The sequence below is a fragment of the Glycine max genome, chromosome 4 (genome assembly GCF_000004515.6).
Source record: "Glycine max cultivar Williams 82 chromosome 4, Glycine_max_v4.0, whole genome shotgun sequence".
In the NCBI taxonomy this organism is placed as follows: domain Eukaryota; kingdom Viridiplantae; phylum Streptophyta; class Magnoliopsida; order Fabales; family Fabaceae; genus Glycine; species Glycine max.
Genome location: NC_016091.4, coordinates 13,553,905 through 13,625,993, shown reverse-complemented (window position 1 = coordinate 13,625,993; position 72,089 = coordinate 13,553,905). Strand labels below are relative to the sequence as shown.

Here is a 72,089-nt window from a genome sequence, read left to right as displayed (position 1 = left end):
TGGTCTTTTAGGAACAGATTGCCCACCTTTGTACTCTTTGGTTTTGTTCAGGCTTAACACGTCTTGTGTTGAGGATGTTTTCGTTAATATAATTTAGCTTCTTCAAAATAATTATTTGAGCTAACAAACTTTGTATTAATCACCTTGGATAGCAACTTCTCTCTCACAAAATGCAGCCAATCTTTATATGTTTAGTTATCTCATGAATCGCTAGTTTAGATGAAATATAGAGTTGTTTGGTTACCACAATAAAACTTCATTGGTTGAACTACATAAAACTTAAGTTCTTGATTTAGGTGTTTGACCCACACTAATTCACATGTGACTGAAGCCAATGGCCCTATATTTCACTTATGCATTAGATCAAGCAACATTATTTTGTTTCTTGTTCTTTCAAGATACAACATTTCCTCTCGTAGATACACAATGTCTTATAGTAGAATGTCTATCTATAAGAAATCTTACCCAATCAACATCACAATACCCAGAGATTCGAGTGTCCCTTTTATCCTCATACAACAATCCATGTCCTAGAGTCTTCTTGATATACTTGTGAATGTGAATTATAACATTCCATTGATCAACTAGAGGAGCCTGCATAAATTGACTAGCAACTCTAACTACAAAGGAAATATCAGGCCTAGTAATCGTGAGATAGATGACCTTCCCAACCAATTTTCTATATCTTTTTGGATTGATCTTAATATGATTCACCTTGTTAAGCCTTTAACTTTTGATTATGATCCATGAGACTATCAATGAGCCCACAATCAATCATGTTTGTCAATTCCAGAACATCCAAAGCATACTTTCTCTATGAAATAACAATGTCTGCCTTGGACCGAGCCATTTCTATACCAAGGAAGTATTTCAAGCAACCAAGGTCCTTGGTTTGAAAGTGACTAAATAACAGTTGTTTCAACTAGGAGATTTTTTGCAACATCATTTCATATAATTACTATATCATCAACATAAATGGAGTGATCTGCTTCACTAAGTTTCATCTCAAAGCTCTGCACAACATGATTGAACTTTTAAAACCAAGCTCTTGGAGATATGTTCAAGTTCATAGAGAGACCGATGAAGTTTGCAAACTAGACTAGACTCCCCTAAGCAACTAACCCAAGAGGTTGCTCTATGTATATTTCTTATTCCAACTCTCCATGAAGAAAGACATTTTTAATGTCTAACTGATGAAGGGGTCAATGATAGATAGCAGCCATGGCAAGAAAGAGACAAAAATGTGATCCTGGCGACAATAGAGAAAGTATCCCCATAATCAAGGTCATATATCTAAGTGTAGCCTTTGGCTACCAAGCATGCCTTAAGGTGATGAACTTCACCATTCAGACCAACCCTAGTAGCATAGATCCATTTACAACCAATTTCCTTCTTTCCATGGGGAAGATAAATCAACTCTCATGTACCATTGTGTTCAAGAGCCTGGATTTCAACAATCACAGCATGTCGCAGTCTAGGGTGAGCAAATGTTTCTTACACATTCTTAGGAATAGTAGAGAAGACAAGGAGGAAACAAGGAAAAATATATGAAAAAAACAAATGATGGTAACTCAAAAAATTGTAAATAAGATGAGGATTTCGAGTAGACCCAATACCTTTCCTAAGAGAAATTGGCCAACCAGAGTTATCATTATATGGATCCTTTGTAGGGACAATGGATGGTGAAGGACATGAAACAGATGGATCTTCATGAGATATTGGACTGGTGCTTTGTGTCCTGTCCTTGTATATATGTAATGGAAGGTGATGTAGATGACTCAGGTGGACTATTGATTTGATTTTCTTCATGGTTAGAGGAATCATGAGTAGGTGATAGCAAGGGAACCAAACCTAGTATAGGCAAGACTTGTTGAACAAAATTCAAATATTACATGGATGAAGAGAAGGGCTCACCTAAAAATATGTAACATTGACAGACATATAATATCTTTTAGTATCTAAAGAATAATATTGATACCTGTTTAGGAGACGAGAATAACCAAGACAAATGATGGACCTTGCAAAATTTGTCCAAACTTGGAGATACATTATGGACAAATAAAACATAATGAAAAACACATGGAGAAACGTGAAACAAAGGATCATCCATAAAAAAAATTGAATGGGGAATTTTCTTTTAAGAGATACAGAGGGCATTCTATTTATAAGAAATAATCTAATTTTGTTTAAGCATTGCCCTAGTGAATAATTTTGTTTAAGCATTGACCCAATGAATAATTTATTCAATTAAAATATAAAAAATAAAGAAATAAACATATGTAAACTAAAATTGAGGATTGGACCAAAATTGCATTTTAAAATAAGACAATCAAAATAGAGAGAAAAAAAGGTAGCAGGATAAAAATGGTGGATCAAAAATTAAAGAGGCCAAAATTAAAATTGTCTTATATTTATTAACCATTCAAATTTAAAAAGGTAATTATTTTTCAAAATATAACCCATCCTAAACATGCCAGATAAAAAGAAGTTTTCCTTAGAATTATTATGTTCAAGACAACTTGACTCTCACACGGTCACACTCAATGGTTACCCCTTTAATTATTTTATTATATGTATAATATAATCGATGGTTTATAAATTATTTGTATGAGTTTATGTTTGATACAATGTGATTTATATAAAAAAGTTAACGATTTTAATTTTAATGTATAGTTATTGTAAAAGTTTTTACACCATCATATAATAAGAAATATTTTAAGGTATGATTTTAAAAATACATAATTCTAAAATATAATAAAATTATCATATATATCAATATGTGATTGGATGGTAATATAAAAAATATCTACATTGTCATGTATTCTAATTAAATTCTTTTTTCTCTAAAAAATTAAATTATTTTTAGTTATATGACAATTCATGGTTGAGTACAAAAGCTCTTTACAAATATAACATTGCAAATATTTGTAATTAAATAATAAAGGCTTAATTAAGTTTTTCATACCTAGAAAATATGTCATTTTCAGATTACTACCTATCATTTATTTTTTTTTCAACTAAGTACCTGACAAAAAAATTGTTTCAACGTAGTACTTGTCATTAGTCCCCTTCTGTTAAGTGATGACATGATAGATGAAGTGTCACAACATCAAGCCTTATCACTGACGCATCATTATCACGTCATCTCCTTCTTTCCTTTCTCCAACGAAAATCGTTGTCGCCGCCATCCAACCCAGCACCACCACCGCTGACCACGCCAATAGAGAGAGGGTGGTGTAATAGGTTGTGTTGTTTCAACTCTTCTTCGGTGAAGGGCATCAAGTTCTTCGACTGGGTTGGCCGCCAACCCCACTTCCACCACACAGTGCCACCTTCGTCGCCATCTTCAAAATCCTTACCTGCACCATCCTCAAGCCCCTCATCCTTGACTTCCTCGACGCCTTCCGATGCCGCATCTTCCACCACCGCATCTGCTTCCACAACATCTTCGTCATCAGCTATGCCATCGCCGGAAAACCCCAAAACATCTTCCACGCATCACCCGAATGCATTTCCACGACCTAGACCTCGATTCTTTTGCTTACCACCCCCACTCTGTTTCAGCCCATAGTGCTCCTTTACAATGTCGTTTCTCACCTCTGCTAATGAGGTATTCATTTCCCTTTCCCATTTCTTCATTATTTAGGACCATCACTCTATTTGCATTTTCTATTCAATTTGTGGGGTTTTTGTTTTTCACTTTTTCGTGTGATCCAACTCGTGGGTGTGTGTTCTTTTTCTTGTTCTCTACCTCGGGTAGAATAAAATGGCACCTTTTATGCGGCGAAGAGGAGGGAGTGCAGGAAGTGAGGTTGTGGAAGGAGAGAGAAGCGAAGTGGCTGCCGCAGAAGGAGTTAGGGTCAAGGTGTAGGATGATTTTGATGACAATGGAAACAGCAGTGGCGATGACAGATTTCGATAGGTTGAGATCGAAGTTGATTGGGTCAATGAGAGCGTAAGAGAAGGGATCTTGGGTACATGTTAGTGATTAGACTTGACAACAAGGCACTTTGTTTGTCACACCATCACTTAACAAAATGGACTAACGACAGGTATTACATTGAAACAAATATTTTTAGGTATTTAGTTGAAAAAAAATGAATGTTAGATAGTAATCTGAAAACGGTCTATTTTTCGAGTATGAAAAACTTAATTAAGCAAATAATAAATTTTCAATTTGATATATTAGTGAAACTTTTTATATTATCAATTAAGACTCAAATAAATTTGTGTGCTTACAAAATAGAGTTTTTTTTTATTTTAGTCCTTTAAAGAATTAAAATATTTGGTGTTAGTCCTTACTGTCAAGTGACAATATTAATTGATGGCGTAATAATGACATTAGCAACCCATTGACATGTCATGTCATCAAAAAGTCAAACAGAGTAGTTACATGTAATGCTTTCTTGGTAAATTATATTTTTAAATTTCTTATCAACTAGTCTTACATCATCAACTATTTTGAACATATGAGAATTTAAAAACACTATTTACAAAAAAAAAAAATTACATGCAACTATCCTATTAGACTCCTTCATGAAGTAGCAATTCAATGGACTCTAACTAGTGGTAGATGTACATATACATGTATGGGGTGCAATTGCCCCCACAAAGTAATTTTTTTTAAAAAAAATAGAATATAAAATTATAAAAGATAAAATAGAAAATAAATTGATATTATTTTTATCCATTTTACCCTTTTAAATTTGTAGAAACTTAGGTATTTTGATTTTTTTTTTATCTAGACCATGTATTATGTAAAGCATTATAATATTTTTTTATTAATGAAAATATTATACTATTTTTACTCCCACTAAATAAATATTTTGAATTTGTCATTAGTTCTAACATCATTGTTACATCATCATTTAATGTTGTTACTTGACAATAGGAACTAAAAAAAAAATCTTTAACTAAAAAAAATCTTTAAAGATCCAAAATCAAAATCCCTATTTTATAGGGACCAAAAGTTATTTAAGTCATCATTTAATTATATATTAATTGATCATTTAAAATGATAAAATCTTAAGTAGTTATTATACATAAAAGTTAAAAAATTTATTGAATAATTTGATAATATTTTAAAAAAAGAAAAAGATTTACATGTATAAAAAAATACTACTTATTAATGAGTTTAATTTTTGGTTTAAATATTTTTTAATTCTTGCAATTTAGCATTTTTTTTAATCCTTGTAAAATTTTTTTTTTTGCTCGTAGTTCTTGTAAATTATGTTTATTTTGTTTATTTTCCTTATAACATTTAGACAATGTTTTTTTCCTGTTTGTTTATAAGCTATCCAAAACACTTTAAGGCCGAAAAATAAAATAAACATAATTTTTAAGAAAAAAAACAAAAAAAACATATTACAAGAACGAAAAAAAAACTTAGATTGTAAGGAATAAAAAAAATATTAAAACTTATATAAGTTTAATATTCATGAAAAAAACTTTTCAGACCGTTAATCAATTAGAAATAATTTTTATATATGATTGTTAACGTAATTATTATCAAAATCAATAAATATACTTTGTCTAATAAATATATATATATATATATATATATATATATATATATATATATATATAAAAGAAGATTGAATAATATGAGGTGATGTTATGTGACAATCTTATTATTTCCTCCAAAAATATTAAAAGGTATTATTCAATTCAAATAAATATTATTCTATTGCATAACAAATTCTATTTTATTATTCATTCTATTAGGGTTATATTTAATTATTATTCTAAAATGCAAACAATTTTATTTTTAGAATTTTTATTCTTAATTAATTATTTCATTCCTCTTTTAATATTTTTTAATAATGATTTTAATATTATTTAATAATATACTAAAAAAATGATAGGTAAGTTTATTTCATTCTTTTTTAATATTTTTAGTTAATATATATCTTTTTTTGGCAATATGTATATAGTGTTTTTTAATTATTATAATCAATCACTAAAAATTAACAATTTCAATTTTTTTATATTATTTTTTTTCACTTTTCCTTCATTTTTTTATTATTTCATATCAGTATTTTAAATGTTTTCTTTTACTGATTCACGGTTGACAATGTGTGTTCTTATATATTTCTTAGGTAAGGTTTATCTTCCTATTTTCTTCTCACCTGCTACTTAAAAAATGTTTTATGCATCATTTTCTTCTATACAAATTTTTAAAATTAATCTCTTTTATTTTTTTTTGTTGGTTTTTTCAGGTGAATATAAAAAGAAATATTAAATTCGTAAGTTATATTTAAAAATTAATTGATAAAAATATGTTCAAATGTTAAATAACATTTGAAGATTCAATAATAAAATTCACCCATTTAAAGTAAGTTTTTAGTTCAAATTATTTTTTCCTTAACTATTCAATTAAAGAGGATTTTTATATTTTAAATAAACTTATTTGATTAATGTTCAAATTTCTTCGATTTAAAATATATAAATCTAAGTTATAAGTATGATATGAGTTGTTGTAAATTTTTTATATTTTTTTTATTCTTATGATAAAAAAAATATTATTTTCTCTTTATTAATATGAAATATGATTCAATTTTCTGTACGTGAGTAAATTTTTTGTTGAAACAAAGTTTTTCATATGTAAAATTGATTTAATTTTTTTACGGGAAAAATCCATTATAGGAGTAACTTTTTGCTATAACGTTCAACAAACCAAAATTTATCATCATAACTTCGTGGCCTATTAACATTACTCTTTGTTTTCGTTCCTTAATCATTTTCACTCAGATGGTATTGCACACATTCTCACGCGCACATCGACTTGACAATGAAATGCACTTGACTAAATGCCCTAAGTTAATGCGTAATATTGGCGCAAAACCCGCACGCTGTATGAATCCACCTAAATTGGAAATATGATTGCGTATTATCCAAATGCAAATATTATACCACTACATTTAATAATACGAATATATATTGCATAATATTATATAACTATACAAGACATTAAATAAAAATAAAATATCATATTACCGACCACATAAATCAAACTGTGTTGAATTGTTCTAACTTGGCAGGGGATCTTGAGTTAGTTATAGATACTTAATTGCGTGTTAAATGCATGGAAAAAGAACATTGATGTTAAAATTGTTTCCTATGAAATGAAAGATATCACGATTTGTTTCGAAAAATAGAAACTACTTTGAGAAATAGATTTGGTTCGACTTAGTATTTAAAAAACAGAAATAAGTAACTTGCCCCTTGTTCTAAGGGAGTATTTGAATAAAATATTAGCTGATTACAGCACTATTTAATACAAATTCTCCAATAAACATGATTTTAAAGTTTATTGGAATAAACTAAAAATTGTTTGAATAAGTTTTCAAATCAATGGCCGGTTTATATTGCTTGTTACAGTAAGTGGCCTTCCCTTATCATGTTGAACGAAAATGAACGGATTGAGCTACTTGACTCTTTAGGTTGGTTCTAAGTCAGAAACACGATGAATGCACATATTGTGGGAAAGGAAAAAATAATAATAATCGTAATAACGGGAGAAAAATACTTTAAAAAGAAAAAGTGGCAAGCAATCTGACACCTATGTTTAAGTAAATTAAAAGGAAGTGGGATATATGAAAGTCAATTTATTGAAACAAGAAAAAGCAATGGAAAATATAATAATCTGAGCAACTGTTCGTCTTTCTAGATGGGCTAATGACGACGTCCTTTTTCGAATCCATTGTTTAATTCACCTTTTGATGGGGTACCAGGTGAAGGATTTGTGTACCAAGTGATGGGATCCTAGAGATTGTAAAATTTTATTAGAAACATAGATTATACACCGAATAAAATAATTTTATATCATAATATCCAATTATAAATCATTATAATAATTTTGTTAATTTTTATTATGATTATTTTTAAAAATTATATAATTAATAATTTATGATTAAATGATAATATAAAATAATTTTACATTATGAATTATTATTAAAATCAATTTTATTCGAATTCATTGTTTAATTAATTCACTTTCTGATGGGTAGCAGGTGAAGGATTTGTGTACCAAAGTAATTGAGCAATCCTAGTAAAAATTTATTCAAATCCATTGTTTAATTCACTTTTTGATGACTTGGAAGGTTGGGAAGTCTGATTGGAAAAGAATTGGCAGGCAGGCCAAGGCTGGTTTTGAAGAAGCCACTATCTGCTCCACGTGAGCCAAGCTCGAGTTATATTGTTTTATTGACCAAAAGCTGGTGTTTGGATAGATAATTTTAACTAAGAAAAATAATTTATCAGAGAATTTGAATTTCTATAATTTAGAATTCATTGTTTTGATGTTTTTTATGAAGAATTTAAAATTTTAGAATTTTAAAACAGAATTTTAAACAACTAAAAATCTGAAATTTCAATTTCCTTCTAAAAGGTGAGAAATTGAAATTCTCTTCTTAGAGTCTTCTTCGAGAAGCACAGTAATCCTAAAACCATCGGGTATAAGCATAGCACACCAACCATATCTTCTCTTTTTTTCATTCATTTTTTTCATCCTCATAATTTTAATTTTTTTTATCCAAACACAAAATTTTGAAAATAAAAGAATTTCAATTGAAGTATTTAAAATTCTTAAAATTTAAATTTTTTCAAAATTTTAAATTTATCCATCCAAACACGTTCTAAATGTAATTTCAATAATATGGGGTGACACAAACCCATATTATTTTAATTTGATTCCTTTAAGGTTAGCAAATATAAATAAGAAATTTTAGTTATTGTTGAAAAAATAACCGTTGTCCGTTGATATATAATTTAGGAGTAGGTAGAGGATAAGTTTGGATTAGGTTTAGAAAATATTTAAGTTTAAATTCAAAGTTATCCATAGGTTGTTGGTCCTAGATTTTGAATGATGCTCAATTTAGTCCCTTAAATAATGTTTTAAATTTGAGACTCAATTTAGTACCTTAAATAATGTTTTAAATTTGAGACTTAAGAATGATCAATTGGATTTTTCGGTGGAAATTAATTATTAAAAATAATAAAGAATACTTGGGACTAATGTCATAAATATTAAAAAAATATCAAAGTTAATTAATTTGGACAGGTTTAGGTTTTTTAGAAAATTTTGACAATATGAATCAAATCAACCTGATCATATTCATGATAGGTTAAATTACATTACATGACATATTAATTATAAAATTGATGAAATGAGAGAGAGAAATGAGAAAATATATATATATATATATATAATAAAAAATTTCAAAAGTCATAATTATAAAGTTATAGAATTTTTTTAATATTGATATTGATAGATGATATGTTTATTTTTTAAAAAAATTATATTATACTATTTATTTTAACCAATACACTGATTAACATAATAAAAGTAAGACATATAGTTAAATGTATGTTATTTTATTTTAAATTTGAAAATATTTTAAGATACATTACAAGATAAACAGTAGAATACACAATATAAAATAATATACGAAAAGTAAAAAAATAATTAAAATAACTGATTTATAATGAAAATAAATAAATTATAAAAACCACAAATATATTTTTATGAATAGATAAAATTAAAATTTATATAAAATACAATATAAACTTGTTTGTTTATGTTATTTAATATTTACCAGTAACTTTAATGAATAATTTTACTTTATTTATAATTTAATAACTAAATTTAACAATTTAAGTTATCAACTAAAATTTTAGTTTCCGGTAAAATTTTATCTTTCAATTAACTTTCAGTTAATTTCATTTGTCAAAATATATATATATATATATATATATATATATATATATATATATATATATATATATATATATATATTTCGGAGTAATTTCATTCAATTTAATTGAAATTTTAATATGAAAACTAAAATTCATAAAACAAATGTTTTGTAAATTAATATAAGATGTGTGTATACACAAATAATTGAACATATATATAAACATTTATTATTATATATACATTAAATTTATATATATATATATATATATTAAAAATATTATTTTTATTTTTATTTATAAGACTCAGTTATTTATTTCATTGAGATTAAGGAGAAAAGTAAATAATGTACACCTCCTAAAGTTTCTTAAAATTACACGTAAACCCCTTGCTTCTTTACAAGAATCCTCTTTAAAGGTACATGTAAACTAGCCTAGTTGAAACCTTATAAGCTAGGAGTTAAAAAATTAAAAAACTTATAAGTTAACTGATTCAATTTGAACGTGTTTGAATGACATATTTATTATTCTAACATTTGGATTTTATTTCTAATAACTTATCGTCAAGGATAATATTTTTTTAATTTTGTATTATAAAAAATGATAAAAAAAAATTGGTGATTTTACTTATTGTTTAAAATTAAGTTTTTAATTTTTTTAAGAAAGTAAAATTAAATTAAATTTATTAAAATTATATTGTTTAAAATCATTATTTAACATTTATTAATAATATTATTTGGAAAAAAATGTGTTTTTTTATAATTTTTCTTAAACATTCATTTTTTATTTGTAAGGGAAAAACTTGGATGTGTATATTTCTCATTTACATGATCGTGAAACATGATATAAATCATATTTTTTTATCTATAATTGGTAAAAGAAGAGTGCTAAAAACATATTCTTTATTGAATTTCTTCAAACATTCTCTCTATTTGGTTAAAGAGGTCTGTTATTTCTTACGAAAGATAATATGCACGAATTGTAAAAAAAACATGTGTAACTTTTTAAAAGGAACAGCAAATGATTAATTGTGTTGACGGAAATCAAGGTGGTTAAATATATAAGGATGGCCAATCAAAGCAGTTCGTTTGTTTTCGTATAACTATTTTTAGTAAAAATTAGCATTTTCTTGATTAAAATTTATTAAAAATTACAAAATTAGAATAAAAAGAGTCATTAAATATGATGTGAGACCACCAAATTTTATCATTTTCAATAAATTTCAACCAATAAGAAAGAGTGTGTTTAAAAAAGTATATTATAAAGTATATTTCTAACATTTCTCTTACTAAAATTTAATTTCTTTTTGTTGGAATTTTGCTGCTATACAATGGAGTATGTATACTTTTGATTTTTTTTATCAACTTTTGCTTGGTAACCAAATATTTTAACTATAAATCAAAATAAACAATGCAATGATTCATTAGTTGTTTGACATTAAACAAACTAATAAAAAAAAGTAGAATTTCAAGTTACATAATAATCATAATAAATATGTCATCTAGTGTTTAGTTTCTCATAATAAATTAGCATTATTGTTGGGGATCTCTTTCATGTTAGTAGATCTCTATGTTAGAATTAATGTCTCATAGCATGAAACTTATATAGGGATTAATAAATAATTAATTAATAATTAAGGACTAAATAGTAATTGGGTTAAATATGAGAAGTTTCTATAGATAACTACTACTTGATGAGAGTAGTGGTTATAAAAGGGGTTAATACCCACTAACGTATGTTCTCTCTAACCCCTAACCATCAAGAATGTAGAGAGACAGAAAGAATAATTAAGAAAGCGAAATCTTATTTCTCTTCTCTCTCAGGGAATCAAAATACACCAGAGAGAATCCTCATCATGAAGAAAAGTACGCACTGTTTATCTATTATTTGTGAGAATCAAATATTTTAAGATCCTATTGATTTCCTACAATTGTTAATCTAAGGAACCCTTAAGATTTACATGTGGTATCAGAGCATAGGTTGTGAAATTTGTGATTCTCCAAGAATGATTTATTTTCTTCCAATTATGCATGAACCCTAACTATGAAATTTAGGGATTTTATTTTATTTTTCTGCTGCAAGTATGAAATTTTATGATTGTTGAAATTGTTTTTCCGAAACATTTTGCACCGTATGGACAAAGAAAGAAATCACAAATCCTCTCTTTATGTGTGTGCTAACTGAAACATGTTTTCTTTCTTTTAATTAATTTGATTATGGAGAAAGTGGGTAGTGAAAGTCCTCTGTGGACAACAGGAATTCTTTGGAATTGCTAATCTCAACCCACTTTTTGCTATTCTCAATCCCTTGTGCCTTTTTTCAATATGATTAAAGGATTGAAAGTTTATGTCCTGCAATTAAATTAACATGAATGCTTTAAAATTTACGGTAGCAGTAAATATGTATATGCCATATATTTGTTTGAATGTGATTGGATTTTATTATTTTATTGGTTATAATGTGAATGTATGGTATTTATTTGGCTTGGAATGAAATTAATAAAATGACTATGAATTTTTTAATAACAATAAGTATGTGCATGCCATATATTTGGTTGGAATTAAGTGTATGATAGATTTGTTAGTCACCAAAGTGGCCAAATCTATAAGGTTATTTAATTCCATATAAATGATTATTTCAATTACTCATAGAATAATGGATGCTAAATTATATGATTATTGGTTTATAGGTAATTCAAATTCATTGTTATAAGATATTTATGGATCACCCAAAGGTTGATTAGTTGTTCTTATAATTAATGAATTTAATTGTAGGCAATTTATGTGTATCATTAGTTTTATTTATATACCCAAAGGTAATAGGTACTACTAATTGGTGCATATTTAATTGTCAAATAATGTTAAGAATTTTATTAGCATCATCATGTTTGTATGTTGTGTGTTGATATTGTTGGATCGAGTGGCCTCAGAATAATTAAGAAGGGGGGTTGAATTAATTATTCCTAAACCTTTACTAATTAAAAAATTACTCTTCTATGACTTTTACTAAGTTGTTAAGATAATAAGGAGTAGAAGAGAATCTTAACCAAAAGTAAAAACGGAAATTAAAATGCACAGCGGAAATTAAAAGAGTAGGGAAGAAATAAACAAACACACAAGAGTTTTTATACTGGTTCGGCAACAACCCGTGCCTACATCCAGTCCCCAAGCGACCTGCGGTCCTTGAGATTTCTTTCAACCTTGTAAAAATCCTTTTACAAGCAAAGATCCACAAGGTATGTACCCTCCCTTGTTCTCTTTGAACCTAGTGGATGTATCCTCCACTAGAACTGATCCACAAGAGATGTACCCTCTTTTGTTCTCAGTCAAACCAAAGTAGATGTACCCTCTACTTGTACCACAAAGGATGTACCCTCCAATGTGTTAAGACAAAGATCTCAGACTGTTAAACCTTGGATACTTTGTGAATGGGGATACAAAAGAATTCTCAGACGGTTAGTCCTTTGAACACTTTTGTATTAGGGAAAGGGAAGAATCAAAAGAATTCTCAGACTGTGTCATTTTGAATTCTTTGACAAGGGAGAAGGGAGACACAAAAGAATTCAGGCGGTTAGTCCTTTGTTCTTTTGGAAAAGGGAGAAGAGAGACACAAAAAGAATTCAAGCGTTTAGTCCTTGGCGAATTCTTTTTGGCAAAGGGAGAAGAGAATGAAAAGATGAATAACACAAGCTTTCAAGGTTTAGAAAACCAGAAAACTTTAAAAAGCTTTTGGTACAAAGAATAAGTTCAAAGAGATTCAAGGCTTGTAAAGGATTGTATGAATAAGTGTTCAAGATTGCTTGAAATGCAAAACAAAGCCTTGCTTTTATAGACTCTTCATGTCTAGTCAAGACAACCATTTAGAAGAGTTATAACTTTTAGAAAAACTTAAAACCAATTTGAAAAAGTCAAAAACCTTTTGAAGAGTTACATCTTTTGATTTATTCAGAAACAATCACTGGTAATCGATTACCAAATCAATGTAATCGATTACACAAGACTTTTATGTGAAAGGATGTGACTCTTTACATTTGAATTTGAATTTCAACGTTCAAAGGCACTGGTAATCGATTACCAAAACATTGTAATCGATTACAGCTTTTTGAAATTAATTGGAACGTTGTAAATTCAATTTGAAAACCTTTTCAAAACAATTTTACTACTAGTAATCGATTACAACAATCTGGTAATCGATTACCAGAGAGTATAAACTCTTTGGTAAACATGTTTTGAGAAAAATCATGTGCTACTCAATTTTTGAGAAAAACTTTTCATACTTATCTTGATTAAGCCTTCTTTGATTCTTGAATCTTGAGTCTTGAATCTTGATCTTGATTCTTGAGATCTTGAACCTTGAATCTTGATTCTTGACTCTTAACTTTCTTCTTGAGTCTTGAATTCTTCTTGATTCTTATCTTGAACTCTTGAATTCTTCTTGATTCACTTGAGTTGTTCTTTGATTGATCTTTGATTCACTTGAGTTGTTCTTTGATTGATCTTTGAACTTTTTGTCATCACCTTTGTCATCATCTTTTGTTATCATCATTGTTATCATCAAAACACCTTTGAATCACCTTTGATTCACTATGAAGCTTTGCTTCTACAGGTATATCACCCAAAAGAGAACATCAATATACATTGATTTTTATTTGAATGAATTATATGCATGACACGTGTTTGATGTCTCAAAATGCTTATGTGAATTTTATTATGCAATACTTGTTCCCAATTCATTGAACTCTCATGTATCATTTGTATCAATCTTTAATGGGCTTAACTTCTTTGACTGGAATGAGCAAGTCCAATTTCATCTCGATGTTTGGATCTTGATCTTGCTATATTGGAAGAGAAGTCTGCTACTATTACTGATGCTAGTAGTAATTAAGAGAAAGCTCATTATAAAACTTGGGAAAGATATAACAGACTCAGCCTAATGTTCATGAGAATGACTATTGCATAAGATAGCTCTCCCTAAGACCAAAAGTGCTAAAGGATTTATGGGGTTAATGGGAGAGTGCTCTCAAACAACTAATAAGTCTCTTGCTAGAACATTAATGAGTACAATGAGAAGTTCATCTTCATGGGGAATAGAGTGAAAGCTCCAGTGAAAGCAGTTGGGACTTATCGTTTAAAACTCAACATTAGACATCATTTAGATTTACTGGAAACTCTTTATGTACCTAGTTTATCTAGGAATTTAGTTTCATTATCTAAACTTGATGTTATTGGATACTCTTTTAATTTTGGTAATGGATGTTTCAGTTTATTTAAGCAAAATCATCTCATTGGTACTGGTGTTCTTTGTGATGGTTTATATAAATTGAAATTAGATGGTTTGTATGCTGAAACCGTTTTAACTTTGCATCATGATGTTGGCACTAGACATAGTTTAGTGAATGAATGATCTGCTTTCTTGTGGCATAAAAGTTTAGGATGGAAAGATTAATAAAGAATGAAATTCTTCTTGATCTAGATTTTAAGGATCTAAATACTTGTGTGGATTGTATTAAGGAAAAACAAACAAAACATACAAAGAAAAGAGCTACAAGAGTGCTCAACTTCTTGAAATTGTGCATACTGATATTTGTGGGCCTTTTGATGTAATTCTTTCGGAAAGGAAATATACTTTATCACCTTTATTGATTACTATTCACGTTACAATTATGTCTACTTACTACATGAGAAATCTCAGGCAGTGGATGCCTTAGAAATTTAATTGAATGAAGTAGAAAGGCAATTAGACAGAAAGGTGAAAGTTGTTAGGTCTGATAGAAGAAGTGAGTATTACAAAAGATACGATGAAATTGGGCAACACCCAAGTCCATTTGTTAAACTCATTCAAAAACGTGTCATTTGTGCGCAATACACAATGCCTGGTACACCACAACAAAATGGTGTATCAGACAAGTGTAATAGAACTTTAATGGATATGGTTAGGAGCATGTTAAGCAATTCAACTTTACTCGTATCTTTGTGGATGTATGCCTTGAAAACTGTCACGTATTTGTTGAATAGGGTTCCTAATAAGGCAGTTCCAAAGACACCTTTTGAACTATGGACGGATAGGACACCTAGTATAAGGCACTTGCATGTTTGGGGTTGCCACGCGGAAATAAGGGTTTATAATCCATAAGAAAGAAAATTGGATGCAATCAGTGAATATTTCATTGGTTATCCAAAAAAGTCAAAGGGGTATATGTTTTATTGTTCTAATCATAGTATGAGAATTATCGAAACTGGAAATGCAAGGTTCATTAAAAATGATGAAATCAGTGGAGTACAGATTCACGAGATGTGGAAATTAAAGAAGTTAGAGTGCAAGTACCTTTAGCTTGTGTCTCTAGTAGTAAGGTGATTACTCCTTTAGTTGTTGTTCCAAACAATAATGAAGAAGAACAGCACAATAATGAGCCCATGATACATAATGAACCTATTGTGGAAGAACCACAAAAAGTAGCATTAAGAAGGTCTCAAAGAAAAAAGAAACCAACTATTTCGAATGACTATGTGGTATACCTACATGAAACATTAATAGACTTAAGCATTAATGATAATGATCCAGTTTCATTTTCACAAGCTGTAAGTTGTGATAATTATGAGAAGTTGTTAAATGCCATGAAAAAAGATATAAATTCCATGGAACATAATGGTGTTTAGGACCTTGTAGAATTGTCAAAGGGTTGTAAGAGAGTTGGTTGTAAGTGGGTCTTCAAGACTAAACGTGACTCTCATGACAACCTTGAACGTTATGAGGCTAGACTTATTGCTAAAGGATTTACTTAGAAAGATGTCATTGATTATAAAGAGACGTTTTCACCGATCTCACGAAAAGATTCTTTCAAGATTATTGTGTCATTAGTAGCCCATTATGACTTAGAGCTACATTATATAGATGTGAAAACTGTCTTTGTTAATGGACATTTAGAGAAGAATGTTTATGGACCAACCAATGGGGTTCTCAGTTGAAGGAAAGGAACACATGGTGTGCAAATTAAAGAAATCAATATACGGTTTTAAGTAAGCTTCCCCCCAATGGTATTTGAAGTTTATTGATACCATTGTTTCCTTTGGATTTAAGGAAAATACTATTGATCAATTTATATATCTAAAGGTTAGCGGGAGTAAGGTAAGGTTATTTTTCTAATTTTGTATGTTGATGATCTATTGCTTGTAGCTAATGATCTTGGTCTTCTTCATAAGACTAAGAAGGTTCTCTCTAGCAACTTTGAAATGAAAGATATGGGTGAGGCAAGCTATGTGATAGGGATAGAAATATTTAGTAGTGGATCACAAGGATTGTTAGGCTTATCTCAGAAAGCATATATCAATAAAGTACTAGAGAGATTCAGGATGAAAAGGTGCTCAACATCACCCATTCCAATTCAAAAAAGGAGACAAATTTAGTCTCGCACAATGTCCTAAAAATGATCTAGAATGAAAAAAATGGAAGCAATTTTGTATGTACCAGTTGTTGTTTCATCTACCATGAAAGCTGAATTTGTAGCATGTTTTGAGGCTACAATTCAGGCTAATAGACCGAAAACTTTATTTTAGGACTTGGAATTGTCGACAGTATTGCTAGGCCGCTGAAAATGTATTGTGATAACTCCATAGCAATATTTTTCTCTAAGAACGACAAGTACTCTAAGGGTGCTAAGCATATGAAATTAAAGTACTTTTCATAAATGAAGAAGTTCAGAAACAAAGAGTGTCAATAGAATATATTAGCATAAACCTTATGATAATTGACCCTTTGACAAAGGGATTACCACCCAAGACATTTATAGAACATGTTGAAAGTATGAGCATTATTGTTATTGATGATCATTAAGTGTAATTTAACTTATGCATTTTACTGACACTCTGAGCTCATTTATGATATGTTTCTGATTACATATTCTCTATGTTTGCATGCATATTTGTATTAAAGTAATGTTAACATGTTTTGTCTTGAGTAAAGACATTATGTTGGACCAATTATGTATTCCTAACTAATGGTCATATTAAGGAAAAGACTAATTTATAGTACATGGAAGAAACTATGTCGATTAAGTGATGTACAACCGTCATGAATTAAATTCGTTCCTATTCTTAATTATGAAATTATGGTGTACCCAATGTATAAAATGGTTTAGTCATTTTAATGCGCATTATGTTAGTTTAATCTATTTATTTATTTAGTCCATAATGTTTGGTAATGTCACATGAGTCAAGTGGGAGAATGTTAGAATTAATGTCCTATGTGAGAGGCATGTGACTTATGTAGGGACTAATAAATAAATAATTAATAATTAAGGACTAAGTTGTAATTGGGTTAAATAGGAGAAGTTTCTAGAGATAACTACTACTTGATAGGAGGAATGGTTATAAAAAGGATTAATACCCACTAACGTGAAACAAGATCCTCTTCCTAACATAAAAGTGTTCTCTCTAACCTCTAGCCATCACGAACATAGAGAGACAGAAAGAATAGTCAAGGAAGCGAAATCTTGTTCTTCTCCTCTTCTAAGGAATCAAAGTATACCAGAGAAAAGTCTCATCATGGAGAAAGATACCCACTGTTTATCTAATATTTGTGAGAATCATATATTTCAAGATCCTATTGGTTTCCTAAAATTGTTAATATAGGGAACCCTTAAGATTTACACTCTCCTCTAAGTGTACATTGCAAATGTCTCCATCAAAATCTATAAGTTCATCATTCGGTAATCCGTGAGTTCGTCCGAATATTGTATAATCCGTGAGTTCGTCCGAATATAATTATGCAATGCAAATGCAACCATAATAATATCAATTTGTGTATGCACGCTAAATTTTGGCATGTGATCAAGTATCTTTCATCTTTCCTTCAACCCTCCAAATGATCTTTCAATACAACTTTGGGGAGATGAATGTGCATGGTTGAAGGCTCTTGAGCATTGGTTGGAGGCTCCTTTTCAAATTGAGATTGATGATACCTTATCGTTCATGGTACCTTATCTTAGGATAAGGTACCAAATACCCTTGTTTATTTGGATACCCTTTGTCTACCAAATAATACTTGTCTATCAAAGGCAAAGAAAAAAAAAAGAAAATCCTTGTATTGGAAAAATGAAAAACTGAAATTGTGCAGGGTGCACATAATTGATTCAATTGTGCATAATTGATTCAATAGTACCAACGCTTGATGTGTGTGTAGGGTTAAAGGAATTTTTGCTTTTACAAATTGAATCAATAAAAAAATCGTGCAAGGAATCAAATTAGGTACTTTAAAAAAACAAAAATAATTCAGCAAATAATTGTAAAGTTGATATAATTCAAAGAATTTTTAATCTTAAGGAATGATGTAACGATGGCAATTGATGAGTTGACTATCATAGGTGTGTAAAAACGTAAAATTAGATACGAGTGTTTTTCTAGACAACAAAAAAAATAAAAGGGTTTTTAATTTGAATTAGAAGGTAAAACAAAATTTTAGATAAAATAATAAGGATAAAATTGAGAAGAAAAAAAATTAGTAACTTATAAGCTAACTTATTTTTCATAAACTACTAAATTAAGCTCGTCTACCAAACAAGGTTGAAATTAGCTTATAAGCTAGTCAAAGGAGTTTAGTAAACTAGCTTCGTAAGGCCTTTGAGAAGCTTATAAGATCCTTTGACTAGCTTATAAGCTACTTTGACCAAAATAAGCTTCTTTGGTACACAAACTTATTTTAGTAGCTTAATTTTCGTAAGTTATCCCAAGTAGCTTATTTTGATAGGCTAGCTTAAAAACTACTAACTTTTTTTGTTCTCAATTTTATCCTTATTATTTTATTTGAAATTTTGTTTTATCTTTTTATTCAATTTAAAAGTCCTCTTATTGTTTTTCAATTGTTTGAAAAACTTCTCTTATCTAATTTATCATTCTTACATGCTTTTAACTTATTGACAAGTGTACCAATTTTATCACAAGTAGTAAAGATTAAATGGAAGACCGAGTGTCGAGTCCTAGGGACTTTGTTTGTACTTGCGTTGGTAAATACCCAATTTGTAAGTAATAGGAGAGGGAGTAGAATAAAAATAAAGAGAAGGAAAGAAATTAAATTTAAAAAGACAATAATGATAAAATAAACAAGAAGAGAACAAAGATGAATGCAAAAGATGAGTTTTGAATGCAATTATTTTGGGGCCTAGCATGCCTAACTACCCTTGATGTAATATTAATATTTTTCTCTATTAACTGCTTTTCCAATTTTCACCCACATATACTAATATGCTCAATCCTGATCCCTCATGATGAAGAGCCTAATTTATGTATTCTTTCTCCCAAATCCCTTTGCAAAGATTGAATCATAAACAACATTAAGTATAAAAATGTATGCAGAGGCACAACAAAGTCACTCTATCCCTAGTAATGCAATGTTGAGATGTCATTCCCAGTTCTTTAGACATTACCATTTCCCAATGAATAACACCTAAAAATAGATGCATGGATGGCCAAACCAAACATTAACAACAAAAATCAGAAAAGAAACAATAGAAATTGAAATTGCATTAATAAATAAGAAGAGCAGTTACATTACAAGGGCTTTGGCTACTAGGCTCCAACAGAGGGGGTTTAACCTCTCATAGGCATGAGAGACTTTACACTTCAAAGGCTAATAGAAGAAGGGGATGGATGACTAATAGTAAGAAAATGGAGAATGACTAAGGAAAGAGGGTTTCCCCTAAGGGAGAGGCTCAAACTTTGGATTACTTCACTGGAGAGTTCTGAGACTCGGTATGTCTTTCCCTTTTGTTTCTTCCTCCTTATATAGGCTCCATGTAGCTTAATTTTCACGCTGAATTCACGCTTAGCGCGAGCTTTTGTGCTAAGCGCACATTTGGGCTTCGCTATGGGCTTTCTGAGCGCTAAGCATGCAGTGTGCTAAGCTTACAGTGCGGGCTAAGCCTGGAGTGCGTGCTAAGCTTGCAGTGTGCGCGCTAAGCGAGCTGTCCAATTCTTTCAACTTTTCTTCAAGGCCTTTTCTTCCTGTTTTTGCATCAATTTTTCCTCTAAAGCACTTGAAATCTTCTTCTTTTGAATTCCGCTAATCAAAAATTGCAAAGATGTTAATTTCTTCATTATTTCCTTAAAAACAATAATAAAGTAAAGAAATTACACCCATTTATTAGCCAAAATTGACTATCAAATTAGCTCATATTTTGCAGTTATCAAACTCCCTTAAATTAAAACATTTGTTTGTCCTTAAGCAAAAGACAAGTCCGAATGTATATCAACACATGAGATAATTGCGAAACCTTTTCAAATCTTTTATTGATTGATCCTGAGCTTGCATTTGTCTTGATCTTGTGATGGAAGCATAAAGGAATACACATGGAGATGAAAAAGGTTAGCAAGTAAAAACTTCATCAAAGCAGACTTACCACACTTCATTCCTCACAAGACTAGTGCTTCGCTCAGCGCACAAGTGTCTCAGCTAAGAGTGTTTTTAATCCAACAACTAAAAATAATATTCCCAACTATGCACTTCATCTCAGTTAATGTAATCGTACACACATATTGTGGATCACTAAGGAATTTTTAGGCTTTTAACGTGATCGGGCTAACAAGGAACTCATGGTTTTTCTTGGAAAACAAAATTAGGTTCTAAGAGAGTACCTACCTGATAACCCATGACTTATATTTCACAGCCCCAACTTTCCTGTCTTTTATTCTTAACAGCACACAAAATTTACTTAGCACTTAGTTGCTATCAGCTCTTTATTTGAACACAAGGCTTTTTTTTCCTCTTTTTTTTTTACAATAGAAATTGATTTGGTACTGTAGCAACTCATCATATTTTATCTTTGCGTATGTGTTGTTGGTGATATTCTTGAAACAAAATTTTTCACCCAAACAAAATTCCAACTCCCCTAAATTAAGAGTAAATTTGCCTTGACCCGTGCTCTCCTACAACCAAAGATAAGGTGATCATTAATTTCATTAGGCTCAGGTTTCAAAAACAATTTACTGCATTAGGCTCAATAAGGTGCAAGGGATTCATTCAAATAACAGGTTGGCTATTTGGCTAAGTGGCTAAGAAAATCAAACAAGGCCTTGATCATTTCCACCCTATGTATGTACTCAAACAGTCCAAGAATCATGCAAAATCAGGAAATTAAGAACAACCATTCTCTCACAATTATAAGGTCACACATCTCACCGAACATTTATGAAGTGCTTGGCTTACCATACCATGATTTCTGTTTGGACTTGCTAACCTCTTTACTCTTGTGTTTCAATTCATACTTCATCACTCACAATGATGCCTGCTCACAAGAATCAGAACTTTCACAATTATCTCATCAGTACACAGTATCTCATGCATCAATTTATCCAAAACAAGTCACAACACATTACTAATTTCCTTTATCCCTATCATGCAAATTTTTTATTCAATGACTGAAATTAAACTACTGGAGTTAAACTACTGAAATTAAAATAAAAGAAAAATAAAGAAAAGGAAACTAAATAAATCCTGGTAAAAAAATGGGCCTCAATCCTATGTGGGCCCTGGATCCCAAGCTCTATGAGCATCACTGATGTCCTGCAACATAATCATCATTAGCTTCAACATCTGTGACATCATCATCAGCTACACCAAAGGTGTCACCTGCCTAACAAAAGGAAGTTGGACTCCGGGCCAAGCAATCTGGCTAAGAATGCCTCTAGTGTCATGACCAGCTATTGGAGGGAGAAATGGTGGAAGCTCTCCATCAGTAGGTATTGGTCGTGGTAAAGGCTATGCAGCATAGGGAGGAGCTGCTCTAGTTGAGAAAAAGGCAAAGAAGTTTGGCTGGTAGGTGGAGGAAAGACATCTGGAAGAGGGACCGTTGGTGGAAGAGCTGGTGGAATGTCTGGAGTGGCTCGAGTCTTGGCCTGTTTTGGCCCTAGAAAGATACTAGAATAGTCTGTAAGATTCACAATTGGCTTGGCTTCATCTTCTTCTAGAAGCATAGAATTCAGGTGTCCTCCCAGCAAGGTTAGCTTTTTGCTCAATTTCCTCCACCTTAAAACAAGTCTTTCTATCACTGGGATGCTTAATTCCCCCAAACAAGTTGAAGGTAGCTTTCTGGTCTTCCACACTCATCTCCAAGTTGCCCTTCCCCATGTCCACAACACACTTTGTAGTCACCATGAATGGCCAACCCAAAATCAAGGGGATCTCAACATCTTATTCAATGTCCATGATTACAAAGTCAACATAGCATCTTGAGAAGTGAGCTCAAGAAGGCTTTTCTTTGTGGGTGTGTAGGCTCGATCACGGAGGATAGCATGATCACTAGCTGTCATATTCTCTATCAGCTTCATGGCTTCTTCTGGAGTCTTCAGCTTGATCTTCCCACCGGCGGAGGCATCAAGGAGCTGCTTGGAATGGGTTCGTAAGCCATCAATGAAGATGTTAAGCTAGACTGACTCGCTGAACCCATGTGTAGGAGTCTTCCGGAGTAATCCATGGAAGCGGTCAAGTGCTTCACTTGGCGATTCATCAGGGTGTTGGTGGAAGGATGAGATTTCCACCTTACCCTCAACAGTCTTGGACTCTGGAAAGTACTTCTTCAAGAACTTCTCCACCACCTCGTCCCATGTCCACAAGCTATTTCCTTTGAACGAGTGAAGCCATCTTTTTGCTTCACCGGCCAAAGAGAAAGAAAATAGATTGAGGCGGATGACGTCTTCTGGCACTCCTCCTATCTTCACCGTGTTGCAAATCTCGATGTATGTGGTCAAATGTGCATATGGATCTTCACTCGGTAGGCCGTGAAACAAGTTCCCCTAGATCAGCTGGATGAAGGAATATGGATATGAGATGTTGGCCGCTTACACGTCTGGTCTGGCTATGCTGGTGAAGTACTGAGGTGTAGCAGAGCTAGAGTAGTCCTCTAGGAATATGGATATGAGATGTTGGCCTGCAGGGCGCGCTAAGCCTACAGTGCATGCTAAGCGAGCTGTCCAATTCTTACAACTTTTCTTCAAGGCCTTTTTTTTCCAGTTTTTGCATCAATTTTTCCTCTAAAGCACTTGAAATTTTCTTCTTTTTGAATTATGCTAATAAAAAATTGCAAAGATGTTAATTTCTTCATTATTTCCTTAAAAACAATAATAAAGTAAAGAAATTACACCCATTTATTAGCCAAAGTTAACTATCAAATTAGCTTATATTTCGCAGTTATCACACGCTCACGATAGTTAACTCATCAATTGTGTTTATTACATTGTTCCTTAAGGTCATAAATTATTTGAATCATATCAAAAAAAATTACAATTATTTTTTGAATTATTTAATTAATTTATATGAGCTCATTTAAATGGAACTTCAAATATATATGACCAATTTTAAATAGAAGATTTGATTTGTACTCCCTTCATCTTTAATTATAAGACCCTTTTAAGAAATTTGTTTGTCCCTTTTTTATACTACCTTTGTTTAATTTCTAGATGTATTAATTATTTTTTTCCTACATATCCTACTTAATTATTGTCTCTCCAAACACTAACGAGAAGCAATTAAGTGGATAGAGCGACAACAAAATGATAATTTTGGAATGATAGTACAAGTAATTGACAAATTTAATGAGATTAATTACTTTTCTCAAGGGGCTTGAATTATAATTAGGGATGGAGGGAGTATCATGTTTTGTAGTTATGCAAGTGAAAGACGTATACATTCAAGTTATTCTTATATAAATAGAAAAATAAATATTTAAGAAAATTATAAAGAAAAAACTCTTTTTTGTTTTAAATTAATATTACTAATAAAGCATTTAAATGTCAAAAAATGATTTAAAAAAATATATTTCTAATAAAATTTATTTCATTTAATTTTACTTTTTTTAAAAAAAATGAAAAATTTAAGTTTAAACAATGAGTAAAATCACAAAGTCTTTACCATTTTCTTATAATACAAAATTTTAAATTTATTGTCCAACTTTTTAAGAATATAATTTATTAGAAATAAATTCAAATGTAAAAAATATTAAATATGCCATTTTACATTATTTCACATTTATTAGTTAGTCTTACCAAATACATTCAATTAAATCAACAAGCTCACCAAAAATCAACTAGCTTCTCACTTTTCAGCTCCTAGCTTATAGCTTACAAGAGTGTGCTTGATAGGACATTTCAATTAACCTCTAGTTTTTTTTTACAAATATTACAAGAAGGGGGTAGAATTATGATTTTAGAAACTTTTAAATCCTTTTTCATGAAGAACAAAGTTATCGTATGAAGAGAAACTTTGTAAGACAGACAATAGATTTTCACAAAAAAGACATTTAGATGATTAAAACAAGTTTTACAAAAAAGACAGAGTTTTTCAAAACAAAATCCAATTTGAACCCTAGGTTAGTTTAAAGCAAGGAAGAAATGAAAGCACATAAGGAACAAAGATTTATATTGTTTTGTCTTCACCACTGAGACTATGTCCAGCACATAAGGAACCCTATATGGAAGGAGCTCAACCTTGTCCCTCACTTCCATATTAAGCCCACTAAGGAACCTAGCAATACTTGTTCTTTCCGCCTCCCTAAGCCCAGCTCTCAAAAGGAGTAGTTCCATTTGTTGCCTATACTCTTCAACACTCATACTCCCTTGTCTAAGCCTTTGGAGTTTATCCATAAGCTCCCTTTTCCTAAGGGCACTTTTCAAGTCATTCCAATACTCTACTGGAGGATCCCTATGAATCCTTCTTTCTCTAATAAGGGAAGTCCACCAATAGAGTGCATACCCTTGGAAGCTAAGGATAGCCAAAGGAACCTTCATTTCTTCACTTGTATGATGACAAGCAAAGAGTTGCTCAACCTTCATTTCCCAATCTAAATAAACCTTTACATTGTCCTTCCCATGGAAGTATATGAGGTTAATGTTAGCCTCTTGAGGTTTTCTTTCCTTTTCTCTCCTATGGGAGTGAGGTCTAGGATGTGACCTATGCCTTCCTCTATAATAGTCACTAAGTTCTTCACTTAGGCTCTTGCAACAGTCATGACTACTATAGGAGACATGTTTTTCTTTTTCCATTTCTTTCATTATTTTTCTTCTTTCTTCCTCTCTTATTTGTTCTCTCACATCTTGATTTATTTCTACCCTTTCTTTTCCTTTTTCTTTTCTTTCTAGTTTTTTTTTTCATAACTTGAGGGAACTCAACTCATCTAAGATTCTAGATAGAGGGTTCTTATGACTAGTACCCTCACCATTAACACTAAATGAATGATGACTCATGTTGGTTCCTAAGTTGTGGTTCTTTCTTGTTTGGGGTTTGTAAAAGGTAGCTAGGGTTCAAAATAACTCAAGATAAGCATGATAAGCAAGAAGAAAGTATTATGTAATTACAAGATAAACTAGGTGTGACTAGTAAAGAAAGTAAGCTATGAAAGTAAGCAAGAAATTAAAGTGCAAGAAATGTAAACTAGGCGAATCCTAAGAGTGTTTGGATGACCACATTTAAGGTTCCCAACAAAACACTCACTATCCTAAGGGAAAATTGCCTAAAATTATTACACACAAATGGAAGTTTGGTAACCTATTGGAGGCTCCCAACACACTTCCAATGAAAGGCCTTTTTGTTATAAAATTTGAAAGCAATGAAGGAAAGTAAATTGCCAATTACAAAATTACAAAATAGTCCTTAATTTTGGTGGTTGTGCTCTCTTTGGTGATTCACTCAATTTGGAATGCTTCTTAGTCCAATATCTCTTAAGGTGGTTGGCCCCTTGCTTCTTGACTCAAATTCTTCAAGGGATGGCACCAATCCTCCTTTCCAATTCCCTATATGGCAACTCACAAACAAGGAAACAAAGAGACAAGCAATAACCAAAGACCAAAAAATGAAATGAAAGTTAAACCAATAGAGTTTTAACAAGATAAATTTTCAAGGATTATTCAACAATTAAAGCAATGAAAAACACACAAAAGCAAGCTAAGACTCAAAGAGAAACCTAGAATGGCTCTAGAGTAGAATAAAAAAAAACTAAAAAAATAAGACTCAAGAAACTTCTAGTTTTGGCACTTATTTTCACACTAATTTTCAATTGAAATTTCAGAACTAAGATTGGTGTAAAATAGACACCAATTATTGAACAAATTTCGAGCCAAAACAACAAGCACACTTTCCTTTCACTTTTTTTTCCTGGACATTGATTTTCCTGCCAACTTGTGTGATTTTTAGTATTTTTTTCCTTTTATCCAAATCACTTGGTTAGTTTTTTATAATTTTGGTCCATATGTCTAGAAAATTCAGTAAAAATTTCTAGCTCAAAATTCGCAGTGACCAATTCCCAATAATTTTTACAAGTTCATATGTTCAAGCTGCCAGCACCAGCGATTTCAACCTAGAAATCAAGAGTAGTGTTTATGTTGCTTAAGACTTGGATAATTACAATTTGTGTTTGATTATGCTCAAATGTCTTGAATAACACAATTCAAGAGAGCTTAATACTTATTTTGATTCACAAATCTAGCCACAACTCAGCACCACAACTCTTCATAGGCATCATATAGGAAACTTAGAAAATAAAACAAAGTTCAACAACCAGAATCCATGAATTAGACTCAAAATTCAAAAGATAGGCTAAGAATGACAAGAATACATGAACAAATGTATCTAGAATTCAATCAACAAAATCAAAATTCAACACAAACTTAGAACATAATGTGACAATTATTATGACTAAACATGACTCTAAGGCAACATGGATTAAGTGATTTACACTTAGATTTTTGTGTTTTTTTTTCTAATCAATATTTTGGAAGCAAATTCAGATCTAAAGGTTCAGCACACGAACATTATGACTGAAAAATGATAGAACCTAAAATCAACACAAAAACATGATTCAAGAGTAGATCTATAAAATTTGAACCATAGAAATGCAAGAACAAGTGTAGATCTAAGATTTAATCGGTTTATTTTTTTTAATCTACTTTAAACAACACCAAACCACAAGAAAATGGAGTATATACAAGGAGAATAAGATGAAGAACAAGGAATTAAAGTGAATTGACCGAATAAAAAGATAGAGGAAGTAAAAGAACATCACTTAGACGAAGATGTTCTGATACCAAATGACGTAGCTTCATGTGGAGCTTGTAGGCCTTGGATCTTCTTCATCAATAGAGTCCTTTGTTTCTTGAATTTTAATGGCAACGGAATGGAGAAGGAAGAAAGATGATTAGAGACGCCACTTCAAGGAGAAGATGAGTCAAGAAGAAGCTCACCACCATAGGAAGCCATGGATAAGAGCTTGAAGGAAGGCGAAGATGAGTGGAGGGAGAAGGAGAGAAGGAGCACGAAATTTTATGCCTCAAATGAGGTCTAAACTTTGAAGTGTAATTATCAAATGATCAAAGTTGAAAAAAAAATGCACACACAAGGCCTCTATTTATAGCCTAAGTGTCACACAAAATTGGAGGGAAATTTGAATTTCTATTCAAATTTCACTTGAATTTGAATTTGTGGAGCCAAATTTTCACTAATTATGATTAATGAATTTTAGCTATGGTTCAGCCCACTAATCCAAGATCAAATCCAAGATTCTCCACTAAGTGTGATTAGATGTCATAAGGCATGTAAAGCATGAAGGACATACACAAAGTGTAACTATATGATGTGGCAATGGGGTGTAGCAAGCAAATGCTCACCTCCCCCTTAGGAAGGTCCAAAATTTAATTGGATTGAGCTTCTCCCAATTCAATTAAATTTCTCTCCCAACACACACACACATCAAATAGTGCACTTAATGCATGTGAAATTACAAAACTACCCCTAATACAAAAACTAGTCTATGTGCCCTAAAATACATAGGCTGAAAGATCCTACTTTACTAGGGTACCCTCCCTACACTATGGAGCCCTAAATACAAGGCCAAAAAATAATGAAACCCTAATCTAATATGTACAAAGATAAGTGAGCTCATACTTAGTCCATGGGCCAAAAACCTAACCCTAGGGCCTTCTTCAGTAGTTCTGACCCAATCTTCTTGGAGTCTTCTATCCAATGCCCTTGGGGGTAGGATTGCATCATCCCCCCTATGTCCAGTTCTTGGCTAACCACCAAGTTTCATTAACTTCAACAAGTTACAAGTATTAATCACTGTCACTTTTGGCTTGTACAACTCAAGCTTTACACCAAGCTTGTTACAACTAGTATTCTTTGTCCAACCAAGCCATTACTTGCTCTACACAAATCAAAAGATTCATTGTTTGTTTGTACAATGACTAACTCTAAATTGTCTTACAGACAAATATACAATCTCAACACTTAGTCTTTTTTCTCAAGGTGTTTTGAGAGCTTTTTCAAACTATACAACAATTTACAGAAAAATTTATACAAAAAGAATTTGAATGGTAGCGCACAGGTTTATAACTATGTCTTCAAAGCTTCTAGGATATACAAGTCTTCTTCAACAATATACAATAGATTTAATGTTGTATCAGATCATGACATGTATCTTCTATTGTCTAATAATACACATGCAGATGTATGAGACATGGTCTGACATTGCATAAGACAACTTTTAGCATTTGTATTTATTTACATCCAATCAAAATAAATAAAGGTTCTGATTCGTCTTAAGACACAAATATATCTTTTGACTTAACACATAGCCTATATAAGCCAGCTGGTAGCTTATAAGCTAGCTTTTAGCTATATTGGACAAAACTAACTGAAAAACTAGCAGAAATCTAAAAAGATAGTTGATAGCTAAAAGTTAACTAAAAGTTAGAAAACTATCTTATTGAATCATAAGATTTTGGTAAAATTATATGTTGAAGTAGCTGAAAAATGTAAAATTACATAAATGAACAAATTTATGTAATATCTTTTTTACAAACTTTAATTTGATTTTCTTGATAAAAATATATTTTGTAGCATTTATATTTTTATTATTGAATGCATTTTAAACTCTTGTAGCCTTTATTTATAAAATATCCAACTAAAAAAATACAAAATTACATAAATTTAGTTTATATCACTATCAATATCATATATAATAAAAAGGTAAAAATTAGAAAACCCTATCATATGTAAAAAAAAGGGTAAAAAAATATTTTACCTAAAATAGAAATGATTAATAGTGTGTTTGGTAAGAAATTTAAGCTAGTTTCTAGCTTTTTTACTAGCTGAAAATCTTGTTTGACTATTGATAAATGAGTTTTTTTTAGTAATTTCTAACATTTTTTGAAATAGTACTTGAAATAACAATTTTTAAAATGCTAGTTGCCAACTTCTAGCTTTTTATATTTATTCCTTTTCTGTCTTTAAATATTTATTATATTTCCTCTTAATATTTTCTATTTAGGGTAAGATTTTATTATTTTTATCCTTTTATAACACATGATAAGGTTTTCTCATTTTTACATTTTTATTATATATAATATTGATAGTTATAGTAAGTTTATGGATTTTTTTTTTAATTTTTGGATATTTTATAAATAAAAAACTACAAGTGTTTAAAATTAATTTAATACTAAAACTATAATACTACAAAATATATTTTTATCAAGAAAATCAAATTAAAATATGCATAAAAGCATTACATAGATATGCCCATTTATATAATTTTATATTTTTCAACTACTTCAACAGATAATTTTATCAAATACTTATTACTCAATAAGATAAATTTTTAGCTTTCAATTACTAAATGTTAAAAAAATGCTAGAAGTAAAAAAAATTCTTTACCAAATAGTCAAACAAGCTTTTCAGCTAATAGAAATGCCTTGTTAAACACATTCTTCAACTTATAAGATATAAGTTAGGAGCTAAAAAGCCACAAGCTAGTTGATTTAATTGAAAATATTTGATAAGATTAACTGGTAAACCAGCTAATAAATATCAAATGACGTAAAGTATATATTTAATATTTATAGCATTTGAATTTATTTCTAATAACTTATCATCTTAAAAAGTAGAATAATATATTTTTTTAATTTTGTATTATAAGAAAATGATAAAGATTTGGTGATTTTACTCGTATTACACTATATTTTTTAAATATTACAATAGACTTAATGCAATATGAGAAAGAATTACCCTTCCTTAAATAATAGTTAATTTTTCAAACAATTAAGCATTTAGTATAATATATAAGGAGTGTCAATGTAATATTTTTTTTTCAAATAATTAGAACATCTCTAACACGGGTGCTTACATGAGTTTCTTAAAGTTAGGCAACGTTGCTTCTTGGCCAACAATTTTTTTTGGTTTAAATATATTTGTAGTCCATGTAAGATAGTCCTTTTTTTAATTTATTTTTGTAATTATAGTCCTTACAAGTTTGGGCCTTTTCAATTTTGGTCCTTGTAAAGATATTTTACTCATTTTTAGTTCCTACAAGTTTATATTTTTTAATTTTGATCCTTGTAAGGGCAAACTTATGAGTATGAGGGCTATGAAGAAAAAAAATAGAATCTTAAAGGGACTGAAATTAAAAAAAAATACAAATTTACAAGGACTAAAAATGATAAAAGAATTACAAAAACTAAAATTAAAAAATACCAACTTACATGGAGTAAAATTAAAAAATGAACTTACAAGAACGGAAAATGAAAATGTTAATTTATAGAGACCAAAAATATATTTAATCCAAATTTTTTCTATTGGAACAAATGACTTGAAAATGCCTTACTTAAATGTATGTGTGGGATCACAACATGGTAAAAAAAAAAAAAAACCATAGTCATCCCCACAGTAGAAAGACAACAACACATAGTTGCTTTCCCAAATTCACGATGATACCATAATTTTTTGCCCCAAAATCAATTCTTAATTTTATCCAAACACACTAAACAATCGATATTTGTTCATACCAATTAGCTTTTGTAGGTAATTGTAATGTTACTGCATGTAGAATATTTACTAATTTTATTGATATTAATATTTAAAAAACTAGTTGATATAAGTGTGATTTTTTTCTCTAAATAATTTTTTTTTCATTTACAAATTTTTATCCGTTTTTTAAGAAGAATTTGCCATTCATAATAATGTTGATGTTGATTCAAGCAAAATTATTTCTGATAAAAACATAAAAATAAGAATAAAACATATTTTTTTTCTCATAAATATGAAAATATTTAGAATTTATTTATGTAAAATTTTTAGTATGTTTTTCGTCCTTAAAAAATTAAAATGTATCATTTTTTAACTCAATAAAAGGTTTCAAAATCTAAATCTACGCACATTTCTTTTTTAAATCGATTATATTATATGCATAACCAATTTAAAAAATGTCATATTTACATTGATTATACATATATTCAATACAAGAATAAAATATAGTAAAATTTTTTATAGAGATGAATTTTAAATATTTCTATATTTATAAAAATGAAAAATATATTTTAACCTAAAATAAAGAATAAAAAAGAAATACTATATAAAAAAAGAGAGAAATTAATAATATGGCTACATTTAGATTCTTGAAGTGGGGCCGAAAGTTATGCATGTAGGAATGTGGACCCTTTTTCTCAGAACTGGTAATATCCACAAACGTTAAAAATGGAGCATTGAAGTTGAGAACGTGAGTGGTGGCTGACTTGGCTAACCGTTTCACGCGTACAGTACGTTTTCCAAACGGTCACAGGCAGTAGCCAGTAACAACTCGTGTTCATCACCTCTACCCTGCCATTTTAAAGCAACTTTCTGAATTCATATGTAAATAAAAATCTAGCATGATTAGGTTTTTCTTTCTTTATTCAATATCACATAATATAATTTACAATGATAATTCTATTTGAATAAGGATAATACGCCAAAAATAAGCTCTTATTATAGTTTGATTTTCTTTTCCATATATAAATTTTGAAATGATGTTTTTTTTAAAAAGGAATTAAATATGTATCACCTCAAATAATTTATCTACTTAAAAAACATTATCAGCTTTGAAAACAAATTTTTTATTTTTAATTTCCAATTATATAAATTTTAATTTTTTAAAATTTGTAAAAAAAATTCTATATATTTTTTAAAAAACAATAAATAAAATAAGATAATGCTATGTTTTATTATTAATAATAATTAATAGTCAAACATAGAATATATTTTTTAACAATCATACACTATAAATTTTAAGATAAAATTCAAATTTATTCTTTTATTTTTCTTTTAATACCATACATTACACATAGACATTTTTTTTTTACCCCAAGTGCGCTTCTTATTTTGTTGGGAGATTTTGGACTTTATAGAATGTCGTTTTGCTTAATAATAAAAAGACTTGAACGATTCCTTCCTTGTTTTGTTAAAATTATATATGGGATGGAAATTCCTTAATTGCCGTGTAGCTTAATTAAGATTTCTTAAATGAAGGTGAAATCTTTATTCTTCGAAATGATTATTTAAAAAAAATTAAAATTAGCTACGTGCTGCCGACTTTTTCTATGATAAATTGATGATAAAAAAAATTGTTTATTTATTTGATAATAACTACTAATGAGTATACATATTCAAATAATTATATACGTAGTTATAAATTATAATTTTATGCTCACCAAAAAAATATTATAATTTTACATTTTGAAATCTTTAAATGAATAATTATTGAAAATGTAGAAATAAAAATTAGACAAAAAAATAAAAAAATTCCTATATAATTCAATCCTACATTTATTTTATAATATAAATTCAAGTTCTGACATTTAAAACTGAGACAACTTCTGTACATGTTTTTGTTTATAACGTACTCCTGTATTATTTTATACATTAATTTTTTACATAATTATCTAATAATAATTTATTTGTATGATAAATTTGTTAATTTTTAAAATAATTATTTTAATATAATTCAAATGGTAATTTGTGATGGATGAAAGTGTAAAATAATTTTATTTTGTGATTGTATTATAAGCTTTCATATCCATTTAAATTGATATTTTTATATAATTATCTATATCAAGTTTAAGGAAATTTTCATTTTTTTAATTTTACTTTTAACTGATATTTATTTTTCATTAATATAAACTATAATAATGTATTTAGAAATTAATATTAAAATAAAATTATTTAATGAGAATAAAAAGTCAAGTATTGTTTTTAGGTACAAATTCTGTTTTTTTAAGCAAAGGTGCAAATTCTTACTAGACATTTGTTTCAGAAGCATAAATTTTTTTACTATACACTTACTTTACGGTCTGTGGATCAAAGTTTTTAGCTTTTTGAGTATAATTTTTAACCTGTTGATTCTCTCATAGTTGGATATAAAATTTTAAAATTCATTAGAGAATTTGAATTTTTGTAATCTAGGATTCATTGTTTAGATGTATTTTTGTGAAAAATTTAAAATTTTAAAATTTTAAAACGAAATTTTAAACAACTAAAATTCTGGAATTTCAATTTTCTTTCTCTTCTTACCGTCTTCTTCAAGAAACACAATTCACGAGATTGTACACCATCGATCGAATTTAGACGTAGAGGAACATGTATAACTAGCACACCAATCATATCTTTTTTTTTCATTCATTTTTTTCACCCTCATAATTTTAATTTTTTTATCCAAATATAAAATTTTGAAAATAAAAAGATTTCAATTGAAGTATTTGAAATTCTTAGAATTTTAAATTTCTCCATCCAAACATACTCTTAGTGAATGAAGAAAACATGGAATACTTTTTAAATTTCCAAGATATTAAAAATATTTATTTTTATTTAACATTATTTCTACGCTATCTAAGATAGTTACTCAATGTTTACTTTTTATCTATGAGTAATTCTCTAACTGGATAACGAAAACATTGAATAATTTTTTACTTTTCAAAAGTATTTTTTTTAAGAAAAAAATCCTCCTAATGAATCAATTAAAAGGAAGGACTTTTGTTTTGAGCTGGAAATCGACGCAGAATTTGAAAACGAGAATCCAATTCTTACAAACATGACAAAATTCTGCTGTTTTTTCTCCCTGCCTCTAGTAAAAAAAAGCAAAATAAAAAGTAAAAATCTACTACATAAATTCGACAAATTACTATAAAATAAAAGACTTTTCTAGCATGAAACAATTCTTTAAACGTTAATTTTTTGTACTTTTTTTTTTCAAAAAGAACATCAACAGGTTCAACCAATATGAGGTCAATTGATTTATTAAGGTCCACCCTGTAGTAGCACTAATATTTCAAAAATTGCAATTTATTAATTTTTTATTTATTTCTCTTATTACACGCCATGCTCTACCATTGCAAATAGCCAAATAGCCGTTTCTTCTCCCTCTCTCTCTCTCTCTCTCTTCGATTTTGTGAATCCCAGAAGAAACCTTCACATTCATAAATCATAACACATCTTATTCTTAAACCACAATCATTTTTTCATAGGGTAACGTTTGGTGTTTTTGAGCACACGCTTTTGAAAACCAATGAAGATGGTTCTGTCTGGGTTCTCTGTGCTGCTGCACATTGTTCTGCTCTCAAGACTTTGTTTTGCTGGCGACCCAACTGTTTTCACTGAACTTCGTGTATCCTACACCACTGTTTCACCTCTGGGTGTTCCTCAACAGGTTTTGTTCATCTCTCTGCTCTCTGTCTTTTATTGAAACTGCGTGGTTTTTCATATGGGTCACTCTGCTTCATGCTCAAAATGATAAAAATCAGTTCTTTTCTCAAAAGGGTTCTTCTGGGTTGCTCTTGTTTTCTTTTGTTCTCTCTCTTTCTCTCCGTGAAGCTTTTTTTTCTTTTTTTCTTTTTAAATTTCCGTATCTCTTCAGTTCCTTTTTTTTTTTTTTTTCTTTTCTCTCTCTCTCTCTCTCTGTGTGTGTGTGTGTGTGTGTGTATTGGTATATTAAATGTTAAGAATGCATGTGAAACTAGTATTTGGAATTGGGCTGCTGCTAAGATTGTTTGATATTTTTTTTTAGTTTTGATTTTAGTCGTTTTTTTCTTTCTTGCAAAAGTCCCTTATGTGAAACTAGTTTTGATTTTACTTGGTCAAGTATTTGCACGGTGTGGTCCATGTGAGATTTTTCACACGGTTTTTGAAGCCCCCCTATCCCAATGTTACTTTTCTGTTATTTTGCCATGCAGTTAAATGTACCCAAAGTTTTTCAATTTTTAATTAATTTTCGGTAATTTTATTTAGGATATAATGTGTTTCAAGGTCTTTCATTTTTCGGTCAAAATTTGTTTTAGTTCCTGTACTATATGATTTGTGTTCTTTATATTTGGTGAATTTCGTTCCTTGCCATAACTCCGTCAGTGGGGCTGGAGGTTGATGAGGACGGAATTCACCAGATATCGAAGGTACAAGGACCAAAGTCATCGTTTTAAAGTATCATTACGAGATCAATTTTGACCTGAGGGACCTAAAACACATTTTCTCTTTTATTTGTTTAAGTTGATTTTACTTCAAGTGTAACATGATTTAGATAAGAATTTGGCTGATTCGTTGGAAAATCTGATTGCAGGTCATAGCTATCAACAAGAAGTTTCCAGGACCTGTCATCAATGTTACAACCAATAACCATGTAATTGTGAATGTGTACAATGAATTGGATGAAGGCCTTCTCCTTTCATGGTTGGTTCCAGTTTTACTTTTCACTTTGTTTTTCATCTGCTCATGTATTTGCAATTCAAAAAATTTGTGACTAATGTTTGTGGCAGGTCGGGGGTTCAAATGCGGCGTAACTCGTGGCAAGATGGAGTCCTTGGCACAAATTGTCCAATTCCTCCCAATTGGAATTGGACATATCAGTTCCAAGTCAAGGATCAAATTGGAAGTTTCTTTTACTTCCCTTCTCTTGGTTTCCAAAGAGCCTCTGGTGGCTTTGGTCCCTTTGTTATCAATAATAGGGAAATTATTCAAATTCCTTTTGCACGGCCGGATGGAGAGATTTTCATTATGATTGGTGATTGGTATACTCAGAACCACACGGTTAGTAATTGTCTTATGTTAATTTTTCTTTTGTGAATATAGGAGATGGAATGCATTGTGATAAATTTTTAATTTCTATTACGCATACAATTTGAAAGTGTAGGCCCTTAGAGCAACACTTGATGGTGGAAAAAATCTTGGGATACCAGATGGTGTTCTCATCAATGGGAAAGGGCCTTTCCAGTACAACACTACTCTTGTTCCTGGTGGCATCAATTATGAAACGATTACTGTTGATCCAGGTATTATTATCACCCCTTTTATTCACAGAATAAGCTTTTATATTTTACTCTCTCAAAGGTATCATTAATTCACCAATGAAGCCTTTGTGTGTTATTTCCTCATTCAAGCATATATTTCCAGTTTGCATTTGTCATCTTAATCATTGCCTTTTTTATGTATACTTACTATTGACAGTTTGATGCCTTTCATTGTTTCCGCTGGTTTCTTAAGCAGTTTGTTTAACTAATCCTGTCCTCCGTAACCTAATCTTGTTTTCACTGTCTCAAAGGATCATATGTTAATTTACAGCTCCGTTTCCTGATTTTAATTGCTGTATGATTTCTGTTAGCATGGAAAATGTTTTTTTTTTTTTTTTGTTTTCTTTTTCTTTCTGTTCTGTAGTAGTTGTATTCCTTTTTCTGGAAGATAACTATATTGTAACTACTGATGATTTTTGAGTCTGTTTTCATTAATGATGTTGTATAGCATGGTTATATAGATTGGAACTTACTGGCTTCATTGGTTTCTTATAACCCCATTTCAAGTTATTTTCCCCCTTTTAAATGCTATTATAGTTTTTTCATCTAGTAATTATCTTCCTAGTGGTGAAAAAGTAGAGTATTGACTGGAATTACAAATGTATATGGCAGGCAAGACTTATCGAATTCGTGTCCACAATGTGGGGATCTCAACTTCTTTGAATTTCCGAATTCAAAATCATAATCTATTGTTGGTGGAGACTGAGGGGCATTACACAACTCAAACAAATTTCACCAGTTTTGATATTCATGCTGGCCAGTCATACTCTTTTCTGCTTTCCACTGACCAGAATGCAAGTACAGACTACTATATTGTTGCGAGTGCCAGGTTCGTGAATGAATCATTGTGGGAGAAGGTTACAGGTGTTGCAATTTTACACTATTCAAATTCCAAGGGGCCAGCAACTGGTCCTCTGCCTCCCCCACCTAGTGATTTTTATGACAAGACAGCTTCAATGAACCAAGCAAGAAGTGTCAGGTTTGTTACTCTATTTTATATCATAGAGAATTTTATCAGTAATTGGTGTTCAATGTGGCTTTATGCTTTGAACTTTTTTTCCATTGGTTTATCTTATATACCACATAAAGGAAACATATTCATTTTGTTATATAGCATTCAATCTAAATTAACTGCTTGCTCGTCAAATGGATTCAAAATTGATTATGGTAGTCATTGTCAACAAGCTTCATATATTAGCAAATTTTTCCACTACTAAATTGCCTATTATGAAAGATCATAGAAGCTTGTTAAGTTTAATTCTATTGACTTAATAATTAAATTTAAAGGACAGCCATTTTGGTTTCTAGTATTTTGTTCATTATTTTTTATTATTTCACATATTTGTCTATTATGTACTGAATTTTCCATATGCTGTTGAGCAGGCAAAATACATCTGCTAGTGGTGCTCGTCCTAATCCTCAAGGGTCCTTTCATTATGGCTCCATCAATATAACTGATACTTATGTGTTTAAGGTTACATCCCTGGTGCCAATCAATGGTACAAATCGAGCTACTATTAATGGGATCTCATTTCTCAAGCCTGAGGTTCCATTCCGGCTTGCTGACAAGCATCAATTAAGAGGAACATATAAGCTTGATTTTCCCAGCAAGCCAATGAACAGAACCCCAGTAATTGACAGATCAATGATCAATGCTACATATAAGGGATTCATTGAGATTATATTGCAGAACAATGACTCCTCTATTCAAAACTTTCATCTGGATGGCTACTCCTTTTTTGTAGTTGGGTAAGAACACCTTTTCCTTCCTTTTGATCTTAGAGTACAATGTTGTTTGTGATCACAGTTCATAAATTAATTTCTTGAATTCAGGATGGATTATGGTGATTGGTCAGAAAATTCTAGAGGTTCTTATAACAAGTGGGATGCAATATCTCGCTGCACAACTCAGGTAAGAAATTGTCACTTTCTACAGTGAAGTTGTTTTTGCTTTTTTATTTTTATTTTTATTTTCCATGATAATTTGTTGAATTTTTCCAATGTTCATGGAAGCTAGAAGTTTTGATACCTAAAATTGGTATGAGATTTAGTCAGAAACTAAAAGAATAATTGATTTTCTGTATCTAGCCCATAAGTTGCATTTAGAACTTGTTAAATTTTTGAAGAATTTTTCATATGTTTCGCACATGAAGGCATAAAGAGTGCATTATAAGAAAAGGGTTGTTGCCACTAAACAGGTTTTTCCTGGAGGATGGACAGCTATCCTTATATCGCTTGACAATGTTGGATCATGGAATATGAGAGCAGAAAACCTGGACAGGTGGTACCTAGGTCAAGAAACTTATTTGAAGATCGTCAATCCGGAAGAGAATGGTGACACCGAGATGGCTGCACCAGATAATGTTCTATATTGTGGTCCCCTCAAGAGCTTGCAGAAGTACATCATATTTCTCATGCTGCATTGACACTGTTTTAGTCCTTTTTGTCTTCTCTCCTTAAACTTTGATTTTACCTGCAGGACGCATTCTACTTTTTCTGCAGCTTCTACTTTGGGACATAGCTTGGACCTTTTCACAGTGCTCCTGGGACTTTTTGCTATGATTTTTCTCTTCCTAGCTAGATAAGCTTCTGTTCGGCTTGGCATTTTATAGTTCCCAAAAATGTAGTTATTGGATTAGTAGAAAGGTGGATTACTATAACTTCTTTGTCTGTTTAGATGCCTATTCACCAAAAGCTCATTTAAGGGCTACTTGGGTTTGGTAAGTTTTAAATCATGGTATACAAATTATGGGTTACTCAAATTGAGCGAATCCATACATGTATTGTACCCAAATTTGGGTGCATCCTTTGTTAGAAATGAAAATTGCTCAAAGGAATGCGGTTTCACATATGCATTTTAATTGCTCAAAGAGAGTTATTTTATTGTAGAAATTGGTTTAATTAATGTGATTTCACAATTACGTTTTAATTATCTCTTTTTGAGTGCAAGAATCATCTAACACAAGGTTGTTCCAGCTTAATTAATGATTTGAAGTTTAAGTCGTGTAGTTTTGTTACACTTGGTTTTCGAGGCCAAAGTAACCTCCCCAGAGAGAATAGACGAGAGCGAGAGATAGAGAGAATAGAGGAAATGTTTCTTTTCTTCCTTTTTATTCACAGAGGCTTTTATTACATTTATAGTTGCTACTCCACAGGTATAACAGAAAGCTAACAGATTCAACAATATCCTAATGATATTCCTTTATTAAACTTCTTCTAGAAGATACTATGCTAGTGCTGTGCCCCCTACGTACATGCATGCGTGCATGATTTGCTATTCACTATGAATGGGAGTGTTGCTTTGCTTCTTAGGCCTTACTGTTAGCAGCTCCTTACCGTTGTTCATATCATTCCCGTGGGCTTCAAACACCACCTTGTCCTCAAGGTGATGAAGGAAACGACCGTAGTACTGTTTGCCTAACTTGAAATAAGTTGCGCTGACGGCGGTTCCGACAACAAATTCGGCATTGGTGATGGTGCATGCGGTTGAACTGACTCTAACGTGGAACTATTATCCTCTGTGATCAGTAGGAACAAGGACGACGCACATTTGTGACCCTGAGAAAACTTCTCGTCACACTGGAAGCATAATTCCCTTTCCCGGCGAACTGCGAGCTCTTCTGGTGTGAGCTGTTTGAAGGGAATGGACGATGATGTGCGCACTGGTGTTGGCAAAAGAGGTGGTGTGGAGTTGGCTGATGATGAGTGTGTGGTCATGGTTCTCGTAGTGGTTGACGGTGAGTGATTTGATGAAGGACGGTGAGCATCCAGGATCTTCTCTTCCTGGAGACGAGCATACGAGACTTCCTGGGCTAGCGAAATTGGCTGGAGGACTTGCACCTCCCGGCGAATGGCTGGGCTCAACCCCGAAATGAAGCAACTCAGCACAAACGGTGTTGGAAGGCCCACTATACGATTCGCCAGAGACTCGAATTCGGACAAATAAGCGCTTACCGACGAACGTTGCTGAAGCTTGCACAACAAACCTGTGGGATCCTCATATGTAGACGAAGCAAAATGAGAGTGCATTGCATGGAGAAACGCTGACCACGAGGAGAGTTGTGCATTGCGGTGCATCCATTGGAACCATGCAAGAGCTGACCCTTCCATGTAGAACGAAGTTATTGTCAAGCGTTCCTGATCCGGCGTGGAGTGATACTCAAAAAATTGCGTGATCTTGAAGGTCCAGCCAGTTGGATCGAAGCCGTCAAATCGAGACACATCGAGCTTCATACGATGCACTGGACTGTACGACGACGGCAGTTGTCCCACCGACGAAGACGGCGGCATTTGCGGCGGTTGCTGGTTCGCTTCGAGTTGTGACGTACGATGAAGAAGATCATCAATCTTTGAATTCATGGCAAGCTGAAAAGCTGTGAGTTTTGCAATTGCGTCTTCTAGGCGATCTGAAGACACCTTAGAGCGAGTGGCGTCCGTCATTGTTGTGCAATGAAAGCACCAATGTTACACTTGGTTTTCGAGGCCCAAGTAACCTCCCTAGAGAGAATAGACGAGAGCGAGAGATAGAGAGAATAGAGGAAATGCTTCTTTTCTTCCTTTTTATTCACAGAGACTTTTCTTACATTTATAGTTGCTACTCCACAGGTATAACAGAAAGCTAACAGATTCAACAATATCCTAATGATATTCCTTTATTAAACTTCTTCTAGAAGATACTATGCTAGTGTTGTGCCCCCTAGTTGCTACTCCACAGGTATAACAGAAAGCTAACAGATTCAACAATATCCTATGATATTTCTTTATTAAACTTCTTCTAGAAGATACTATGCTAGTGTTGTGCTCCCTACTACATGCATGCGAGCATGATTTGTTATTCACTATGAATGGGAGTGTTGATTTGCTTCTTGGGCCTTACTGTTAGCAGCTCCTTACCGCTATTCGTATCAAGTTTCTTTAAATATTCAAAAGTCGCACCAAAAATATTTCTTGAACATGTTTGATTGACATTAATGATTTAAAAAAATAAAGAATTAAAAAAATAATAGTTGAAAAAATGTGGACGAACATGTTTGATTGGCATTAATGATTTAAAAAAAAATAAAGAATTTAAAAAGATAACAGTTGAAGATATATGGAAAAATAGAGTGGGAAATAGGTAGTAGTTATTGTATAAGATAGCTTTCATATATTTTGAAAAGCTTGTGAATGTTGTGTGATAAGTTTATGTTGTTGTGAATATATATATATATATATATATTTAAAAAAAAACTCGAATTAACTTTGAAAATGCGATATTATTAAGTTTATTTTTACGAAAATAATTTGTGTTACCTTGAAACAAATCCAATTTAAGTATATGTTATTTTGATGAAATATGAAATGAAAGTAGCAATACTTTATTTTTTTTTTATAGAAAATTAAGGTCGGAGTGCATTAAAAATCACGTTAGGGATACAATAGTAACATTTTTTCAACGTAAGTTTTTCATTTTTATTTTTTAATCAATGTCCTGACAATTTGATTTTGTCAGCATTCTTCTTTAAAAAATGTTCCGTAAAAGGAAATTATTCAAATCGAACGTTTTCAAACAAATTAAGAGATTAAGTTGGAATTCTAATATAATATGGAAATAATTCAAGTAGTAACGTTCCCACTTTATGATTCTCTTTTATTTTAGTTTTTATTCTATCCATTTATGAATATTAATTAAAATGGCTTGAATTTAAGATCGATGGGCATTTTTCCCTATTGACAATGGCCAAGGTTAGATGATTTAGTCAGTAGTTGACATTTTCCCTATTTTAGGGATCCAAGATCAAGGAGGAGTGAAAACACGTAATATCCACAATAAGAAATTAGATAGTTATAGTAACTTTTATATCTTAGGATTTTTTTTAAAGAGGATTTGGAAAGGGCAATTATTAAACATACATCCCATACTTATTAAATGGTTTAAATAACTTTTTTTTCTTCTATAAAATAAGATTTCTTTTTATTTTAGTCCTTTAAACTTTTTTCTTTTTTGATTTTAGTTCACTAAAGTTTATTTTTTTAATATTTTTAGTCTCTGCTATCAAGTAATAATATTAATTGATGATATATCGATGAGGTTGATAATCCATTGATTTGTCAATCATAAAAAAGTTTGATAGGACAATCATATGTTTTTGTTTTAAATTGTGTTTTAAAATTCCACATCAACTAAACTAATGTAACTAATAATTTTAAACATCTATGTTTGAGAAGACATTTTAGTTAATTTTTAGTTTTTTTATTAGCTGAAAAACTTATTTAACATTTTAGTAAACAAGTTTTTTAATAGCTTCTAGTATTTTTTGAGACACTATTTGAAGTAATATTTTTTAAAATATTAGCTTCTAGTTTTTTTATATTTTCTTTCATTTTATCCTCAATATATTTATCTAATTTCCTTGTTACCCTTTTTAAATAAATTATGATTTTATTATTTTTTCTGTTATTTTACACTTTTGAACTACTTCAATAGTTAATTTTACCAAAAACTTATAATTTAATACATTAGTTTTTCATATTCCAACTATATTTTTAGTTAGTATTGTCAAATATAATCATAGGATTTAAAAAAATAGTTTACAAAAGAAAAATTACGCATGTCTACCATGTCAAACTCCTTAATAAATTAGGTGACAAATCAATGAATTGCAATCGTTGTTGTTACATCATCATTAAAGTATTACTTGACAACAAATACTAAAAAAATAAAAATAAAAGACTTAAATATGTTTTTGGACCCTCAAATCTGGTCATTGTGGTTTTTGGTCTTTTGAATTTAAATTTACTTTTTTAGGTTCATCAATTTAAAAAATTGTTCCTTTTAGTCCTTCTTTGATGAATTTTGGCATTTTAAGTTGCATAATTTGTGTTACTTTTTAATCATGGGAAGGACTAGAAAAACATTTTAAAAATGATGGACTAAAAAAAAAAATCAAATTTAAAGGACTAAAATAAAAAAGTCCTATTTTATATGTCTCTTTACAGGACTAAATCAAAACAAAATTCCATATTTAATCTTTAGAGGAACAAAAATAACTATTTATTTTTTAACCTAAATTTGAAAAAGAATTTTTTTTCTTAGTAATCGGTATATATGTCTCTTTAGAGGACTAAAATTTAAATAAAAATCTTTAAAGCACTAAAATATAAAATCTTCTATTTTATAACTAGGATCAAAAGATTATTTAAGTCTTATTTAATATTTAACATTTTTATTTTCTATTTTTTGTTATTAAATTTATTTAAATATTTTCACCCCTTACTTAATTTTAAGTTACGTGGGAAAAAAGGTTGATTTTATTAAGGGGATTGCTATTTTCAGTCCGTTTAACTAAGTTCACTCCCAATCTTTCAATGAGTTTTTTTTTTCTAAGGTTACCCCTGATAGAAATTTGTTTTCGTCGGTTGAGATAATAACAAAAATACATTTTGTTGTGCATTCATTCCAAATATACAATCATAATAATGAAAACATATTTTTATTATGTATTTTGAATTATAATAATTCTTTTTTCTTTTATCCATGACCAATATCAATATTAACAATATTAGCAATATCGATTCTCAATATTAACACTCCTTTAAGAATTATGTAAAGTTATATCAACACAAATACTAATATGAAAATCTATAAAATATAAGTATAAAACGTGAAAACGTACAAGATAAATAAGTATGAAGTGCTTGATCGTGTTAGTCTCAATGTCTCCTATGTGATGTGATAGTCATAAGTTCCTATAGGATCTATACCATACGGGTATTCGACTAGTTCGAATACCTACATTACCCCTAACACCTTCAAGACATTGAAGCACACCTCACGCATGCACTCAGCCTAGCCAAATAGTCGAATACTTAACCATGTGAATGTTTTGGTGGCAACAAGTACTCGCATACTTGGCCTAGCTTAGTACCCGAGTATTTAAATCCTTGGCATATCTTAGAACAACTGAGCACTTGCGTGCTCGGCCTAGTTGAGTACCCGAGTACCCAATCCCTCGACATATTCTACCCACTAGAATGCTCTCGTACTCGGCCTGACCGAGTACCTGAGCACCCAACCCTTTGGACACACTCCGGTGACCACATTAAGGGTACTCGCATATTCGGCCCAACCGAATACCCTCTAGTACTTAGTACTCTCAAGAGAGAACTCGGGTGTTTGGCATGATCAAATACCTAGTACTATCATCCTACTTATGGTTGCTTAGAGGAAAGAATTACCAGATCAATTGATAAATAATCATTTGGAACAAATTCAACATCTTAATGATAGTTATATACATATTACCTAAAAAGGTAATCATGGGAAAAGGCCCATAGGTTCAAGGCCCATTAAGGTGAGTATAAATAGTTATGCGAATATTAAGGTAGACCATTATTGATTCTCATTTATTTCCCTCATTTATTGCTCTCGACAGAGACCTTACTTGAGCATTGGAATATCTTTTGTAGGTACCCCAACCTTTAGCCTACCAAGTACTATTTGGAGAAGAAGGTAGATCACCCAAAGGATGTGAGTAAGGAAGAAAGTTACCTATCTACCCTTGTGCAAGTACATTTGGCGCCCACCCTGGGGCCTAGGTAAAATTTCCTTACGACCCCAAGGAGAGTATGGTAGCTACTACCTGTTCTATGGCAGAAACACAACTGTCATGATAACTGGCAACCGCACAACCCCAACCTGTTCGAGTTCCTTCCCCTAATTTGAGTGAAGATCATGGAGACACTATTCGAGTTCTAAGAGAAGAAATTATGAATATGTAGAGAAGAATGTTGAGGACATAGTAACATTGCAATAAGAAAATGCCGAGCTAAGAGGACAACATCAGTCAGAACACCCACCTAAGACAGATATCCCTCAACCGTGCTACCCTTAATGTGGAAAAAAGTTACTTTGGATAAGTATGACAACACCAATGACTTGGATGAGCACATTGACATTTATGTTGTGCAAGTCAGAGTATGAGGGCTTCATACTCCGCTTGATTATTGGAGGCTATGAAACCGAATCTGAGGGATTGCTGCAACATCACCTGGTGGGTCTGTCTAATATGACCTTAGCTTCACACCCCTTTCGATTAGAGAACAAGCCGAGTATGTAATCAGAGAACTGCACAAAGGAATTTGTGGAGTGCATTTAGGTAGTTGAACGATGGCAACCCGTGTGTTCAGAGCCAGATATTACTGGTCAACTTTAAGAATCAACTCTGCTGAATGTGTGAAAAGATGCATTCAGTGTCAAAAGCATGGTAACCTCATTCACAAACCTGCCAACAAGCTGCACACTCTTGCTTCCCCTTGGTCTTTCGCTATATAGGGCATGGATTTACTTGGACCATTCCTTCTGGTCAAAGGGCAATGCAAATATCTACTGGTCACAATTGACTATTTTACAAAGTGGATGGAAATAAAACCTTTAACTATTATCTCAGCCCTTAATGTACAAAAGTTCTTATGGAAGAACATAATCACGAGTTTCGGCATCTTGCACACAGTCATAACTGGCAATGACCTTCAGTTTACAAATAAAAAGTTGAATGATTTTATGAAAGCATTGGGGATCAACCACCGAGTCACATCGGTAGAACACCCCCAAACCAACGGATAGGTAAAAGTAGCCAACAAAGTCATTTTAGTAGAGCTAAAAATGAAACTCAATCTAGCCAAGGGAAAATGGTCCGATAAGCTATTAGAAGTTCTATAGGGAATTTGGTGTACACCACAATCCATAACCAATGAAACTCCATTTTGACTGACTTATGATACAGATGCATTAATTCCAATAGAAACTGGAGAGCCCTCATTTCGAAAACTGCATTATGATAACACTATAAATATGAACACTTTAAAAAATGAACTTCATTTCATTGATGAGCTCCGAAATCAGACAAAAATAATGGCAGAAGCATGTAAGAAAAGGATGGTAAGAAGTTTCAATTCAAAGATGAAATCTAGAGAGTTCTTGAAAGGAGATCTAGTATGGAGAGTGCAAAGTGATGCAAGAAAAGACTCCAAGGAAGACAAATTCATAGCCAATTAGGCCAACACTTTCAGTATTCGGCAAAACCTAAAAAAATGGAGCTTACAAGATAGAAGAGTTATCCGGCAAGCTTATACCACAAACTTGGAATTCTACTCATCTTAAGTTTTATTACAGTTAAGAGCAATGTATTCAAAGGTGTACTCTTTTTCCTTACTTTGCTTTTTTCCCTATAAGAATGTGAAAGGGTTTTTTCCGAGAAGGTTTTAACGAGACACCCCTTCAATTAATGAATATGAATCCTTTTTCCACATATTTGCGAACCTTCAATTGTTACCAGGTTTCCCTCCCAAATACCCCTATTCAACTAAGGACATACTTCAATTGTTATAAGGTTTCCCTCCCGAATACCTCTATTCGGCTATGGATGTACCTTCAATTGTTACAAGGTTTCCCTCCCGAATACCCCTATTCGGCTAAGGACATACAATCAATTGTTACAAGGTTTCCCTCCCTAATACCCTTATTCGGTTAAGGATGCACATTCGATCATTACAAGGTTTCCCTCTCGAATACCCCTATTCGGTTAAGGAGGCACCTCCAATTGAAGCAAGGCTTCTTCCTCGAGCACGCTTACTCAGCAAAATGATATACCTTTAGCTAAGGTAAGGCTTGTATTCACAAGTTACTACGGTAACATCAAAATTCAAGGCATTAAACTAAATAAAGGTAATAAAATTATAGTAATAGGGGAACAAAAACCAACTGCTTTCATTAACAAAGAAAAAACATACAAAACAAAGCCATATCGACTAAAATAAACGACACTATTGGTCGGCCATTACAAAAACTAGTTAAAGGATAAGACCATCAATTATTGGTCACTTCATCTTCATCATTTGCCCTAGCACCACCCTCGTTGACGTTAGCATTGGTCATTTGGGTTTCAACAAGAGTCGGTGGTCGGCTAGTCCAAGGAGTCTTTTTTGGGATGTATTGAATAAACATTAAAGTCCTTTCATGAACATCCATAAGGAGTGGAATCTTGAAGGGCCGCCCACCCATTTAGATGAAGTTGGGAGGGAGTGACATTAAGGACATGAAGCATGCTCATGGTAAAATCATCAAAGGGTGTTTTTATGAGCAGATTAGGAAAAATGCAATTATACACCTAAAAATAATGCCTCAATGAAGACACCACAACAGTGTTGTCGACACTCAACCCATAATTCTGCGTCAGGTTCTCTTTATCCAAAAAGACCCAATTTGGATCGGGCTAAAGTTGTTGTTCATAAAAGGACAAACACAAAAATAGTTGATGAAGTGCAGAATGCTCAACTTATCAGAATATCAGGAGTAATATGCTCCGACCTTGCCGTCTACACATGAATAACTAGGGAGGGTTATCAGAAGAGGCTTCTCCTTATTAGCAACAGGTTGGCATTTTCGGTGCAGCATATGCTTGGCATTATCGCTACAAGATGCTTCCGCATCAACCCTCTTGAAAGAACAGTCTTGGCGAACTCATCAACTACCTCTTTGGAGCTAGACCGAACCTCGTCTTTGTCGTCCCAAGTGACGGAAGAACCAACATACATTGAAAAATTGGATGAAGGACTCGAGGTAGCCTAACTAGAGGACGACACCATCACTACCACTTGATCTAACCGATCACTAGACACTTCCAGACCCCCTCAAGCGTCGGTCACATCATCGGCATTCATACTCAAAAGTAGAATGTACTTGGAAAATCCTTGAGGGAAAAGAGCTAGTATTCGACACAGACCAAAATGAACTCTTGTAAATATAAGATTTACGCGAGGGAGGATGCCTTTCTTATAACCAAGGCCCATAACGATTGATCAAGGCTCAAACCACCTCAATCGTTTGATATTTTGGTGTTAAGGAAGACCAAACGAAACACATCTTAAAAGCATGCAACGGTTACTTCAAACCTTAATCGTTATAATTCACATTTAAAAACAACATTCGTGGCAAAAAAACCCAAGCAGAAAACGTTTCAACTCCCTGGTGTAAAAAGCCTTCATCGGTCACTACATTCCATGAGGTTTTGGGGGCCTGTATACTGTACGGGTATTTGGCTAGTCCGAATACCCACATATACCCCTAACACCTTCAAGACACTAAAGCACACCTTGCATACGTACTTGGCCTAGCCGAATTGCTGAATACCTAAGCCCTGGTGAATGTTTTGATGGCAACAAGTACTTGCATACTTGGCCTAGCCTAGTACCAGAGTATTTAAACCCTTGGCATATCTAAAAAAAAGCGAGCACTTGCATACTCATCCTAGCCAAGTACCCAAGGACATATTCCAGCGCACACAAGTACTCATTTGAGTACCCAATCCTTCAACATATTCTACCCACTAGAACGCTTGCGTACTCGACCTAGCTGAGTACCCGAGCACTCAACCCTTTGGACACACTCCAGTGACCACCATAAGGGTACTTCCATATTCGGCCCAATTGAATACCCTTGAGTACTCACTACACTTAAGAGAGAACTCAGGTATTCGAATGACATAATATCGAATAGTCTCATCCTACTTATAGTTGCTTAGAGAAAAGACTTACTAGATCAATCAATAAATAATCATTAAGGATGAATTCTATGTCTTAATGATAATTATAGACATATTACCTATAGAGGTAATCTTAGGAAAAGGCTCACTAAGGTGAGTCTAAATATCTATGCGAATATCAAGGTAGACCACTGTTGATTCTCCTTTATTATCCTCATTTATTACTCTCAACCTAGACCTTACTTGAATGTCAGAATCCCTTTTACAGGTATCCCACCCTTTGGCCTTTCGAGTACTATTTGGAGATAAAGAAAGATCACCCAAAGAACGTGAGAAAGAAAGAAAATTACCTATCTACCCCTGTACAGGTACAAGATCCATCCTCAAATGAAGAAGTTGCTCCATATTCTACACTATCCTCTCAAACAACACTAAAAAATAAGAAATATAAATAAGTAATATGAAAGTTTGTTGTTCAATACACAAGAAACATATATAGCCATATAGGAATAACTACCTAACAATCATGAACATCATTGGGCAAAGACTTTGGCAATCTGCCTCAAGCTGATTGCACAGGAACTCAAGGAGGGTCCCACGGGCATAGAGGAATGCAGTAATCTTTGAAGGCAGAAACTTTGATTTTACAAAGTTGTGGCACAAAATTCTGTTTTCGATGTGGTCATGGCTCAAAGTTTATCAAAGTGATTTTCATTTCTCATATTACCAGTACGTGGCAAATTGATCCAGGAATTTGTTTGACTAGCGATTGAAGGGAAGTGTTTAAAAAATTATTGCTTTGTGTAATAAGAATTTATTTGTCATATCCAGCCGATGTATGCATAGGATAAGATGCATTCTCGTGAAGGAGGGCATAGTTTTTATGCTGCTATACGAATTTGGTGGGGTGAGGTTTATGTGAGATAAGTTATGCTGCTTGCTTTAATATGGCTCATGTGGGTTTGGTAGGATTGATGGTGACCAGAGGCACCGTTTATTATGTACAACACTTCTGGTGTCCTTCTTTTCTTTGTATGTATGTATGTATGTATGTATGTATGTATGTATGTATTGTTAGGACTGTAATACTACACTAACAACTACAAGCTAATAGGTAAATTTCTTCTTGCTGATTTTATTGCCATTACTGGTATTTAAAGGCACATTAGTGATAATTTGCTGCAAAACCACTAACGACCTAGCTGTGATAGTAACAAACTAGTAGTGGAGCTAACAGAATTGGTTTCTTATCACTAACAAACTCTGGTAGTGGGACTAACAGAATTTGGCAAAATATCTAGGTGAATTTCCTAACATCTACGCGGCAAGAATTAGCTAAGGCAATTCACACGAAGTCCTTGTAATGGGCTGGTTTCCTTATAGTTCTCCTAGGCCTACTATTGACTTGTGCCCTGTTGCTATCAACACCTTCCCCAGGAAAGGCAACCTCGTCCTCGAGGTTATAGGCTGAACGCAGAGTGGCCCAGTCCTCCCACGAAGTCTCTTCTAGTGCGAGCCTGCGCCATTGGACCATGACCATTCGGAAGGGAGGTGTCGTGGCCAAATTCCACTTCAAATCAAGTAGAGATAAAGGCTCCACTACGGGGTGGTGATCAATATATTCTGGAGGAAGGGTATCTGCTGTGTCTGGTGGTGGACTGTGGTGGGGTTTGAGGATTGAAACGTGGAACATAGGGTGAATTTTGGAATTTGCCGGCAATTGGAGATGATAGGCGACTGACCCTATTTTCTCGATGACCGAAAAAGGCCCGTAGAAGCGCTTAGAGAGTTTGGAGTAGTGAGGCCTAAGGGATAGTTGTCGGTATGGCCGTAGGCGGACGTAAACCAAATCCCCTACCTGGAAAGTCACATCGCGATGGTGGCGGTCCACATACTACTTCATGGCAGTTTGAGCTTTCATCAAATGATGCTGCAATTGATTATGAAGAGTTTGTCGTGTGTTCAGAATGGAGTCTGCGGCTTCGACAGGGGATGATCCCAGCAAGTAGTGGGGGATAGAAGGAGGTGGCTTGTCGTAAGTTATTTCATATGGTGGCAGCCCGGTGCTGGAGTGAATCGAGGTATTATAACTCCATTCCGCTAACGACAAAAATGAGTACCAGAGTAAGGGACAATCATGAACGAACAAGTTGAGGTATTGCTCAAGAGTCCGGTTAAGGACCTCGGCTTGCCCATCTATTTCTAGATGATAAGAGGTGCTAAAGCACAACTTGGTGTCACTGAGGCGGAATAATTCTTGCCAGAAGGAGCTGACAAATATTGGGTCTCTGTTCAACACTAAGCTATGAGGAAACCCATGTAATTTGCAGAAGATTTTGATGAAGAGGCTGGTAACTTTTTTGGTGGAGTATTTTGGTGGCAAGGCACTGAGATGGGTGCCTTTGGAGTATCTATCTATGACGACCGGTATGGTGGTGAACCCTTGGGATGGTGGTAGCCCAATGATGAAGTCCAAGGATAAGTCTTCCCATAAACTGGTCAGCATGGGAAGCGATTGTAGTAGGCCAGCCGGTTTCCTAGTTTCGTACTTTGTTTGTTGGCGCGTACGACACTGGGAAACATGGCAGTGGACATCGCGGTGCATGCCTTCCCAAAAGAAATTGGCTTGAAGGCGGCGAAGGGTTTTGGCGATACCCATATGCCCTTCCAAGGGAGTAGAATGGAACTCCGTCATGAGTAAGGGAATGAAAGGATTATCCGACGGAAGCCATATCTTGTCGCGATAAAAGATCAAGTCATGGTGAACTGAAAAATCAGGATGAGACTCTGACTGTTGGCGAATCTTGTCCGGTAATTCATGGAAAACAGAGGAATGGCGAACCGAAAGCTTAATGTCGTGCAAGCATTCAAGGTTGGGAAGGGATATGATTAAGCATTGACCTTGTGGGATGACCCGGGACAGGGCGTTGGCAACCACATTGCCGGAACCCAAACGGTATTGAATAGTGTAGTCGTACCCTAAAAGTTTTGCCAAGTAGTGTTGTTGCTCCAAGGTCTGTATGACCTAGGTCATGAGCTCTTTCAGGCTCTAATGGTTCGTGAGGATGGCGAAAGGGTGTCCCAAGAGACAGTGACACCATTTGTGGATAGCCATGGTGATTGCATACAGTTATCTAACATATGTAGATGAAGGTTGAAGCCTAGGGCAAAGGATTTAGCTATAAAATGCGATTGGATGAGCTTTCTGAGAAAGTATCACGCCCATCGTGAAGCCAGAGGCATCCGTTTCTAGGAAAAATGGAATAGTGAAATTAAGGGGTGTGAGCACTGGTGCTAAAGTTATAACCTGCTTCAATTTATCAAAAGTGCATTGAACATTGTCATTCTAGAGAAACTGGTCTTTGTAGAGTAGAGCTGTCAAAGGTGCTGCCATGGTCGCATAACCACGGATGAAGCGCCTGTAAAAGCCCGTTAAACCGTGGAACCCCCTAAGATCATTGGTGTTCGTCGGCATGGGCCAGTCCAACATGGCACTTATTTTGGATGGGTCCGGGGCCACACCCTCTGCAGAAACAATATGGCCTAGGTATTGTAGCTTAGATTTGGCAAATATACATTTGGTCTCACACAAATAAAAGGAACCTTAGGATAAAATGGAGAATACAGCTTCCAAGTGTTGGAGGTAAATGGTCCAGGAAAGGCTGTAAACTAAAATATCATTGAAAAAGACTGCGATGAATTTGCGGAGAAATGGCTTCAGTAATTCGTTCATGGTGGCTTGGAATGTCGCTGGTGCATTGTAGAGTCCAATAATCGATGCAACACCGCTAGCTACCATCCTTTTTTTTAACCAGAAGTATCGGCAAGGAGAAAGGGTTGTGGCTGAGCCTGATGAGACGAAAGTCAAGCACAGATCGGACCTATTTTTCGAGCTCTGTCTTTTGGCTGTGAGGATATCGATATGGCTTTATGGTGGTGGGGTTGGAATTGGGTAAAAGGTGTATGTGGTGGGATATGGGGCAGTCAGGGGTAAGTTGGGTTGGTTCGCTAAATAAGTTGTGAAACCGGGCAAGGAGGGATGTGAGTTCCGTAGGTTGGGGAAGGTTGTCGGAAATTGGTGAAGGGGATGATGTTTTGGTAGGTGTGGTGAATGGGGTGATGTGGAAAAAGGCTGAAATGGCCTGGGTGTGCATCATACGTCTAATTTGGTGGGTTGAAGCAGTGGGTGGCCTGAGGGGGGTATCGATAATAAGATGAACAAGGTGGCCCAAATAGGTGAAGAACATAGAGAGGGAGGTGTATTCAGTAGTCACCGGGCCCAAGTCCTTAAGCCATTAAACCCCGAGAACTATATCAGCACCACTTAAGGGTAAACCAAATAGGTCTGTGATGAATTGGTGTCCTTGTATAGCAATCGTGACCTGGGGATATTGGTGCTGGCAGTGCATGATGCCACCATTACTGGTAATGGTTCCATTGGTGTGGCATGTAGACCGAGGAACTTGGCCATGCGCATTTGCACGAAATTGTGTGTACTACCACCATCGACAAGGATAGTGAGCTTGTGGTGGTGGACAGTGCCGTATACCCGAAATGTTTCGGGTGCTGGCATGCCGGACATCGCGTTTAGGCTCAGATGGGGAAGAGGTTCTTCCGATGGCAAGCGCGAAGAAGGAGCCCGAGAGGGGGTTGGTGCTTTGAGAGGCCCTAGTGAGTGGGAGAAGTAGATATCCTTGTCCGTGATCAGGAGGTGGATATGGGGTTGACAATGGTGCCCTGTAGTCCATTTGTCGTTGCAATAATAGCAGAGACCCTTGTCTCGCTTGAGCGTGATTTCCTCAGGGGATAATTTGTGAAAATGAAGTTTGGGTGGGGAAGGGACAATGTTTGGGTTTGATGGATTGGATTGTGGTGGGTGATGGGAAGATAGATGATGGCTACAGCGATGGTCCAGTAGCTTATCGTCCTGGAGTTTGGCGAGGGCCACAACCTAAGGCAAGCACATCAACTGCAAAGCCTACACCTCTTGGTGGAGTTCAGGAGTGGGACCTAATACGAAGTAGCTCAACAAAAATGGCAGAGTGAGTCCGATGACCCAATTTGTGAGGTGCTCGAACTCCGTCAGATAATCGTTCACGGTGCCCCGTTGCTGTAATTTGAATAAGGCACTGTGGGGGTCATCGTAATATGATGGAGCGAATCGCGACTCCAATGCCTGAAGCATGGTGGTCTACGATGTAAGGAACCCGTTCCTCGACATCCATGGGAACCAGCAGAGGGCGGGCCTTCCATATAAAATGATGCGATGGTGAGGCGCTCCGCGTCGGGGATACCCTGGTAGTTGAAGAATTTTGTTATTTCAAAGATCCAACCAAGGGGATCTTGTCTATCGAAGCGAGGGACTTCAAGTTTCATGTGGGGTCTGGAGGGAGAAACTGGCGGGGGGAGATGGTGGCGGTTTGGGTGATGGTAGGGCTGAGGTTAAGGAAGCAAGGCGATCTAAGACAGATTCGAGTTTAAGGTTGAGGTTAGCATTGGCTTAGGAGAGGGTTTGGTGGTTCTAGGATAGTGTGGCTTGGTGTTGGGTGAGTTTGTTTATGGCTTCCTTGAGGCGCTCGAGAGAGATTTGGTGGGTGGTATGCTCTAGCATGGTGTCGCCGATGACAGGGCAAGTCGGACCAGAATTGTTAGGACTGTAATACTACACTAACAACTACAAGCTAACAGGTAAATTTCCTTTTGCTGATTTTATTGCCATTACTGGTATTTAAAGGCACATTAGTGATAACTTGTTGCAAAACCACTGACGGGTCAACTATGTTAGTAACAAACTAGTAGTGGAGCTAACAGAATTGGTTTCTTATCATTAACAAACTCTAGTAGTGGGACTAACAAAATTTGGCAAAATATCTAGGTGAATTTCCTAACATCTACACTGCAAGAATTAGCTAAGGCAATTCACACGAAGTCCTTGTAATGGATTGGTTTCCTTATAGTTCTCCTGAGCCTGCTATTGACTTGTGCCCTATTGCTATCATATATATATATATATATATATATATATATATATATATATATATATATATATATATATATATATATATATATATATATATATATATATATATATTGCATATTTTAAAGAAAAAGGAGGGCCTCACGGGGAATTTCCTTGTGATGTAGGCAATATAATGCTCCTATAACAAAGTCATGTATCCTCCTATATAGCTTGTTTGGTGCAGGTTCACCATCCTTAATTGAAAACCTTGTATTTCAAAATCCTTTCCCTGAAATGATTTGATAGAGCCTTTCAAAAATATAAATATGAAATTATTGGGCCAATTTATTTATTGAAATAGATACTTATTTTAATAAAATAAGTAATTTTTTTATTTTTTCAATGTATTTGTCTAAATTATTTCTATTTAAAAAATAATTTTTTTAATTATTTTAAGAAGCAAATCCTATCTGTTTCTTAAAAAAAATACTTACATAAAAATAACTTATTTTAATTTTTTAAAAGTTTAAACAAACTCAACCAACCATCATTATTTAGTTAATTTTTTAAAAGATGAATTCAGAACAAATTTTTTTGGAGCCCTCCAACAATATAATATTGGATTTACTTTTTTATAATTCACAATCCAGATTGGATTTTGTGATACAATTGATTAATCCGTGGGTATTTTGTATATTCTAGATTAGACAATATCGGAAAATAATAATTTTGTTCTCCTGATTAAGTGTTCCGAAATAGCATATATTCTGAAAGGTATCATGTAATACCTATTTGGAATACAAATGAAATGTAATTAAGAATACCTATTTCACAATTATATTTTATTTGTATTATGAAATGGAATAGGTATTCCGAAATGCACATGACACATCTATTCCATAATTCTAAAAATAACTTCTTGATTTATAAATCTGTAATTTACTTTGTGATGTTAATTTGTGCTTACACTTTGTAGATTATACGAGAGCGAGTATTCATTCAAGAAATTGACGGGGGGCACTTGTAGTTGATCATTTATCGAAAAGAGAGACATAGAGGAGAGTAAAGTAAAGGGGTGAGAGAACAAGTTATATAAGAAGAATATGAAAAAGGTGCATGAAGTATTTTGGAAAATATAAAATTTAGAATAGGTGCGTGAAGTGTTTATGGGGTGCAGGAGGCAATTGCGTCCCACAAATACTCCTATTTCAATGTATCTAGTAGCAATCGTGGTCTACGAGGCCCACCTACGCCATGTTTATAGGTGCACATCATGGAATACTTTCATAATTGTTTATTCATTTTGCCTTGAAAATTTTAGGCTCAACAAATAACTTGAAAATTTAACAAAAGTTACTGATTGCATGATAAGGGAATGGAGTAAAATGCCCTCATCACTTGTATTTTGCAAGGTATGCAGTTATCCAAAGAGAAGAATAAAATGTAACCTGAACAAATAGATGGAGTTAGGCATAAGATAGATATCAAGGAAAGTAGCTTAAACCATAGTCTCACGGCTACTGTTTCACTCAAGCACAAGTGTTTAAGCTGTTCATTAATAACAACTAGCAAGAGGTCCAATCTTTGAATTTCATCTCATGCCATAAAGTCAGATATGTATAAACAGAATCATAAGGACTTTGTCAGGCTTGTAGTGAGGTTTGGCTACAAAAATTCATTGGTTTTTCCAGGATTCAAGGTTTAGATTCTAAGAGAGCACAGTTCCTAGACTTATCCCAATGGTCTTTTTCATGTGCTTAGCTTGCTCACTAGCTTTTCACTTTCATTTTCTTTTGACCTTGTTACATCAACACACTTCATTATTTTTTTTTTAACATACAACTTATTTGTTGTGTGTGCTGATGCTTTACCTTTTTCTTTGCATCCCAATTAGTTCCACTCCCCCAAATTTGAGGTAAATTTGCCTTGAACCATATGCTCTCCTAGAATCTAAGCAAGGTATCAGGAGATAATTATTTAAGTTCAGGGTTCAATTTATGACAAAATCATTCAGCTCAAAAAGGGTGCAAAGGATATAATTATCATTCAAGGTAAGCTTTTTGGTCAAAAGGCTTGTGTATGTACAATCATGGCCTTCATGATGTCCTCATTTATACATTTCATTCTAAAATTCAGAGATTCATGCAAAGATTATTACTCCTAGCTAGTCGTTCACTCACAGTTTAAGGTCACACTCTCACCGGTTTTGGTTCAAGCTTTTCTTTCACAATCAATCTATCTACTGACTAACAATTCTAATTGCAAGTTCACATTCTTGTTCTTTCTTCGTCTAACATACACATTTGCTCAAACTCATGAAAAGAAACACGAACTCCATCAAAATCATGCACTCAATTTAAATTAAAAGTATACAACCATTTTCATAAGTCAATAAAAGTGCTTCACTGCTATATCATTAAAAACCAAGTTAAACTGTTCAAAATGCTTCAAAATATGCAAACCAACGATTCATAAATAAAACTAACAAAAAGGAATTGTTGTACTAAAACCATAATTAAAATAATAATAAATCAAAAAGCAAAAAGTATCGTCAGGAATCAAAATTCCTGTGACTGGTCCTGGGTGTCCTGTGTCTGACCATTCTCCTCATCTGTCAGTTGAAGCACTGGAGTAGTTGGAGGAGAAGTGTCCATAGCTAGGATTGGTGTAGTTGGGTCCTCTGGCATTTGTAGAAGAGGAGTGGAGGGGTCTGCTGCAGGCTGAGGTGAGGGTAGGTTTACCATTGGCGCAAAAGGCTCTGAAGTAGCCTCAAGGGATCGCTTAGGAGTGGCAGTAGCTACCTGTCTCACCTGTGTCTCATTTGCCTCTTCTCCTATATCAAATGGCTCTGGGATGGTGTCCTCAGATGACTCATCCTCCACATGCTGAGGTACCTGGGCTATGGGACCTTCGTCTTCCCTATGAAGAGAAGGTTGGGTCCCGGGCCAAGCTACCATCTCATTAAACTGCTCTACTGAAGGAATAGAGTCTGGAGGTGCCATCATCTATAAACTTTGTAGTAAAATGATTTGTCCCTGATGAATGCTTTGAAGCATGGCTTCAAAGCGCTGAGAATCTATCTAAGCTGGGACAAAAGGGGCTACTGAAGTGGATGCTGGAGTAGGAGCTGCAGAAGTAGAAGGAAGCTCAGCTGGCCTTACCCTCGCCCTCCTAGCCCCTCGGATAGAAATTGTTAGATCGTTGGGGTTTTAACAGTTCTTCCTGATGTAGGCCAAGTTAATGACTAGGCTCAGGCACTCAAAAGTGAGGCTATCAGAGACAACCCCTCTGGCTCTACATAATGTGGTGATTAGAGCAGGGAACCCAAGTCTAGAAGTGTTAGACTGGGCTATAGAAGTCATCTGGCCAGAGATCAACACTTCTATGTTCATATCCAAGTGAGAGACTAGGCCAAAGATCAACCTAGCTCTGTCCACTGTCAGAACAGAGGTATGTGATGTGGGGGCCAAGTTGGAGTATGAGAGAACACTCCACACCTGAGATAGTGTAGTCAGTCAAATCCTTCCTGAGAATCTTCCCAAGATGGCCCTCAGAGTTCAAGATGAACCCTTGGCCAGGTATGCATAAGGCAGTCTCTATCTCTCTGAAGTCTGTTGGCAACCTGCAGTATCTGGAGTATGCGGGTAGAGTTTCTCCCTTAGCTAATACCACAGGTGTCTCCAGGAATGTGTTGAGACTGTCAGCATCAATCTTCACTAAATGACCTCTGACTCTGGACTGCTTTGGTGGACGGCCCTCAGAACTGTATAAATTTGCATAGAACTCTTTCACCAAAGCCAGGTCTATGCTCCCATCGACTAAATTGGTGAGGCGTTTATGGAAATTACACCTCTCCAATTCAGCCTTAAAGTCATCTAGCTCAGTGTGATAGAGCTCTACCTTCCTCTCAGGTAAAATATTTCTCCCCAAAATATTATCTGTGTATCTGGTCCAAACATCTAAGGAAGAGAATCTCCTTATGTCATACTGAGATGTGGGTCTTGAACCAATACTCTTACGTTTCCTAGAAGCCATCTGCATATAAAGGAACCAAACAATTAATCAGGACACAAGTTATTCAAATTTCAAAAACTGCAAAAATAAAACTGAAAAAGAGACTGGCCGCTTAGCGAGACATGGACCGCTTAGCTGGCCTTTGCAAAAAAAAAAAAACACTACTGCTTAGCGACATGTGAAGCCGCTTAGCGGAAGTTGCAGAAATTTAGGTTCTGCAAAATTGGCTTAGCTGGACAGCACCCGTTAAGCTGAACATCTGCCGCAAGGATATGCGCTAAGCTCCTTAAAGGCTGCGCTTAGCGGCACCAACTCTTCAAAAATTTCACTAAGTATTGGGAGCTTAGCGAGCTTTGCTTAGCTCAGTGGATGCCGCAACAATTCGCGTTTGGCCCAGGAAAGCTCGACTTAACGCACGACTATCAACAAATTTTTTTTTTCTGAGTTACCTGAGCTTAGGGATTCAGCCTCGCTTAACCACAAGTAGCTCAGCAAGAGGATGAGTGTTCATCCTCAAAGGATGAACTCGCTTAGCGTGGTAGGTGCGCTTAGCGAGTTCTTCCGAGAATGCCTTTATACACAATGAGTATTGATGAACTCGCTTAGCGAGTTCATCACGTTTTCCAGAAAACGCAGAAAACGCAGTTCGTTTTCTTGCACTTTTCAAGCCTGTAAAAGGCATATCAGACATGCAATGTGTGCATCATACTCAAATTCAGTATACAAGCGTATATAGCCCTAATCTTAAACTAATTCTAACAAAACATAAAAACCCTAAAAATCTAAAACTACAGTTGAAGTCTTCTACCCTAAAGTTTAGACAAGAAAAAGAGAAAAAGAATCAAGGAACTTACTTGGATTGTTAATGCTTTAGGATTGGAAGTAGACAATGAAAAGAGAAAGCACAGATGTAAAATGTGTAAATTTTTGGAGAGAGAGAGTGCAAATAAGGGGTAAGCAAAATCTGGCAATTGTGAGTGTAACTGCTGTTACACTCACTTAAGCATGTTTCGACACTTTCGCTTAGTGGAAAGCTACGCTAAGCGAGCTAGAGAGACGTTTGGTTTCTCAACAAGGCTCACTTAGCATATACGCGCGCTTAGTCGATGTTTCAAATTCAAAATCAGTTTTTTTTAACATAGGCTTGGCTTAGCGCGAGGATCAGACCGCTTAGCGAGGTTTGCAGATCCGAAAAGCTGCAACTCTCGCTAAGCTAGACTCTGGCTGGCTTAGCTAAAATGATGCATCTTAAGTATAGAGGAGCATGCGCTTAGTTGATAAGGACTCGCTTAGCGCTCACATTTCCGCAATGAATCTCGCTTAGATGCCATGACTGCTGCTTAGCTTCATGGACCTCAGTTATGGCCGTAAGGAATTGCGCTTGGCGACAATAGGTAACGCTTAGCCAAGGATATGCGTCGCTTAGCGATCAAGCTGAAGCTTAGCCGAATTCAGATTGAATTGAAGTTAGCTTAGCTCAACCTTGGCCAGCTTAGCGGACCAAATCAGCCTTAGATGCAAGGGTTGGGCGCTAAGCGCTTCAGACTCACGACTTAGTGCATGAACAGAGATGCGCTTAGTGCGAGGCTTGCGCTTAGCGAAAGGACTGTTTTTCTTTTTTTAGAAAAAAGTGTTTTCTAAGTTATTTTTCAGTCCTTTTTCCAAGAAATTGAAACCCTTATGTTAAATATTCAAAGATAGGCTGATATACTCCTATGTACAGATCATACAGCAAGTTCCAAATGATTAAATGCATGAAAAACAAAGATAACATAAATTAAAACTGGGTTGCCTCCTAGGAAGCGCTTCTTTAACGTCATTAGCTTGACGCATAGCTTAATACCTTGAAGGTGGCATGAAGGTCACAAAGAACACATCTTCCTTGAAGTTTCACCTTTTAGCTAGAAATTCCATGAACTTCATATAATCTGGAAGGACATTCCAAATCATTTCAAGAAAGGTGTTAGTTATTAAAGAAAGAATGGCACTTAAGGTTTCCTCATGCTCTCCTTGCCTTCCTTTCTTGTCAATCAATTGATGTGGAAGGCTATTGCTTTGGAGAATATTTTCTTGTTGGTTTTCTATTGTTGAGTACTTCTCCCATTGTTGTTGTGCTTGTTCCTCATCTTTCTCCTTATCTTTTTCTCTTGACTCATGCTCTTTTACAGGGCTTTTCTCTTGAGCTTCAGCTTCTACAAAGGATTTTTCTCGTCTGGACATAAATTGAGTTACTGCTTCTGCCAGCTCACCAACCTGGATTTCTACACTTTGGAGTGCTTGTTGAGTTGATTTAGTTGTTTCCATGAATTTCATCAACAGTTTATCCAGATTGGAACCTCTTTCTGCTTCATTTTGATAGTAAGGTTGTAACTCTTGTCCCCCTTGAAAGTTTTCTATTGAGTAGTTCTTACCAAAATGAATTTCATGATTTTTCATTGAATTTTGATTAGCTTTTGAGCTAGCATGGTATGCCATGAATTCTTCAAACACACTTTCAAGATTAGGATTTCTTTCTTCTTCATATTGATTGTAAGGACTTAACTCCCGTTCCCACCCTTGATCGTGTGCCGTCAAGATATTTATTTCACCCCTTAAAAAGCTCCAAATCTCATGGAACTAAATCATCTGCAGAAGATTTACTATGCATACAAAGCACTAACAAGAGTAGCAGTCACCAAGTCAAGAGAAAAACAAATATAAACAAAAACAAATATTCTCAAGTAATAAAAGAATAAAGAATAGACACCTAAAGACGAACTAACTTCCAAAATAAAAAGAAGTTCCCCGGCAACGGCGCCAAAAACTTGTTCGGCTTCCGGCAAGTGCACCAGATCACACAAGTAGAATAAAATGGTAAGAACCGAGTATCGAACACTCGGGGAACTTGTGTTATTTGGTAAGCTATTTCAACAAATAGGTGTCTGATGTGTAAAGGTAAGTGTGAATATGAACAGGTGTATAAACTATCTGTGCAAAAAGAAAGAAAATCACGTGAGAGAAATGATGTGTAAGAACAAGTAGAGAACACATTGGCCTTCCTAATAGGTGCCTGATGCTAAAAAGATATTCTCTATCTAACAATGCTCATGTGTTCTTATGGTGTCTCCTAAGATACTAAATCCCGATTCCTCATGATAGTTTAGCCTAATCCTGATCAAGCATCATCTGTAGATTCCTCTTGTAAGACTAAATTCAACCAGGACTTCATTAAGACACACATACACAACTAAATTAGCGCACCTCGATTCCTCGTGAAAGCACGAAAACTCAGCCCTGTACTATCAAGGACTTTAGAGTCAAACTAGTTTCCATTGTTGAATGACCCTAATAAAGCATGCATCTACGTGATCAAGGTAAAGGCATATACTGGAATGAAAAGCAGATAGCGCAGAGAACACACAAAACATCATTAAATAGATAGAAATATATTTACATCAGGTACCTACAGGGAAGATCCAATAGAGGATTTAGCTTTCCATACCAGGAAGCCTTCTTAACAACAAAGAGAAGAAAAAGATGAAATATTGCAAAAATACAAGTGGTGAGGATGTCTCCTTCACCTCTAGGATCTCACAATCACTCACAAACTCATCTCAAGCTCTCAAACCGGCTCTTGCTTCAAGCTATGGTCTCTGCAGATCTTCACACAGCAAAATCTCTCAAAACTCTTTGGAACTTGGACCTTTCTCTCTCTAGAAACCCTAGACATGCAAAGCTCTAAATCTCAGTCCAAAATCCCTTCACAAAATTTGATTTCAGGCTTAAATAGGTGGCCTTGTTCGTGCTTGTGCGCTTAGCGCACTTATGGACCGCTTAGCGCATATTAGTGAATTTTGGCTTAGCGCGTGCCTTTCTCGCTTAGCGGATGAACTGAAGCGGTGCACTTAGTAAGATGAAGCGGTGTGCTTAGCGAACCTGTACAACTCATCTTCTTCCAGAGTCTTCCTCGCGCTTAGCCCATGAGTGTTGCGCTTAACGAACGCTCGCTAAGCTAGCATATTGGCTTAGGGAGAAGGTGAAAAACAACACTTTCCAAAGCTTGCCTAATTAACCTGAAATTGTGAGAAAATGATTATTAAACACACAAAATGGAATTACTAAGTATTTATTACTTGTACTTAATAGAAAATACTTATAACACTACAAAATAACCATAAATTGGGAGAGTTTGATACAATTTATACAAGTTTTATACACAAAAGTTAGTCATTTTCACCGACTAACACCTTCCTAACCTTGAGCACTTATGTACTTTTTGTTGTTTGTGTACTGCTTGTCTGCATCTTCATTGCTTCATTTCAAGAACAATCCAAGTAAGTTAGCACATTTCTATTTTTATTTTTCATTCTTCAAACCTTAGGATAGATGACTTCTTGTTTTCTTAGTTGGTTGTTGTTAGGTTAAGGTTATTAGTTTTAGGGTTAGTCAATGTAGGATTTTAGGTAACTTAGAAGCCCATTAGGGGCAATGTGGTTGAAAGGGGTAAAGACCCCTGTGGTTCAGTCTGGAAATGTCAAAATTTTGGATTTCTAGATGAACGCGCTAAGCGGACCATGTTGTGCTAAGCGCGTTCATCCCTGCTGATGAACGTGAGTGATGAGCCTGCTAAGCGGGTCTGTGGGCTAAGCAGAACCATTTTTCAGACATTAAGATTTTGAGAATTTTTGTTCAGCGTTAAGCTTGACCTGTTAGGCTAAGTGCCACTTTGCTTCTATAAGTTTTCTTTTGTAATAAGGCTAAGCGCGTCTGTGTGCTAAGCCCTTGTTAGGTGTTGAGCTGAGCGTCCTGCTGCGCTAAGCTCAACTCTCTCACTGTCTTTTAAGTTTTTGTAGTACGGCTAAGCACACCCGGTGTGCTAAATCGGAGTGTTATTTTATTGAGGCTAAGATAAGTGCGCAATGCTGCGCTAAGCTCCAACTCTCTTCGGTTTTGAAAATTGTAAACTTAGGCTAAGCTCAGCTGTGCGCTAAGCCTATTCTGCAAAAAAAAAAAATAGTTTTTGTGTCTTCGAGCTAAGTGCCAGCCTGCTGCGCTTAGCGCCTGAGTAAAATTCCGTAAGGCGCCTAAGCTCAACCTGCTGTGCTAAGCGCCAAGTCAAAATTTTAGTTTTATTTTTATGTTTTTGTGAAAATAACATGTGCTAATCTTTTGTGTTTTGTCTTATATTTTGCAGATGGCATCTATGAAGAGGAAAACTCCTTCTACACCTACCCAAGCCAGATTTGATAGATCCAGATTCACATCCCTAGAGGCTTGGGAGAGGTATATAGACATTGTGGTGCCTTGGAAGATGCTACCAGGGAGGAATGTCGTGGTTTATTACACAGAGTTTGACGAGTTCAAGGAGGAACTCGAGAGAAGAAATTGGGATGAGAAGCTGACTGATTTTGCTGATAGTAGTATAAACATCGCCATTGTGAAGGAATTTTATGCCAACCTCTATGACCCCGAGGATAAATCACCTAAGCAGGTGAGGGTGAGAGGTCACTTAGTGAAATTTGATGAAGATACTCTTAACACATTTCTGAAGACCCCAGTAATTTTGGAGGAAGGGGAGAATTTGTGTACTTATTCCAGATTTGCACTCCTGAGGCCTGATCCTCAGGAGTTGGCTGCTAAGCTATATATCCCAGGGAGGGGATTCGAGCTTAATGTTGATGGGCAGCCATTGAAGATATTGAGGAAGAACATGACCACCTTAGCTCAGACATGGAGTGTTCTTTCCTTCTCGAACCTGATTCCTACCTCCCATACATTTGATGTGACCTTGGACAGAGCCAAGTTGATTTATGGTATTATTATGAAGATGGATATGAACTTGGGGTACCTCATCTCCCACCAGATCTCTCTGATTGCGCAACATGACACATCCAGACTTGGATTCCCTACCATGATCACATCTTTATGCATAGCCAGAAGCGTCCAGTCAGATTCTAGATCCCTGGAGAACTTGAGCCCTGCCATTAACATGGCATATATTAAGAAGAATTGTTGGAATCTTGATGATCCAATAGTGACATTTGGAGGGCTAAGGAAGGCCAGGGGTAAGAGATCAGAGGTCCCCACTACTTCAACACCACCAGAGACACCAATTCCTTCTTCTTCCACAGCTCCAGTACCTCTCATTCAGACTCCAGCTATTTCACCTACATTTACACAGCTACCACTTCCAGCTCCTTTATCTGCAGGACCTTCAAACTTTATATTTACACCACAAATGTTGCACTTCATGCTCCAAAGCATCCACAGGGGGCAATCCATTATCATACAGAGCCTTCAGGGCTTAAGCTTGCCATCCATCATGAGCATGGATGAGTTTGATTTGCAGGTGGCCTGGCTAGGAGCCTAGCCTTCTCTTTTTGGAGGGGGTGGGGCCTCTGTAGCCCAGGAGCCTATTCTTGAGGAGCCAGCAGCAGCAACAACAGAGGGGGAGGATGAGCTCACCCCTCCTGAGCCCTTTTATTTTGATGCAGGTGTATACATGGCTCAAGAGGAGGAGACTTCTACAGACCAGATCCCAGAGCCATCCCCAGCACCCATACCTGATGATGCCATACCATCTGCACCAACATCTGAGTTAGAGCAGCCTATCTCTCAGGATTCACCAGCTGCTCAAGTGTTGGACCTTAATGAGCATGCATAAGAGCAACCACAGGAGTAGGACATTTAAATTTGTGCATCTTGAACATTTTAGTTTATTTTCAGTTATTTTATGATTTATGTTCAGTCATTTTAATTTCAGTTTTTATGTTTTAGTTCTTTAAATTTCAGTTATTTAAATTTCAGCACTTTGAGTTGTTTGCTTGTACCAAAAAGCGTGTTTGAATAGTGAATTGATTGAAAATGATATGCAGTGGATTGTTTTGCATGAAATGAGTGTTTGAGAATGATTTGAATGAGAAATTGTATGATTTGAGTGGATTGGAATGATTAGATAATTGTTTTGATTAAGCTTGTAGCCATTAGAAGAGAATGAGCATGTAATTGGAAGCATGACTGAAAATGTTAGTCAGTTTGTCAGATTGATTGTGAAGGAATGCATTGACCGTATCTTGGTGAGAGTGTGATCCTTAAATTTTGAGAGAAACGACTATCATTTGGTACTGATTTTTGCGTGAATCTCTAAAGTATGGACTGAATGCATGAAATTGAGGATGATGAAGGTCATGTTTGATTGTGATAGCCACTTAGCCAAAAAGCTGACCATGTGCTTGAATGAATTATCCCTTGTACCTAGTTTGAGCTGAATGAATTATTGATTGATTGAACCCTAAGCCTATACAGTGTTATTCTCTTGCTACCTTGACTTAGGTTGTAGAAGAGCATCATCCACAGGAAACATGGTTTAAAGCAAATTTGTCCCAAATTTGGGGGAGTAATTATCAAGGTAAATTTGTTCCAAATTTGGGGGAGGCACTGGGTAAGAATTGAAACGGTCAAAGTAAAGAGCATACACACACTATTTCTGTATATACACATAATGTCTTTGTATATCTTGTGTTCAAAAATAAAAAACCATGAAATTAATAAGTGTGTATGTTGCAAAATAATGAAATGAAGCTGAGTGCCTAAATAAAAGGCAAGTATGGGGTGTGAATGAATGAAAAAGTGCAGGTTTATCTATGGATGAATGCTCTCCTAGAACCTAAGCTTTTGAATCCTAGAAAAACCATGATTTGTTGGCAGACTAACCCCATTGCAAGCCTAGAAAGTCCTTCGGATTCATTTTGTGTGTTCATTGCTGTGTGATGAAATGCAAAGGTTGGGACTTGTGTTAGTTGTTTATGATGGAATGAGCCTAAACACTTGAGCTTGAGTGAAACAATGACTATGAGGTTGTGGTTGATGATCCTTCCTTGATTTTTGCCATCCTTACTAGCTTATTTCAGTTGTGACTCTAATGTGCATGTTCCTATCTTTGATAAGTTGCATGTTTGTGAAAATCAATTGATTGAAGCAGTCCATGATATTCACTTCATATGGTTGAATTTCTCTGTGAAGTAAACACCATTTTGGAGTGATCATTGTAGCTTATTACTTGAGGACAAGTGAAATGTTCTTTCTTTGCTTGAGGACAAGAAAAACTGTAAATTTGGGGGAGTTTGTTAGTCGTCTTATACGACTAACTTTTGTATAGAAAACATTTTCCAAAACTTGTATAGTTCGCCAATTTATGGTTATTTTGTAGTGATTTTGTAAATAAATCTTGTTTTATTGTTAAAGTTGTCTCTAGAATTTTTCCATTGGATTTAATGATGAAATATATGCAATTTCAGGTGAAAAAGAGGCTAAGTCATGAAGTGCTAAAAGTAACAGTTGAGCTTAGCTCATCAGTGGGCTAAGCGCGCATCCACCGCTAAGCGTAGCTTTAACGCGGTTAGCATGACAGAAGAATCTGGCAGAGCATCAATATCAAGGCCACACGCTAAGCGCGAGATAGGTGCGCTAAACGTAGTAGTTGTCTTCAGCTAGGCTCAGCGCACGACTGGCGCTAAGCTCAAATCCACTTACTCGCGCTAAGCGCGAGGGTGGCGCTAAACGCAATGTCGTGAATTCAGAGCCTATTTAAAGCCTGTCTTATGCAGAATTAGGGCAGACAATAGCCTTACAGCAGAATTTTAGCAACATTCCAGAGCACACCACAATGCCTATTTGGGGAAAAGAGCTCTGGAGGCAGCAAGAGGAGCAGCTTTTCCAGAGATACCTAGGTTTTGTAATCTCATTATTGTGAGGGTTTCTTCTGTAATGGCTGGCTAAATACCCTTGTTGGGGATTTCTAGAGAACAATTGATGTAATTACTTTAATATCTAATTGATAGTGTTTCTTGTGTTCAATGCTTCTTTTAGTGCTTAATTTTTGTATGCTCTTGGTCTAATCACCCATTTGTGTGCATAGTTAGGTGACTTTAGCATTGCGAAATGTATTGTTGCCTTAGAACTTGAATGAAGCAAAATTGAAACTTAGTCTTACAAGAGGGATCTGCGGATTAAGTTTTGGTTTTAAATATGCTATTACAATAATGCTGTTTGGTTTAAGTCTAGTCCAACAAGAGGGATCTGAGGACAAAGCTTAGGCTAAATTAGTCTAAACTTTCGTAAGCTATTTGAGTTAAGTCTAGTTCAACAAGAGGGATTTGAGGATGAAGCTTAGATTAAGTTAGTCTAAACCTAGGAGGGCTGTCTAAATTAAGCCTAGTCCAACAAGAAGGATCTGAGGACGAAGCTTGGATTGATTCAGTCTAACTAGGGGTCGAGGTTTAGTAATTTAGGCTACAACATAGAACACAAAAACATGATTGATTAGAGAAACATCTTTATATACATCAACTGGTCTGTTAGAAAGACCCAACATCTTTACCTATTGCTGTCAATTTTACTTACTTGCATTTTTACTATTTTTTAGCCTAGACTTAGTTTAATCCTGTTCTAAATGATCAATTATCCATGTTTCTTTCAACAATGCCTTATTTTTGAATTTAACCTTGTCTAAGACTAGTTCCTTGAGTTTGATACTCGAATTCATCCATTTTAATTTTAAATACTTGACGATCCGGTGTGCTTTTTGGCAAACCGGATTTCCCTTGAACATATTTGTATAAAGAAAAAGTGGACCAAAAAGTAGCTGTAGGGGAAATCCAACAACACCCCCCTAACTTCATTATCCTGACTTTTCCAATAATTTCACAATTAATGAGATATGTTGATTAGCTGATGGTTGATTTTATATTTGTGTTTTTGTATGTGTATCTTGGGTGAGTGAAGGAAAGAGTTTTGTTTTTAGGTATTTGCTAAGTGAGATGATTTGTTGAGGTGGGTTTGAGATTTGGGAAGGAAGTCTTGGATTTGTTATTGTCATTCACAGGTTAGAAAATGGAAGAAAGATCTATGTTGTACTGGGATGTGAAAATGGAGGAGAGTATAAGCAATATAAAAATAAGTTAGTCTGCAAGAGCACTAGAACTAAAATATGTAGGTATCCTTTGCACAAATGGGGTTGATACAAAATCACTCCAATAGAAACACGATTCCATTGTGCAAGTATCCAACGACACACATGTTTCTGTAGTGCATATTGTGAGTCGGGAAAAATAAACCAATAGAAACATAATTATGTTACATAAGTCTACTAGTGTGCAACGAAATCATGTTTCCGTTCTACATGAGGGATGAAAAAAATAACGATGAAAACATAATTCAATTGCACTTTAGTACAACAAAATTATGTTGCCGTTGATGATATATCTAGTTTTCACCCTTTGTATATTTAACGAAAACATGATTTTATTGTATAATTGTGCATCAAAATCGTGTTTCCATCAAAGGGTAATTTTGGAAAACACAAAAAGATACCCACTTGAGTAGTGTCATTAGCAAAGTTAGTAGTGTCAATAGTAGATTCCTTTGAGATCTATTTGTTAAATTGTTAGTGTGGATCTAATAAAAAAATATGGATAAGTTAGTTAGTATTTGAGTTTAAAAGGCGCCATATTATCTAAAATGTCTAGAATTAATAGACTCAAGCACTCTTAACAAATACATACTTTAGTTTTCTCTATTTTATTGGACATCAATGAATTGTTTAAAGTGCAAAGGCTAGAAAATTTAAATTTGTTGTAATTGATAGTGTGTTTCTGTACTAAAAAGAACCAAGTAGTACGCTATATGTTACGGCAAAGGGTATTAATTTATTCTTTCCTTTTCCCAAGTAAAATATGGTTCAAAGAAAAGTTTCCTTTGCAAAATAGTTAAAATATCTAGTTTGGCAAAACGTATTTTGACAACAAGCACAATAGATCATACTCCATTATTATTGCCTTAGTTTATTCCTTTGTATTGTCTGAACTTATTCTTCATTTTGACTTTATTCTAAGTTATCTCACTGGCTGACTACCAGTGTATTGATTTTTTTTTTTTATAGTTTTGTTTGGGCTTGTTTCTTGAGTTTTAAAAGTTTAATTCTTTTTTATTTTCTTTTAGGGATTTGAATCCTCACCTTCTATATTGAATCTTGTATCCCCCAAATTTTTTAAAATTTCAAATTATCCTTTTCATACTATACCATTTTAGAAAAGGCGTTCCAAAACAGTAAAAAATAACTTTCGAAATTGGCCATCTATAACAGTAAAAAATATCTTCTAGAATAGGTATTTCATAACAGTAAAAATAACTTTGTCTTCTTGAATAAGTGTTCCATAACAGTAAAAAATAGTTTTACCTTTCAGAATAGGTGTTTCATAACAGTAAAAAATAGCTTCTGGAATAGGTGTTTCACAACAGTAAAAAATAACTTCCGAAATAGGCATTCCATAGAAATAAAAAATAGCTTCTAGAATAAGTGTTTCGTAACAGTAAAAAAATAGTTTTGCCTTCCAGAATAGACGTTCCATAACAATAAAAAATAACTCCCGAAATAGGTTTTCCATAACAGTAAAAAATAGCTCAGCCCTTCCAGAATAAGTGTTCCATAACAATACAAAATAACTTCTAAAATATGCATTACATAACAGTAAAAAATAACTTTCAATATAGGTGTTCCATAACAGTAAAAAATAACTTCCAAAATAGGTGTTTCATAACAGTAGAAAATAACTTCTAGAATAAGTGTTTTTAAAAGTAAAAAATAACTTTACCTTTGAGCATAAGTATTCCATAATAATAAAAATAACTATAACAATAAAAAACAACTTCAAGAATAGAAATTCCATAACTGGAAATGGGTAGTTTGATATTTTCAAACAGAAATGAGAGGTGCAGGATACAAACAAGGGAATACAAGATTCAATTGCCTTTCTTTTTTTAGGTTGGATAAGTAGGACTGTTAAGCCATTTGAGTTTGGGAACTACTATTGTCACTGCCACAGTTACTAATAACACTATCAAGCACGTGGAGGTGATAGTTCAGTGGCTCTTTCTATTTCTTTATCCTTTCAAGCTACCTAGCTTAGTTAGTTACATTAATTCACGTTCAATTGCTACTAGGTTAGTTTCTTCTGGTAGCTAGGTATATAATAACTATCTACTTTAATTCCTTCTGCTATTTTACTTTAAATTCAGGCTTTAATCAGGTTTTAAGTGTTGTGTTCTTCTAAGATACTACATGCTTATTTAAAATTTTCTGTTTATAAAGCTTCAACTTAATTAGTTACTCTCTCATTCTTCATTCTCTATGCTTTGAGTTTTATTCCTTCCTCTAAAACTCCATTATCATGCCTCTAATGATCATTAATAAACTTTTGAAGCTTAATTTTTTTCTTGTAGGCTTTATTTTTCTTTTTTCTTTCCTCAGTTTTCCCGTATGTACTAAGCTGTACTTTGTAGTACACAAGTGAACAGCATTCACCGTTTTCCCCAGAATATGTATGTGTTGTTTGTGTCTATTATTATATATTTTAATCTTTGTTGATGTTACCTAATATTCTTTGATAACCTTTGTTATATGGGCCGAAATTATTCAACCGCTGTTTTTCTTTGTTTTGTTGGTTTACCAACCAATGCAATATTTGATGCTTACCGAAGTAAGACATATACAATCATTTTTATAACAGAAAACAATATAAAAAACGTTACCGCGCGTTGTCCTTCATTCATGTATGAATTTTCTTTCACACCAAGAATATGGTTATCTTATTATCAAGGTTGGTATATATATTTTTTTAGTTACAGGAATAGTTGCTAGCTTCTGAATACTTTCGTCAATTTATAACAATATTATTCAGTTCACATAAAATCCTCTCATTAAGTATGCCTCACCAATTTTGTTTTACATTTTATGTCTATTAGTCACAATAT

The 72,089-nt window shown here is 33.9% G+C and overlaps 1 protein-coding gene across 1 annotated transcript; it reads left to right on the top strand.

Annotated features, from left to right (window-relative positions):
* Nucleotides 1–34,841: 34,841 nt before the first annotated feature.
* Nucleotides 34,842–39,653, top strand: LOC100810923 (monocopper oxidase-like protein SKS1). The gene is made up of 9 exons (XM_003523839.5): nucleotides 34,842–35,176; nucleotides 36,080–36,189; nucleotides 36,276–36,546; nucleotides 36,650–36,788; nucleotides 37,419–37,785; nucleotides 38,190–38,555; nucleotides 38,640–38,718; nucleotides 39,005–39,204; nucleotides 39,286–39,653. The coding sequence occupies exons 1-9, from the start codon at nucleotides 35,036–35,038 to the stop codon at nucleotides 39,389–39,391; spliced, it is 1,779 nt and encodes a 592-aa protein (XP_003523887.2). The 5' UTR covers nucleotides 34,842–35,035; the 3' UTR covers nucleotides 39,392–39,653.
* Nucleotides 39,654–72,089: the final 32,436 nt, after the last annotated feature.

Excerpts from the sequence above, each read along its gene's own strand:
- LOC100810923 (XM_003523839.5), top strand. The coding sequence starts at position 35,036 with ATGAAGATGGTTCTGTCTGGGTTCTCTGTGCTGCTGCACATTGTTCTG. Across the intron at positions 36,190-36,275 it reads GAAGGCCTTCTCCTTTCATG|GTCGGGGGTTCAAATGCGGC; the intron begins GTTGGTTCCAGT and ends TGTTTGTGGCAG. Across the intron at positions 37,786-38,189 it reads AACCAAGCAAGAAGTGTCAG|GCAAAATACATCTGCTAGTG; the intron begins GTTTGTTACTCT and ends GCTGTTGAGCAG.